This window comes from Rhinoraja longicauda, chromosome 6 (assembly GCF_053455715.1).
Source record: "Rhinoraja longicauda isolate Sanriku21f chromosome 6, sRhiLon1.1, whole genome shotgun sequence".
Lineage (NCBI taxonomy): Eukaryota > Metazoa > Chordata > Chondrichthyes > Rajiformes > Arhynchobatidae > Rhinoraja > Rhinoraja longicauda.
Window position 1 is genome coordinate 53717724 of NC_135958.1, and position 72089 is coordinate 53789812.

The 72089-nt window shown below is 41.9% G+C and overlaps 1 protein-coding gene across 2 annotated transcripts; it reads right to left on the bottom strand.

Annotated features, from left to right (window-relative positions):
• Positions 1 to 4502: 4502 nt before the first annotated feature.
• Positions 4503 to 46145, bottom strand: tekt3 (tektin 3). 2 transcript variants are annotated; one of them, XM_078401819.1, is made up of 8 exons: positions 46040 to 46145; positions 39635 to 40214; positions 38127 to 38210; positions 37962 to 38032; positions 28990 to 29133; positions 23272 to 23494; positions 17766 to 17920; positions 4503 to 4955 (listed from the first exon to the last, which is right to left on the bottom strand). In XM_078401819.1, exons 2-8 carry the CDS (start codon positions 40190 to 40192, stop codon positions 4739 to 4741), a joined length of 1452 nt encoding a protein of 483 aa, XP_078257945.1. In that variant the 5' UTR covers positions 40193 to 40214; positions 46040 to 46145; the 3' UTR covers positions 4503 to 4738. The 2 variants fall into 2 exon arrangements, with proteins under 2 accessions (XP_078257945.1, XP_078257944.1); XM_078401818.1 differs by lacking the exon at positions 46040 to 46145 and adding an exon at positions 45430 to 45522.
• Between the last annotated feature and the right edge of the window lie 25944 nt (positions 46146 to 72089).

A 72089-nucleotide genomic window follows, 5' to 3' on the forward strand; every position in this document is an offset into this window, starting at 1 on the left:
CATATACACTTACACCCACGTTAATTAAAACCACCCTCCCCTCTACACTAAACTATGTACAGGATGTGCAGGATCGGGGTACATGCTCACCATGGGGCTATTACTGGGTTTACTGGCTGTTCGTGCTGCTTCTCCGCTGTTCTTCGTGAGGGTCGTGCTTGTTCCGTGAGTTTCTTCCTTCCGTTCTTCTCGGTGAGTCTCCGTTCTCCGTGCCGTTTGTTGCGTTCTCCAACTTCTGTCTTGCATCAGTTCTTCTCCCTCCTGGCTTGCGTTCCTTGCAGGTTTTCTTGCAGTATTTCTTCTTGCGTTTTGACTTCTGACTTGCGTCTTTTTCCAGTCTTCTGACTTCTGCCTTGCACCACCTGACTTGCTTGACTCTACTTCTTCCTTCCTTGCGTGAGTTTATAACCCAATAATCATGGCCAGTTATACTATTCCTGACCCGTCCTATCTCCCGCCAGATCTCGGGATCTCTTTGTTTCAAAGATGGGTATTCGAGATTTCTCTTTGATCTGCGTTATGTCCGGGGGTACCGGTGATGGCCAGACGGTCTGTTAATCTGTTTCTCGTTGAGAGGTGATGGGTTTAACTGGTTTCCCATCTCCTGCCAGGTAGGTTTCTATGGGCTATTGTGCCCCCTTAACGAGATTAACTGTGTAGGTCGGCTTGGGGCATTGTGAGTATGCTGATGTCAGCGCCCCAGTGTCTGGACTTCGACCTGGTTTCGCAGGTTTCTGCACAGCCAATATCCATCCATTGTTCTGGCCGTGGCTTTGCAGAAACCTAGAGACTGGGCTGTGGGGTTTTTGCTTTTGTGGCTGGTCACGAGGTCCCGCGGCCATCTTGGGACCCACTGATTGTGACATCCCTTGTTAAAAAACTGACCGTAGCCTTTCTCCGCTATCAGCCCCAGTCCCGTATAAAATGTTCAAACTGCAGCTCTTTGGTTTGGTTGTTTGCAGAATGAGGGAAAACTTCTCAAATCTTACAAAACGGCAGAAAAATGGTGTGGGGAGAGAAAAATAGATCAGCCACGATTAAATGGCAGAAGAGACTCGATGGGCCGAATGGCCTAATTCTGCTCCTATGTCGTATGATCATTTGATCTTCAATCAAAATGATGTTTTTCTCCAGGCAAATAAACCATCCTATCACCAATTAGAGAGCAGTCATGACCTACCATGAACTTCATTGCAGACCTTTGAACAATCTTTAATCGGACTTTACTGCACTTTATCTTGCATGAAACATTATCCATTATCCTTTATCTGTACACTGTAGACAGCTTGATTATAATCATAGTCATAGAGTCATAGATTGATACAGTGTGGAAACAGGCCCTTCGGCCCAACTCGCCCACACCGGCCAACAATGTCCCAGCTACCCTAGTCCCACTTGCCTGCACTTGGTTCTTTAACCTTCCAAACCTGCCCTATCCAAAGCTATCCTATCATATATAGTATTTTCGCTGATTGGATAGCATGCACCAAAAAAACTTTTCACTGTACATGTGACACTAATAAATTAAATTAAACTAAACTAAACTAAACTAAACTAAACTAAACTAAACTAAACTAAACTAAACTAAACTAAACTAAACTAAACTAAACTAAACTAAACTAAACTAAACTAAACTAAACTAAACTTTCCTGGATGGAAAAAGTTATTTATTTTTCTCTTTAGTTTTTTTAGTCTTTGTATTCTTAATAAATGTAGACCCATGGTGTTTTTAATTTTTGTATTTCTTAATTTGTTTCTTGAAATATGTAGTTTTATTATTTAAAAGTATTTCAATATGTTAAATGTCTCTGGCATAAGACTAGACATGCTGCATAGATTAAGGGGTCACAAGTGAGGCACAAGAGACTGCTGGAATCTTGAGTCAAACACAAAAATGCTGGAGTTAATCAGTGGGTCAGACAGTAGATACTAAGAGAATGGACAAGTGACGTTTTGGGTCAGGATATTTCTTCATGTGTAGGAGATAAAGTCTGAAGAAGGGTCCCGACCCCAAACATCACCTATCCATGTCCTCCAGAGATGCTGCCTGACCTGCTGAGTTACACCACCAATTTCTGGATTGGGGAGTATTAGCTCCAAGGAGAGGTGGGACAAACTTGGATTGTTTTATCTGAAAAGTCAGAGGTTGAGGGGAGACCTGATGGAAGTATGGAAAATGATGAGAAGCATAGATTGGGTAGGCAGACAGAACCTTTTTCCAAGGGGGGGGTATTGATCACGTGCAGGCTAATGAGATTTTAACAAGAGAGTTTATCATGTTATCATGTCACCATGTCCAGGAGCAACATGGTGGGCTGAAGGGTGTGTTCTTGCACTGTGTAATTCTATATTTGATGATGTGCTTTGGGATGGTAAAGGTACCGTTTTTGGGAACTTTTCTAAAACTTTAATACAGCAAATGTTTGTTATTATCTGACCAGGATATCAGTGACACCCATTTTACAATCAAGTTTGGGTCAAAGAAGCACATCCTGAGTATTTCAATTGAAGCATTCCTGAGAGTGAAGGCATTTCAAGTTGATCTGGAGAAGCTGTGGAAAATTAAAGATGCTTGGCTAAACTACTTTCGAGTGAAATGAAATCCAATAGCTTTCCATGCTGGCTAACTGGAAAATGTAGTTATTTCCAGCAATGATATTATCATATCATATCATATCATATATATACAGCCGGAAACAGGCCATTTCGGCCCTCCAAGTCCGTGCCGCCCAGCGATCCCCGCACATTAACACTATCCTACACCCACTAGGGACAATTTTTTACATTTACCCAGTCAATTAACCTACATACCTGTACGTCTTTGGAGTGTGGGAGGAAACCGAAGATCTCGGAGAAAACCCACGCAGGTCACGGGGAGAACGTACAAACTCCTTACAGTGCAGCACCTGTAGTCAGGATCGAACCTGAGTCTCCGGCGCTGCATTCGCTGTAAAGCAGCAACTCTACCGCTGCGCTACCGTGGTTATTCATAGAGAAGGTCCCATGAGAGTTTTATTGAGCTGTTCGCTGAACTGACGTCATGCAATTGCAATGTAAGACAATGATGATAGTTCATGTTCATAAGCTCTAGGAGCAGAATTAGGCCATTCGGCCCATAAAGTCCACTCCGCCATTCAATCATGGCTTATCAATCTTTCCCTCTCAACCCCATTCTCCTGCCCTTTCCCCATTAGCCCTGACACCCGTACTCATCAAGAATCTGTCAATCTCTACCTGAGATATGGGGTTGAACCTGACCTCAGGTGCTGTCTGTGTGGTGACTGCATGGGTTTCCTATGCGTGCTCTGGTTTCCTCCCACCTCCCAGAGATGTTCGCTTTCAGGTTCATTTTCCTCTGTAAATTCGCCCTAGTATGTAGGGAAAGTAGGAAACATGGAATTAGTGTGAACGGGTGATTGATGGCGAGACCCTGTGGGACGAGGAGAGGCCTGTATCTTGCTGTAGCTCTAACCTAAACCAATTAGCTTTTATCTCGTAAAAATCAACTCAATACAGTTTGCACACAGAATCACGGGCAATCAGAAAGAACACCTTTTAGTAACCATTTCAAATGATTTATTTTGTTTTTGACATCAGGTGTAAGATGAAGAAAGAGAGCAAGAAGTTTAAAAGAGTTAACGTCTTTTCATCAAATCAACAATATGCTTTGTGTCGAACATCAACGAACAATTTACATCAGTCATCGGGTACAACAGAAAAATGGATGGTTTTCACAGCAAAGTCTTGATTATCATTGCGCATAATGAAAATAAAGTTTCACAAAGAAAAAGAATCAGGTATAGGTTACTCAACTGTTAAAAAGGAAGCAAACTTCAAATCCCTTCCCTTTAAGTGTATATCAATATTATCCTGAAAATTACTACGAAATATCTATTATAAACTGATGTTTATTTGTTTGTTTTATTGCTTGGTGTAATAATCAAAATGGATTAGTAGATTGTGTGATATATTCCAGGTCAAATGAATGCGTTTTACCGACATTTTAAAAAGTTATCAATGAGGCACAAAGCACCCATAAAGAAAATATGTAGAAAGGAATTGCAGATGCTGGTTTATACCGAAGATAGATACAAAATGCTGGAGTAACTCAGTGGGTCAGGCAGCATCTCTGGAGAAAAAGGATGGGTCTGGTCAGGACCCTTCTTCAGATTCCAGTCTAAAAAAAGCACAGGCTAAAGAAGGTGTGAAGAAGGGTCCCGACCCGATACTTCACCCACCCTTTTTCTCCAGAGATGCTGCCTGACCCTTAAAAAAAATAGTTTGGTGATGATGTTAAGTTTTAATCTTTACTTTGTTAAAAGATCATAACTCAGTGGTGTCTGCAGTACCTGTGATCTACACTTCCTATACTCACAAAATGCTGGAGTAACTCAGCAGGTCAGGCAGCATTTCAGGAGAGAAGGAATGGGTGACATTTCGGGTCGAGACCTTTCTTCAGTCTAAAGAAGGGTCCCGACCCGAAACTTCACCCATTCCTTCTCTCCTGAGATGCTGCCTGACCTGCTGAGTTACTCCAGCATTTTGTGAATAAATACCTTCGATTTGTACCAGCATCTGCAGTTATTTTCTTATTCACTTCCTTTACACTCAGTAAGGAGCTATTATAATTCCCCAGCACCAGTGAAACAGTCTAAATATAAGTTTTTAAGCCATTGTACCCATGATGATGTATAGTAAATTCCAATCACTGTGAACTAAAGCAAGTATCAGTTCATTCTCATGTGTATCCAACCAGTCTTGGAGTGCTTGGAAAATTCTTGCGCATTCCCATACATTTTTCCTGATCGATGAAGAGCGAGTTTGCTTTCACAGAGAGGTCGTACTCTAAGGCTGATTTTGTTTGTACCAACATTTGTAGAGTATCTTCTGCATCCTTTAGCCGCTGTTGCAAGGTCTGGATGGTTGTGTCCAGCTCCCGAACCTCATTAACAAGGCTGTGATAAAAAATGAAAATAAAATAATGACTACAAAATGCTTCCTAATATTATGTTTGACATGAACAACCAAATTCCAGTGGTGAAATGATTTCCTTCTTGTTACCATCTTCTATACTTTTTGTCATTTGTCTATAATATCTGTTATTTATTTATTTATTTCCTTCCAATTGAAGTTTGCTGTGTTTACATCAAACAAAACACAAAGTGCTGGAGCAACTCAGCTGGTCCGGCAGCATCTGAGGAAGGAATGGACAGGTATGTTTCAAGTTGGGACCCTTCTTCAGACCCTATTTAGCCTGTGATTTTTTTATTAGAGTCACAGAGTCATACAGTTTGGGAAGAGGCCCTTTGGCCCAACTTGCCCACATCAACCAACATGTCCCATCTACACTAGTCCCACTTGCCTGTGTTTGGCCCATATCCCTCTAAATCTGTCCTATACATTTAGACAGTACCTGTTTACTTGCTTCCTAATTGTTGCAATAGTCTCTGGCTCAACTACCTCCTCTGGCAGCTCGTTCCATACACCCACTACCTTTTTGCGTGAAAAATTAACCCCTCAGATTCCCATTAAACCTTTCCCCCTTCACCTTAAACTTATGCCCTCTAGTTCCCGATTCCCCACTCTTGGCAAGAGACTCTGCGCATCCATCCGATCTATTCCTCTCATGATTTTATACACCTCCATAAGATCACCCCTCACCCTCCTGTGCTCTAGGGAATAAAATCCCACCCTTCTCAACCTCTCCCTATAGCTCAGACCCTCGAGTCCTGGCAACATCCTTGTAAATCTTCTCTGCACCCTTTCCAACCCCTTCCAACTTAACAACATCTTTCCTATAACATGGTGCCCAGAACTGAACACAATACTCCAAATGCAGCCTCACCGACATCTTATCTCACTGGGGGAGTCCAGAACCAGGGATTCACAGTTTAAGAATAAGGGGTAGGCCATTTAGGACTGAGATGAGTAAACACTTTATAGCCAGTTGTGAATCTCTGGAATTCTTTGCCACAGAGGGCAGTGGAGGCCAATTCAATGGATGTATGCAAGAGAGAGTTAGATATAGCTCTTAGGGCCAATGGAATCAAGGGGTCTGGGGAAAAAGCAGGAACAGGGTACTGATTCTGGATGATCAGTCATGATCATATTGAATGGCAGTGCTGGCTCGATGGACCGAATGGCCTACTCCTGCACCTATTTTCTATGTTTCTATGTTTCTATATAACTGCAACATGACCTCCCAATGTCTGTACATTTCACAGTTTCCTCATCCTGCTAATGATTGTGGTTGAGTCAGCCCTTCATTTCAGTCATGAACCTATTGTCATTATGAAACATTGACAGTATTCCCCAGAATTTCTACAAGAAGATTCCAAGAATCCAACAAAAACTGTGGAAATAAGTGAAAATTTGCAAAATTGTTTGCTAAATTAATCGCATTTCAAGGTTAGCCCGGTTGTTTCAAGCAAGAAGATCCATTCTGTTTATCACAAATGACGAATTTCATAGATACCTGCAGTTTACTTTCAACTTATATTGTCATTAAAAAGCAAACTAATGAAAACAGACAGTGCTCTCTCTTCAGATGCTGCCTTATTTGCCGAATATTTCCAGCACTTACTGTTTTAGATTTACAACATTTGGAGATTTATTTTGTTCCAGTCCTTCCACACGGCCCGAGCTTTAATTTCACCATGTACAGAGCACTTCAGATAAAACAATGAATACATTTTCATCAAGACAAATAAGCAGAGAAGATAAGAAAGTAAGAACTGGGACTGTGGCCAATGATTGAAATTAATTTTGCAGGACTGTGGCTAATGTTAGAAAATGAAGAATTTCATCGGGAGTGGTCAGTTTTAATTTTTATCACTGAAAGCCTTTCTTAAAAACTGTTCTGTTCTGTCACACACTAAGTTCGTGTCTTTGACTTCATTCCATCAAAGCTCATTTTAAGTAATATACTTGTAACATTCACACTCTTTCTATAACAACAAAAATATTAAGGTGTTCAGCACAATTAGGTTTGTTAAGCGTATTCTGCAGTAGTTACCTGTGCACATAGTTCATAGTTAATGTATAATGTTGTTAATTTGTGGAAAAAATAGCATGTTTCCTAAATTCTGACAAACCTCACTTTGTCAGAATCACCCAAATTGAATAGAATGAAACCAAGTGCCATGCATGTTAATTAAAGGAACACAAACACACTTCATTCGAAGTTCAAATTACAGTCTATGCCGACTGCAGTTGAGTTACCACTGGTTGGTAATCTTCCTCGCTGAATTGGGTTTAGGTTTCTGTTATCCTTTCTGCCCTTCATCTATTATCTATCTATTTGCTAAAATGAAAACTATAAACAAAGAGTAACTGACGTGGGGTAGACTGACTCACACCCCCCCTCCCCTCAACCCACATCCCCCCTCTCCAATCTTTACACATCCCCAATCCTTTCCACTTGTCACTTTAATTTTATGTTTCATGCATCTTGTGTTTTATGGCTGTTGGCAGATCAATTTCCTTCCTGGGATAAATAAAGTTCTCTCGTATCGTATTTCCTCAAAACTCAGGGCATTCTGTTACATTCAGCAGCATTTCACGTTGTAAGAATGATTTTCAAATGTTAAAACTGAACTATTGAAACCACGCACTTCCTTTTTTCCAGCAAGTACAGTTTTGTCCGCTGTGTGTTTCCAGCTACAGGGTAGAGTGGTGTTTGGGAGCTGGCTGCTTAAACAGGGTACAAGCATCAATGTTCAACAACATAGGATAGCATCGGTGTCGCAATGTATCATTTACATATCATGGGAGAGGTTTTTTTTAAAGTACAAACAGGCTTAAGTCTTTTGAGGCAAAGGCATGTATTCGCCACTCTGTGCAGTTGCAGGTTGCTGTGTTCATAGCAACAGTTTCTATGTTGTTACAGCCACTTTGTTGTTCTATCGCTTTCATCCCGTATCCACGATTTTATAATAAAATTTCACAATGAGCTCAGTAACAATCTCATGACACAGATGAACATTGAGGCCAATGGAAGGTGGCTTAAGTCAATGGATGGAAACTCACGGATAGAGTTAAAATTCCAGATTTATTACGTTTTTTAGGAGCGATTTGCAAATGGGTAGACACCTACAAATGCATTTTTAATAGGTTAGTCAGAGACGGAGATTCGGATCTGACGCTATTAATGAAGGGCGAGCACCATTTTGACCAAGATTAGACCCTTTTGCGGTATACCATAATAAATGCTTTGCACGCTAAATTAACAAAAGATGATTATAAAAAGGGAAAAGATGTTTTCAATAGATCAACAAAGCAACCCCAACAACTTGGTGTAAAATGCACTGTTCAATGTGATATTGAGCAATAGGATGAAGAAAGGTCTGATATTTAATTTTACATCCATGTGGAAGGTGGTCGCTACTTAGGTGATCTTGTAAATCTTTAAGTGATCTCCACTAGGCTGTCAGTGTGAGCTCCAGATATATTTGCCTTCTGTGCAGAAGGAGGTCATAAGATAATGTGATAGGATTAAGCCATTCGGCCCATCAAGTCTACTCTGCCATTCAATCATGGATGACCTATCTCTCCCTCCTAACCCCATTCTCCTGCCTTCTCCACATAACCCTTGACACCCGTACTAATCAAGAATCAAAGAGAAACCAATCAAATTGGATATCTTGCTTCTTTTTGCAGTGCTCTGATCCTTAATACAAATTCCTATAGAGATTCTGTGAGACGGATTCATTAAGCGATCAAACTGGAGATCAAAGAACCTGCTGATATTTGTTGTGTAAATTCACATAAAAAGAACGGCCACCTTAGTAAGGCAACAAATGAGTCATATGAGGCTAAGAGAAAAAGAGGTTGAGTAAGTGAATTTCAGGATGTTTCAGGTAGAGGTCAGCACGCCAGACAACCACGGCACCTCCCTTGTCAGCGGGTTTGATAATATAATTATTAAATGACAGGCAGCAGGAAGAACTCATTATGTAACTCAATTTCACCTCAAAGTTCTGATGCCTCTGAAGGATTAATCTTAAAATTACAACAAAAGCCTAGAAATAGAACAAATGCATTTTCAAACCTGTTCAACTATGAATGAATAGAACAGCAAAACATCATTGCCTTTTTGGTATGCCAATTCCAAGCGGCCTCCAGACGTCTGTTGCATTTCACATCCACACATTTGCAGTTGAGCATTTAATTGAGCAATAAGTGAGGTGCTGCAAACCATGAATATCCATCGAAATAATATGGTATGATTTGACTCATTTCTGAAAGGAGCTTTTGAAATCATTGCACCTGTTAAATGGACAATTGTAAGAAATGGCATGAAGAATATTTCCATTGCCAGAGTGAGGCCACACAAACTGGAGGAACAGCATCCCCTAATCCACTTAGGTGGCAAACAACGCAACCGTGCGAACATTAAATTCTCCAATTTTAGGTAACCCCTACAAAACACCCCCCACCCTCTCTTTTCTCATTCTCCCCCCCCCTCTTTCCATTCCCTAAGCCCGGCTGATCTTGCACCTATTTCCCCCCTCCCCCTCCGTCTACACATCTTCCCCAATCTACACAATTTGCACCACGTCAATCCTCTAGCTTCACAATTTGCAACTTTCTAATCCTTTTGTCTCACACCTCGTGTGCGTTCGTCTCTGGCCTTTGTCCAACCATCTGCCTATCAAATCATATGACCTGCCATGCTTTGTCCACTCTCTGATCTTCTAGCTTTCTTTTCCCCTGCCACTTCTGCAAATCAATCTGACCCAAAACGTCACCTATACACGTTCTCCCGGGATGCTGCCTAACCCGCTGAGTGACTCCAACTTTTTGTGCTTTTCCTGAAGAATGCTTTGTTTAGAGATACAGTGCGGAAACAGGTCCTTCGGCCCACCGAGTCCGCGCTGACCAGCGATCCCCGCATATTAACACTATCCAACACACACTAGGGACAATTTTTACATTTACCAAGCCATTTAACCTACATACCTGTACGTCTTTGGAGTGGGAGGAAACCGAAGACCTCGGAGAAAACCCACGCAGGTCACGGGGAGAACGTACAAACTCTGTACAGGCAGCACCTGTGGTCGGGATCGAATCCGGGTCTCCGGCGCTGCATTCGCTGTAAGGCAGCAACTCTACCGCTGCGCCACCGTGCTTACACTTGCTTGGTTAACAAGTGATGGGCATCCATTACAAATATGTCTACATTCCCAATTTCCATGAGCTTCTCAAGAAATACTACAAGTTTGCATATAATTGGTTCTGGGTGGCTGTGCTAACAGATCTGGCATGCATTTTATACCTCTGATTGTAATGACCCCAATGGTTTATCAACCTATTGAAGACTTTATGCCACCAAAGGTCTCTTCCCCTCCTCACATGACAGCTCTTACTGGATAACTCTGGTTATCCTGGTGAGCAATGTAATCCCCCCCATCAGAGTGTCCTGTCCTAATGATTTACTACAAATATCAATGGGTTTTCACTCTTTTACCAAAGAGGTGTTGTTAGACCCTGAAGGTATTGTGGTCCAATAGATTTTGCAATTTCACTCATGCTTATTTTCATTCATGGATTATATTCATGGCTTTATATTGTGTTATTAAAAGAATAGCTTCTTTGACAGATCCACATATGGAATGCCCTAGAATGTTCAAATATAAAAAAGGACTATTTATAGACTAAACATCTTTTTATTTGCTTTCTATTTTTGAGGTATAGTTGAAATTAGTAAACAATGACTTATTCCGGAGTGCTGATGATGATTTGGTAAATTAATAGTGGTAGGAGCCTGGGGGCAGGGAGCGGGGCGAAACTGAACCAAATTGTTGTATTACAGGAGCTTTCATCCACCTCAGTTACCTCAGCAATTTGTTATGTTGCACAGATACATAACATTGCATCTGGTGTGGCTGGAAAAGGTAATCACTCATCTGTCTTACTGAATTTTATGTATATATATCAATGGTAACTTGCTCATTATTAAGCTAAATCTCTGGAAGGCATTTAATGTCATAGAGTTAATTACAGTGTGGAAACGGGCCCTTTGGCCCAACTTGCCCACACCGGCCAACATGTCCCAGCTACACTTGTCCCACCTGCCCACATTTTCTCCATATCCCTTCCAAACGGCGGCACGGTGGCGCAGCGGTAGAGTTGCTGCCTTACAGCGAATGCAGCGCCTGAGACTCAGGTTCGATCCTGACTACGGGCGCCGTCTGTACGGAGTTTGTACGTTGTCCCTGTGACCTGCATGGGTTTTCTCCGAGATCTTCGGTTTCCTCCCACACTCCAAAGACGTACAGGTGTGTAGGGTAATTGACTGGGTAAAAAAAGTAAAAATTGTCCCTAGTGTGTGTAGGATAGTGTTAATGTGCGGGGATCGCTGGGCGGCTCGGACTCGGTGGGCCGAAGGGCCTGTTTCCGCGCTATATCCCTAAATCTAAAAAAATCTAAATCCAAATCTAAACCTGGCCTATCCATGTACCTGTCTAACTGTTTCTAAAATGTTGGGATAGTTCCAGCCTCAACTACCTCCTCTGGCAGCTTGTTCAACCCATCACCCTTTGTGTGAAAATGTTACCCCTCAGATTCCTATTAAATCTTTTTCCCCTCACTTTAAACCTATGTTCTCTGGTCCTCGATTCATCTTCTCTAGGCAAGAGACTGTGCATCAAAATGAGAAATTTTGAATTGAGAGAGAATTGTATGGAATTAGATAGCTATGGAGGATTGAAAGTTGGGGCTATGCTTGTAGGTGTGTAGTTATTAGTAGATTTTGTAGATCTCCTAGGATCTCCTTGGATACTTGTTTCCAATATCTTTCCACCAGATTTGGTGTGAGAAAATTCGAAAGATTTATCCAAGAGATCTTGTACAAGACATTGGCGAGGCCACATTGGAGTATTGTGTTTAGTTTTAGTCGCCCTGTTAAAGGAAAGATGTTGCTAAACTGGAAAGGGTGCAGAAAAAATTGACGAGGGTGTTGTCAGGCACAATGCACTAAGCTATAGGGAGAGGTTGAGCGGGCTAAGAATTTATTCCTTGGAGCACAGGGGATATCTTATAGAGATGCATAAGATCATAGGATGCATAAGGAATAGATAGGGTAAATGCACAGAGCCTTGTACTCAGAGTAGGGGAATCCAGGAACCGAGGACATAGGTTTAAAGTGAGAGGGGGAAGATTTAATAGGAACCTGAAGAGCAACTATTTTTTTTCACAAAGGGTGATGGGTATATAGAACGAGCTGCCAGAGGAGGTATCTGAGACAGGTGCTATCACAACTTTTAAAAGACATTCAGATAGATACATGGAAAGGCTAGATTTAGAAGGATATAGGCCAAATGCAGGCAGGTGGAACTAGTGTAGAATGGATATATTGGTTGGCATGGGCAAGTTGGGCCAAAGGGCCTGTTTCAATGCTGAATGAATCTCTGAGTCTGTGAGATCTGTTTAATTCCTTGCCCCAGTAGTCATGATAAAGATCACGATGAGCTACCTTCCTGAAATTTGTTGTTTATCAATTCATTTAAAATACATCTATCTATGTTGGGGAAAAGGATTTATGTGCAATAGCTTGGAACATAGAAAATGGTTCACCATTACAAGAACATCTTGATGTATTGAAGCATTTGACTCAAATTTGGCAAATTATGTTTAACTTGGAAAAGTCTGAAAAAGGGCCCCAACCTAAATGTCACCTATCTATATTCTCTAGAGATGCTGCCTGAACCACTGTGTTAATCAAGCACTTTCTGTCTTTTTTTAAAATACTGTGTGGTTGGTCACATGAGCAGGTTAAATTGAAAGGTTTAGTGGGATATGGGCCAATCAAGGGCAGGTGGGACTAGTGTAGTTGGGGCATCTTGTTAGCATGGGCAAGTCAAGTCAAAGGGCCTGCTTCTGTGCCCCATGACTCTGTTAGAAATAGAAATGTTTGAAATAGATCTGGAATAACATGGGACCATTACATAGTATAAGAAGTTTTAAGTTGTGTTTATAGGATAATGCACCATTCATTAAACATACCAAATATTGTAAGATCTGGCTCCTTTCTCTTTGTAGAAAGTGTAAACTCAAGATTCACTTGATTTAAGATGAGAAAATAATGATATTATATTTATGTAGATCAACTATTTCAACGATTGACTCAGGGGTTTACAAAAATGATCCCGGAGATGACTGGGAAAAACATACGAGGAACATTTGAAGGCTCTGGGCCTCGAATTTAGAAGAATGAGGGGGGAATCTTATTGAAACCTATTGGCTAATGAAAGGCCTAGATAGAGAGGGCGTGGAAAGAATGTTTCCAGTAATAGGAGAGTCTAGAACAAGAATAAGAGGGTGGGCCTTTTGTAATGGAGATAAGCATAGAAACATGGAAACATAGAAACATAGAAAATAGCTGCAGGAGAAGGCCATTCAGCCCTTCCAGCCAGCACTGCCATTCAATGTGATCATGGCTGATCATCCAATATCAGTACCGTTCCTGCTTTTTCCCCATATTTTTTGATTCCGTTAGCCCTAAGAGCTAAATCTAAATCTCTCTTAAAAACATCCGGTGAATTGGCCTCCACTGCCTTTTGTGGCAGAGAATTTCACAGAATGGAGAATGGGGTTGAAAGGGAAAAATAGGCAGCCGTGATTGAATGATGGAGTAGACTCGATGGGCTCGATGGGCTCCTCAGAGTAGTTGACTCCCTGCAGCTGACGGCTTGCAAGTAACCAGCCACACCAGTCAACTGCAAGCTGGTGGAGAGTGTCTGAGTGAACAATAGTTTAGAGGAGGGGGTCAGCAGAGTGGTGCAGCGGTAGAGGGTCTGCCTTTCAGCGCCAGAGACCCGGGTTTGATCCTGACTACGGGTGCTGTCCGTATAGAGTTTGTACGATCGCCCTGTGACTGCGAGGGTTTTCTCAATGATTCAACGATGCAATAATACTTTATTGCCACACATACCTCGGTACAGTGAAATGCTTTGTGTTGCATTTCTCCAGGTGCTCCAGTTTCTTCCTACACTCCAAAGACGTGCAGGTTTGCAGGTTAATTGGTTTCTGCAAATTGTCCCTTGGATGTAGGATAGAACTAGAGTCCGGGTACATATTGGTCAGCGCAGGCTCAGTGGGCTGAAGGGCCTGTTTGGACACTTTATCTCTAAAACTGTAGGCTGAATGGCCTGATTCTGCTCCTTGGTCTAATGCGGGTACCCAGGGAGCCATGCCAACAACAGTCCAATCACCGAGGTCACAGTTATGTACACTCATGACCATTTTGGTTGTGGGCCTCCTGCCAAAAAACCTCGGCAGCAGCTTGAGGCTCAAAGCACAAAAGTAAGGTCTGTCCTCTATGGCTGCACCAGTGCACGGGGCAGCCTGGAAGAGTATTGCATGGCGAATGAACTCAGTATGCCTGCATCCGAAACAGAAAACAACTGTCCTCTGCAAGCGTGATTGGGGGCAGGAACTTCCAAAGCAATTCAAAAATATGTTCCACTTCAGGATATACTGATTTTCATAAATGTGGCATATTGAAAATAAAAACGTCATATCTTTTTGACAATTTTCTTTGACTAGCGAAAAAAGAGAAATGTAGAACAGGTCCTATCTTGTAGGCTGAATTGTAAATTACTATCTTTCACGACGGCCCGGTGGCGCAGCGGTGGAGTTGCAGCTTTAGAGCGCTTGCTGCACAGGAGCCCCGGGTTCGATCCCGACTAAGGGCGCTGTCTGTACGGAGTTTGTACGTTCTCCCCGTGACCGCTTGGGTTTTCTCCGACATCTTCGGTTTCCTCCCACACTCCAAAGACGTACAGGTATGTGGGTAAATTGGCTTGGTAAATGTAAACATTGTCTCTAGTGGGTGTAGGATAGTGTTAATATGCGGGGATCGCTGGTCGGCGCGGACCGGGTGGGCCGAAGGGCCTGTTTCCGCGCTGTATCTTTAAACTAAACTAAACTAAATTAAGCCCAAATTGGATCCAATTCTCAGAAAACCCTTTCAGGGCAAGGCTAAGGTCAACAGAGGGAGAATAATAGTAGAATTTGATAATGAGTCTGAACTTCAACATGAAGTCTATCTTCGATTTAAACCAGCATCTGCAGTTCTTTCCTGCCCAAATTCCACAATGTCACGTAACTTGCTTTTTCTGCCCATATCTGAAGTGGTTATTTCTAATGTAATTTTTCCATTTGTGATATTAGCTCAGTATTCTCACCATTCCCTGCAATATGCCATGTGTGCTTTCCTTGTTTGTGTCCTCACACTCTACATGTCCTCATTTGATGGCTTTTGTTCATTTTCTCTGTCCCCATTAACACAATATTCCTGTAACTCCTGAATCTTTTCCATTCCAGGCTGTAGAAGTAGAAGGAGACAAGGCCACTGCCACCATGAAGCCATTGACCAGATGATCATTCTGACTGTAGACACTCAGCGAGACAGGCAGCATCTCTGAAGAAAAGGAACGGGTGACGTTTTGGGTCGAGACCCTTCTTCAGACTTATTACGACTTATCACCATGGCAACCTTACCTGAGATATTCAATTTTTCATATCCATTGTTCCCACACCCTCTAAAACGTAAAAGTAACTTGTTTTAAGTCTTTCCCAGTTCTGATGAAGGGTCTTTGATGTCAAACGTTTCTCTTTCCGCAGATGCTAACCCAATATGTGCATTTTCTGTATTATTTCAGAGTTACCATTCCTGCACGGTATTTTACATTTTTCCGTGGACTTGATTCTGACTGAGATGGAAATCATGAGGGAGAGATCCTGTATCGGAATGCCAGGATAATAAGTTCATAAGCTCATGAGCCATAGGAGAAGAAGCAGGCCATCCGGCCCATCGAGTCCCCTTCGTCATTCAGTCGTGGCTGATTTATCTTTCCATCTCAACCCCATTCTCCTGCCTTCTCCTCATAACCCTTGACACCTTTACCAATAAAGTATCTGTCGATCTCCATCTTAAAAATATCCAATGACGGCCTCCACAGCCGTCTGTCGCAATGAATTCCACAGATTCACCACCCTCTGACTAAAGAAATTCATCTTCGTCTCATTTCTAAAGGTACCTCCTTTCATTTTGAGGCAAAGGCCTCTGGTCCGAGACTCTCCTACTAGTGGAAACATCCTCCCCACATCAACACACCTTTCTCTATTTGGTAAGTTTCATTGAGATTGAATAATGTTATTGTTTGATACATTTTAATCACCTTTGAGATTAATTTTGTATTCCTTCCAATTTAATATTTATAAAACACGAGAAAGGCCTCAAATAATGCCTTGTGTTCATTTCTAAGCCCCACCATTTAGGAAGGATGACAACACCTTTGATAATTATACACAGAGGCTGCAGGACTGCACCTGATAACCTTTAGGCAGAAAGGTAAAGAGGAGATTCGATGGAGATGTTTATGGACAAAATAAAGAACAACTAATGACACCATTGCCTGAAAATTAATCACAAAACACAGATTCAAGATCATTTGCAAAAAAACGTGACAAGAGGACCCATATTTTAACAAGGTGAATTGTTGTGATCTGAGGTAGAATTCTTGAGACAGTGGAGAACATTCAAAAGAGAGCTGGATAAATTCTGGGAGGCAAGAGAGTGACAAGGCCAGAGGATCGGAGCAGGGGCGTGGAACTAATTGGATGACACAATTGAAGGCTTTCCGGCCTTCTTCAGCGTTGCATCATTTAATTCCTTCAATTAGTCTTTTTTTTTTTAAAGTGTCTCAACTTGATTACGTGGCTCTGTGTTTATGGAGATTATATGGATTGTGGTGAACAAGGAATCGTGAGGCTGGGGCAAGGTGAATGAACCAGTACGGCTTCTTCGTGCTTTCATGCTAGTAAGATTGGTAGTATCTGGATGGTTACTTGGCAGGTGAGAGGGTCGGAGACTTTTCAAGAAAGAGAAATGCATTACTTTGTTGTGGTTTTGTCAGAAGGAACTGCAGATGCTGGTTTACACCAAAGATAGACACAAAGTGCTGGAGTAACTCAGTGGGTCAGGCAGCATCTCTGGAGAAAAGGAGTAGGTGACGTTTCGGGTCGAGACCCTTCTTCAGACTGAGAGTCGGGGAGAGGGAAACTAGAGGTATGGAAAGGTACAGAACAAATCAGAGCCAGAATACTCCAAATTGGAACATTGCGGGCTCCGTGGCCATTGATGCTGGCTGGCTCTGATTTATTCTGTACCTTTTGACACCGTCTAGATTCACTCTCCCCTGACTCAGTCTGAAGAATGATTCTCTATTCCTTTTATCCTGAGTTGTTATCTGATCCACTGAGTTACTCCAGCATTTTGTGTCCATCTACACTGAAGAAGGGTCTCGACCCGAATCGTCACTCACTCCTTCTCCCCACAGATGCTGCCCGTCCTGCTGAGTTACTCCAGCTTTCTGTGTCTATCTTTGGTATAAACCAGCATCTGCAGTTCCTTCCTACACATTATTGTGGTTGCTGCTCAGCTGACGTGTAAAGACTGAATGTGATGTTTCGGGTCGAGACCCTTCAGACTGATGTCAGGGGAGAGGGAGACACATAGATAAGGAAGTGTTGGGTATGAAAATGGGACAAAGGGAATCGAGATCAAGGAAAATGTAGAATAGATCATTGTTAGCTGGGAGAAGGTAACAACAAAGCAAACTGAGATAAAATGTTGTTGTAAGACTGGTAGGAGAACTGGGAAGAGGGAGGGATAGAGAGAGAGGGAAAGCAAGGGTTACTTGAAGTTGGAGAAGTCAATGTTCATACCACTGGGACTGAATCATTATTTTGTGACTTACTGAATTTGTACTGGATCACGGCAGAGCTCCACGTTCGGTCTCCGTGTGCGCTCATCAAGACGGGTTTGAGCGACTTTCAGAGGTCCTTCCTTGTCTCTGATTGCTCGCTTGATGTGCTCAATTGTCAGTTCAGTTTGGAAGATTGTTTGAAGAGTCTGCATGGGCAGAGACGACACATAAGGAGGGAAATCATGAACTAGGCCATGCAACTTTTGCATGTTTTATATTGTATCACAAAAATGTGTTCGGAACCCACACTAGTTGGTTTATTGATCTTATTGATCTTATCGATAGCAAAACGTGATGAGATCTACAGGAGGCGCTGCCTCAAAAAAGGAACAGCCAATGTCATCAGACCCACACCTACCTGGCCACACTCTCATTTCGTTCCTGCCATCGGGAAGTAAGTACAGGAGAATGACAACCATGATCTCCAGGTTCAAGAACAACTTCAGGCTCTTGAACACTGCACTGCACTCACCTCAGCAATGTAAATGTAAAAAACCTTTATTGTCACTACACAAAGTACAGCGAAACTATGACCTATGGACTGTTTTGGGTCGCACTACTGTCCCCGGTTTTGCAGTATTATCATTATTTAATATCACTAAGATTAATTTATTGTATTATTGATTATTATATATTTATTTGTGTGTTCTGTAAATGAGCATGTTAAGATGCAGCAAGACTGAATTACATTTTTCCATTACTGCTACATATGACAATAGAACACTCTTGTCTCTTGACGTCTTGGACTATGTTCTTCTTCTGTAAGAAAAACTAAGCGACTAGGCTTGTATACACTGGAATTTAGAAGGATGAGAGGGGATAAGATTATTAAGGGCTTGGACACGTTAGAGGCAGGAAACATGTTCCCAATGTTGGGGGAGTCCAGAACAAGGGGCCACAGTTTAAGAATAAGGGGTAGGTCATTTAGAACTGAGATGAGGAAAAACGTTTTCAGTCAGAGAGTTGTGAATCTGTGGAATTCTCTGCCTCAGAAGGCAGTGGAGGCCAATTCTCTGAATGCATTCAAGAGAGAGCTGGATAGAGCTCTTAAGGATAGCGGAGTCAGGGGGTATGGGGAGAAGGCAGGAACGGGGTACTGATTGAGAATGATCAGCCATGATCACATTGAATGGCGGTGCTGGCTCGAAGGGCCGAATGGCCTACTCCTGCACCTATTGTCTATTGTCTATGTCAAGATGATGGACTGGTATTTTAGTTTTCACGATACTCGGGAGAAATAATCACCAGCTAACCTTGGGATTGTATTGTTCCATATTTGTTTCTGTTCAGACTTTACATATGCAATCTGTAGGTCAATAGAGGAGATGATTACATTATTTTCTCTCTACAACTATTCCCCCTTCAAAATTTGTGAGTTTATCATAGCACAAGGTGGTTGCAGGGCTAATGTTAGATTAATAGGTTGATACCTTGTAATACGTTGGTGGCAGTGGGTAAATAATCTGCAGATATTTTAAACAAATCCATTTAACAGCCAGCCCTTCTGCTGTAATGTACCTTTTATTGGAGATATTTATATATGTTATTCAGCAACATCAAAGTTCCAAAAGTCAAGCATAACAGTTTAAATGTAATTAAACGTGTTGTTAAGTCTTTCACAGACTAAGAGATAATGAAAGAGAGAAAAAGTGCATGTCCCTTTAATTGTTCTGTATGCTTCTAATCTCCAAATGTTACTGTACTTTGGGCGGCACAGTAGCGCAGCGGTAGAGTTGCTGCTTTACAGCGAATGCAGCGCCGGAGACTCAGGTTCGATCCTGACTACGGGTGCTGCACTGTAAGGAGTTTGTACGTTCTCCCCGTGACCTGCGTGGGTTTCCTCCGAGATCTTCGGTTTCCTCCCACACTCCAAAGACGTACAGGTATGTAGGTTAATTGGCTGGGTAAATGTAAAAATTGTCCCTAGTGGGTGTAGGATAGTGTTAATGTACGGGGATCGCTGGGCGGCACGGACTTGGAGGGCCGAAAAGGCCTGTTTCCGGCTGTATATATATGATATGATGATGATATGATACTTATCCCCACTGCATTCCATCCTTTTTTCTTAAACACGTTCTATGTTTATGCTTGTCTTGGTAGCAATGTGTCTCAGTTCATCTTTGAATTGAAACTTTTCAGGACCAAGCTCTCTCATGCTAATCCATATAATTTGATTTGTAAACTTAAATTTTTATAAACATTATCTTGAGAGGTAGATTCATAACATTTCCCCGAAATATATAAAGATATAAAACGTGTAATTTTAGAATCTCAGAATTACTGATAATACTCGAATGAACAAATATTCAATACTTAGCATGAAAATATCTAAAACTGCACTTAACAATATTATAAATAAACAGATAGGGTCATCGAGTGTGGAAACAGACCCTTCAGCCTAACTTGCCCACTCCGATCAACATGTCCCATCTACACTTGTCCTGCTTGCCTGTGTTTGGCCCATATCCCTCTAAACCAGTCTTATCCATGTACCTGTCCAGGGAGATGGGCCAAACAGGCAGGTGGGACAAGGGTAAATGGGGCATGTTGGTCGACGTGGGCAGGTTGGGTCGAAGGGCCTGTTTCTGAGCTCTATGACTCTAGATCCTAAATTGTCATGCACTCTATGTGGAGAAGAAGTGTTAGAAATAGATCTGGTTGTTTTAATGTATCATTCTGAACGGGTGATCGATGGTCAGCATGGATGTGGTGGGCCGAAGACCTTGTTTACATGGTGTATCTCTAAACTAAACTAAACTTGTAGCAACACAGAACACATTTAATAAAAAGGATGGAATGCTATGATTGACTTCTACAAGCAAAGTTAAAACACGAACAAACTTAAAGATGATGCAAAGAAAAATGTTAAGAGATCACAACATTTGAACCCTGTTAAAAAATTGTTAAGACATTATAAATATGACTTTTAAATGATCAGCCCTCTAGAAACACGTTCACATACCAAAAAGCAACTGAAATATTTAAAATAACTTAAATAACTGAGAAAAGAATTCCTAAGATAGACAAAAAGAAGCAGGAGTAAATCAGTGGGAGAGGCAGCATCTTTGGAGAGAAGGAATGGGTGACGTTTCGTGTCGAGACCAGACCTGCGTCTGCACTTCCTTCCCACACAAAAATAACTCCTACCTTCCTCCCAGCAACCGAACAGTTGTAGCCTGTCACAGGTTCATTGAGAAGACATACCAGCCTGAGAGCTCGGATGGATGTGGGAGTATGGACTCTTGGAGAAGACTAGCACTGAAACGCAATGGCAGCCACAGTGGGCAGCGGGAGGTAGAAGTTGGCTCTGCCAGCTTGTGACCACCCCAGTGCTGGAAGCTTAGACGTCCAAAGGGACACCCAAGTTATTCCCAGTGCAAGTATCGGTGACATTGCAGATGATCTGGCCACCATCACGCCTCAAGATATTTTGCTATGTGCTATAAAAATAAATACGCATTTTCATTGTCCTGCAGCATTAAATGATCCCCATAAAACTGAAGTCAGTAGGAATCAAACCAAATGCTCTGCACCTTTTTGGAGTCATGGTTTGTTCAGATGAGAAAGATTGCACACATTTATAGATTTTTAGAGTTTCAGAGTTACAGCGCGGAAACAGGCCCTTTGGCGCACCGAGTCCGCACCGGCAAGCGACCACCACGTACACTAGCACTATCCTACACACTAGCGACAATTGACAATTATTACCAAAGCCAATGAGCCGACAAACCTACACATCTTTGTAATGTGGGAGGAAACCGGAGAACCTGGAAAAAACCCACGTGGTCACGGGAAAACATACAAACTCAGTACAGACAGCACGCATAGTCAGGATCAAACCTGGATCTCTGGCGGTGTAATTCTTCCACTGCGCCACCATGCCGCCCTCTCATATTCTCAGAGAGAAATGTCAATTGGGCTGAGTTGACAACATTGAGGAAGCAGTCCCTTTCTGTCTGGCAGTAAAACATAGGCAGCGTTCTGGTTGGGACTGATGAGCGAAGTGAATCTATTGCCCGGCAACAATCATCTCCAGTGACAGAACACCTAGCCACACTCATTCAAATTATTATCGTTGTTGAATTTTCACAACGAACATTCTCTGATATGCCACGCAGCACACACATTAGGAGTGTGATTTAACACTGTAGAAACAAGGAAATGCAGAAGCTGATTTATACCAAAAATAGACACAATGTGCTGGAGTAACTCAGTGGGTCAGGCAGCATCTCTGGAGAAAAGGGTCTGAAGAAGGGCCCTGACCCGAAAGGTCACCCATCCTTTTTTTCTCCAGAGATTCTGCCTGACCCACTGAGTTACTCCAGCACTTTGTGTCTTTGTATGATGTAGCACTATCTGTTTATCTGGACAATTCCTAAGATGATTAAAGAAACTCAACGCCATCGGGGACAAAGTAGTCTGCTTGATTGAGCTCCCAATTATTACAGCTATATCCATTACAATTAACATTCATTCAATCTCCTGCTGCGAGCAAAAAGTGGGTGCAACATAGCAATTCATTCAGACTTTACAACAACACCTGCCAAAACTACTACCTTTGCCACACAGAGGGTTAAAGGCAGCCACATCCTGTTGGGGAATTATCACCATTCATTCATCATTTAATTAAAGGGATATATTCCTAGGAATTATTTTGTTAAGTGAATTTCCATACGTCAACAAGGCTAGGTGAAATGCATCAAGAGATTTTGACAAAGTATTCTGATGTTTAGGGAGTGGAGAATAGCTTTTTTAATTCTAGGATGTTAGGTGCCCAAAAGACTCAGTGTGAAAATTCATAGATCAAATGTAAGTTGAGGAATGTCTCTAGTCTGTTTCTTTATTCTTACTGGGAGCTTCCAACTAAACAACCCTATGGAGCAGGGTAGGATCAGGAGTGATTCATCCAAACTCCAGGCCAAATATCACCATAGATAGTTTGGTGTTTGGGCAGTTAGCGTGGCTTCACCACAAGGACTGTAATGCTTCAAGGACATTATCCCAAACTTCCAACCTACCTCACTGCTGACCTTGCTCATTACAAAAAACAATCTGCACTTCTCTGTAACTGTATATAGCACTATTTTCTACACTTTGCACTACCTGTTGCACTTGTGTGTGGTTTGATAGTACTTGTACAGTATGACTTAACTGGATAGCACGCAAACAAAGCTTTTCACTTGGTATATATGACAATAATAAACCAATACCATTTTTCTCAAGGATAATTAGAGATCGACAATGATTGCTGGCTATAACAGGAATGCAGACTTTCTATTGAAGTTCAGAACAAAAAATAGCCACTCAGTACACTTCAGTATTGAAATGTCTAGAAATCTGCCCTTTTGGTAAAATAATGCTATATTTATGATATTAACTACATAATTGTCCATATATTTGGACAGTGCACAGATGCTTTTACATACCTTATACTGCTCCATAAAACTGAATGATTAGGGACCCTTATCAGAAATATTAACCTGAAGCCTATATTTACCTTAGCAAGATGTATCTGCAACTTATTTTTGGCATCACTTGTCTCGGAGATGCGGTTTGTCAATGAAGTATTCAGCGTATTGAACTGGTTCCACATCTCACTGGACGTTAAGTTGAGGAGATTTTCTATATCATCCCGGACTTTAGCAGAAGTGACCCGTTCGTTCTGTGACCGTAAAATGTTATTATCTGTGAACTTGGCCCAGGTCTCTGGAATTGAAATTCTGTTTGAAAGAAACGTTAAAATGTTTGCAATCAGCTTCTTTCTACCTGCACTTTCTTATTGGCAGCTAGAAGTTCATTCCGTTAGAAGCACTGAGAAACCAGATAGATATCTCAGATCTTTGCATTAGTTTTCAAAATGTATTGCATTGACCACAAAGCTTTACTGTTATCAAAGTTGGCCAACAGTACGCTTAATAATTCATATCAGTTGTCATATTTAGCAAAGCTGTCACATTTAATTTTAAATCTCATTGGTAAATTATTATGCATGATAGATAAATACTGATTTTGCATTAACAGGTGAAATCGGTCCATTACCAATATGCAGCATATCCGACTGCAATGGATGCAGCTTTAAATACAGGAATCAAGGAGCTGTCCTTTCAAATGTCCATGTTGTTTCAATACACTGGCAACAAGGATGGAGTCCTCACCTTTCATCCCACCAGCCTTCGCATCCAACACATCATCCTCCTATATTCCGTCATCGCCAACGTGGTCCCACCACCGGTCACATCTTCTCATCTCCACCCCTCTCCACCTTCCACAGAGATCGCTACATCTGCAACTCCTTACTTTACTTATACCTTCCCACCCTAAACACCTCCTTCCCAGCTACTTTCCCCCTGCAACCGCAGGAGATGTAACTCCTGTCCCTGAACCTCCCCCATCATCTCCACTCAGGGACCCCAGCAGTCCTTCCTGGTGAGACGGAGGTTCACACGCATCTCCTCTAACCTCATCTACTGCATCTGGGTTCCCGATGTGGCCTCTTGTACATTGGCGAGACCAAGCATGAACTCAGCAACCTCTTCGCTGAACACTGACGCTCGGTTTGCCAAGGCCTACTGGATCTCCCGGTTACTAACCATTTTAACTCCCCTTCCCATTCCCATTCTGACCTTTCTGTACTGAGCCTCTTCCATTACCAGAGTGAGGCCACATGCAAACTGGAGGAACAGTACCTCATATTCCATTTGGGTAGCTTACAACACAACGGTATGAACATTGAATTCTCCAATTTTAGTAACTTCTAACAACACCCCTCTCCCCCATCCCTTTCTCGCCTATGCCCCACCTGGACTCACACGTGTTTCTCCCCTCCCCCGCTTCCTACATTCCTTCCTCTGGCTTCACAATTTGAAACTCTTCAATAATTCCATCTCACACCTTCTGCATTAATCTTCGGCCTTTATTCCAAATGTCTGTCTGTCAAAACCCCCCCACCTCACCAATGTCCACATATTACCTACCATACTTTGTCCTGTCTCTCCTCGCACCCAGCTTTCTTCTCCACCCCCTTACAATCAATCTGAAGACGGGTCCTGGCCCAAAACATCATCTATCCATGGTCTCCAAAGAACAGGATGGCACAGTGATGCAGTGGTAGAATCGCTGCCTTGCAGCGCCTGTGACCCAGGTTCAATCCTGACTATAAGCGCTGTCTGTATGGAGCTTGTACATTCTCCTTGTGACCACGTGGGTTTTCTCTGGGTGCTCCGATTTCCTCCCGCAATTTAAAGACGTACAGGTTTGTACATTAATTGGCTTCTGTAAATTGTCCGTAGTCTGAAGGATAGTGGTAGTGTATGGGACACTAGTGCTGGTGTATAGTGGATAGTGTACAGTGCTAGTATAGTGTAGGTCTGGGCGGTGCGGAATCGGTGGGCCAAATGGCCTGTTTCCACGCTGTATCTCTAAAGTTTAAAGTCTAAAAGTACAGATGTTGCCTGACCTGCTGAGTTACTCCAGCACGTTATGTCCTAAAAGGTGATGGGATCTTAATTTAACAATTTATTTAAAATGTGGTAATGCCAACAGTGCTATCTCCCTCAGTATTCCACAGACATGTTTCTGTTCTAGTGTTGGTCTTGAACCTGCAACCCATTGATTCTGAGGCAAAAGAATACACTCTGTAGTAACTATCACCCAACGTGAAACTGTTAAATGATGACTTTCCTCTTGGAACATTAGACTATACTTTAAAGTTTCGAATAAAGCACACTTGGATGAGATACACCAAGGAACACTGTAGCTAATCTTGCCCCAGACTGTTACCAGATTCCTTATAAACTGATGGAGGGAGATTCTTCAAATGACAAGAATTTAATGTGAAAATAAGTAAGCTCATTTATATCCATTCAGAATTGAAAACACTAGTTAAAAGCACACCACTTTATAGTATTTAAATTACCCATAAGATCATAATCATAATAATCATAATCATACTTTATTAGCCAAGTATGTTTTGCAACATTTGAAGAATTTCATTTGCTATACAGTCTAAACAAACTTGGCTAATAAAGTATGGTTATGATTATATTAACAGCTTTTGTAGATACATTTAGAATAAGTTGAGGTATCTTTGCAACTTCATAGAAGAACTGTCTCGGTTTTGCATGCCAAATTTCGTTTATATTATGCTTTCTTAAATCTCCTGATTACTCAACCAGAGACCGGCATAATTAAGAATCTTTGTTCAGATCAGACAGCAGCTATTCAAATAGATGTTTGACAATTTCATTTTTCAGCCTTAAGGGCCAAAATAACACATCCATTGGTATGGATTTCAATGTAGAAATTTCCAGGGCAACTAATGGACACCATGTGTAACTCTAATTTATACTTAGGAATTGTGGTCATTAATATGTAGCACAGAGGCAATTTGCACATCTGTTTTAAGAATCTGAATCTTTATAAAGTTCACACAAAGAAACTGTAACACCTGTGGAATAAATCAAAGAAACAACAAGGTTTGATCAAAGGGACAACCTGACCTTAATGTCGAAGAAAGATGTAACTGAAATTTTTACCACATAAGCCTGAAAATATCATTATAGACTTGAAGGCCTGGATAGAGTGGATGTGGAGAGGATATGTCCACTAATGGGAGAGTCTAGGACCAGTGGCCATAGCCTCAGAATGAAAGGATGTACCATTAGAAAGGAAATGTGAAGGAATTTCTGTTGTCAGAGGGTGGTGATTCTGTGGAATTCATTGCCACAGACGGCTGAGGAGACCGTCAATGGATATTTTTAAGGCGGAGATTGACGTATTCTTGATTAGTAAGGGTGTCAGGGGTTATGGGGTGAAGGTAGAAGAATGGGATTTAGAGGGAAAGATAGATCAGCCATGATTGAATGGCGGATTAGAGTGATGGGTCGAATGGCCTTATTCTGCTCCTAGAACTTATGAACTTATGAATTCACAATGTACTCTCCTTGACCCTTACCATAAGGAATTACTACATCTAAACAAGAGCACAATACAATAACAAGGTCTGCAGTCATGCAAGAATGAAAGGATTCATGTGTAATAAAGTGTAATAAAGTGAAGACTTTGTTTTTATTGCCAGATTGCCAGGCAGATAAGGTGTGTAGGAAGGAACTGTAGATGCTGGTTTAAACCGAAGATAGCACAAAACGCTGGAATAACTCAGCGGGACAGGCAGCATCTCTGGAAAGAAGGAATGGGTGACGTTTCGGGTCAAGACCATTCTTCAGACTGAAAGTAAAGGGAAAGGGAAACATGAGATATAGATGATGATGTAGAGAGATATTAAAAAAATGAATGAAAGATATGCAAAAAAGTAACAATATTTAAGGAGACAGTCAATGGATATTTCTAAGGCGGAGATTGACGGATTCTTGATTAGTAAGAGTGTCAGGGGTTATGGGAATGTCTTGAGAATGGCAGATAAGAGTTGTCAGGCAGATAAGAGGTGATCTAGGTATCATGTTGGGCACAGACATTTTGGGCTGAAGGGCCTGTTCCCATGCTGTACTGTTATATGTTCAATGTTCTATAGTATTTCTTCAAGACTAGCATGCTTCCAAACACCTTTGACAATTTGACTGAATGTATGCCTCCACTGTGCATAGAGAATGAAAATACTAAAAGTAAGGAAATAATGTATAGCTGGGAATTGTCTTCATCCTTTCACATTGATGTTTTTAGAGTCGCCCAACTATACAGCACGACAACAGCCCACCTTGTCCATGCCAACCAAGTTAACATGCTGAGCTAGTCCCATTTGCCTGCATTTGCATTGTCCTTTCTGTCCAGCCATCTGTCCAAAGGTTTGCCTAAAACATTCCCACATCGACTTTCGTTAATAAGCCATTTTAGGTCATAATTTCATAAGTTTTTGGAGGAGAATTAGGCTGTTCGACCCATAAAGTCTACTCCGCCATTCAATCATGGCTGATCTATCTTTCCCTCACAACCCGATTCTCCTGCCTTCTCCTCATAACCCTTGGCACCCGCACTAATCAAAGTCAACGAGACTACAATTGTAATCATTGTGACTAACATGCATTTAGGCATTTAACACACGAGGCACGGCCAATTTACATGAGATTTGTAATTATGCAAACCTTCATAAAGAAGATTATCCATAAACTGGAATTTCTTCATTTAAAAACCTTTAAGGTGAGAGGGGCAAAGTTCAAAGAAGATGTGCGGGTCAGGTTTTATTTTACTACTAGACCATGTTGGGCCCAAACCTCTCCTGCATTGGTGCAGCACCCTGTCCCTCCCCCCCCTCCCCTCTCTCCTCAACCCGCCCTCCCCTCCCTTCTCCCCCACTCCCCCCTTCCCCTCTCCCTACCTCCTCCCCTCCCCCTCCCCTCCTTTTAAACTTAAAAATGTGAATAACTTTAAAAATATAACACCGATTTCAATAAAACTACTTGCATTATCACTAAAGTGACAATGAAGAGTAAGGTGGGCCTAAAATTGTCGCGCTATCGTGTACCGTTTTGGCTGAAGTTCAGTCACAAACAAGATAACAAACGAGAGTTTTAGTATGTAGATGGTGTGCCTGAAACGCGCTGCAGGAGGAGGTGATTGAAGCAGATATGATAGTGGCATTTAAAAGACCTGTGGGTAAGCATATGGATATGCAGGGAAAGGAGGGATATGGGTTATGAGCAGGGAGATAAGTGATGGTCTTGGCATCATGTTCGGCACAGACATTGTGGGCCTTTATACACTGGAATTTAGAAGGATGAGAGGAGATCTTATCGAAACGTATAAGATTATTAAGGGGTTGGACACGTTAGAGGCAGGAAACATGTTCCCAATGTTGGGGGAGTCCAGAACCAGGGGCCACAGTTTAAGAATAAAGGGTAGGCCATTTAGAACTGAGATGAGGAAAAACTTTTTCACTCAGAGAGTTGTGAATCTGTGGAATTCTCTGCCTCAGAAGGCAGTGGAGGCCAATTCTCTGAATCCATTCAAGAGAGAGCTAGATAGAGCTCTTAAGGATAGCGGAGTCAGGGGGTATGGGGAGAAGGCAGGAACAGGGTACTGATTGAGAATGATCAGCCATGTCACATTGAATGGCGGTGCTGGCTCGAAGGGCCGAATGGCCTCCTCCTGCACCTATTGTCTATTGTCTATTGTCTATTGAAGGGTCTGTTCTTGTGCTGCACTGTTCTATATTCTAAAAAAGTAACAGCTCAGCAACTCCTCAAATGTTGTTATATCTTACGTGGCATCCATGCGATCCGCCCCTCTGTAGTAGCCGATGCCATCAGATGTGTTTCGTAGTTGGTGGCACCTGCCGTCAATTCTATACGCAACGTTTTTATCATTGATATCCCGCTCCAGCTCATGCTGAGCTCCTCTATTTGATCTGCAAAAACGGACAACCTTGTTGTTTCAGTACTGCAAAAATAAGAAGCAAATTGGGGGGGGCAAATAAACAGTACCACATAGAGTTTGGAAACCTGGAGTATAAACAGAAAAAAAGCACGAGGGTCGAAAACGATAATGATAAGGGGGAAGTCTTTTAGGACCGAGATGAGAAAGTTTTTTTTCACACAGAGAGTGGTGAATCTGTGGAATTCTCTGCCACAGAAGGTAGTTGAGGCCAGTTCATTGGCTATATTTAAGAGGGAGTTAGATGTGGCCCTTGTGGCTAAAGGGATCAGGGGGTATGGAGAGAAGGCTGGTACGGGATACTGAGTTGGATGATCAGCCATGATCATATTGAATGGCGGTGCAGACTCCTGCACCTATTTTCTATGTTTCTATGATTCAAGTTGATGACATTTTATATGTGTAGGAAAGAACTGCAGATGCTGGTTTAAATCGAAGATGGACACAAAGAGCTGGAGTAACTCTGCGGGACAGGCAGCATCCCTGGAGAGAAGGAATGGGTGACATTTTATACGTAAGTCCCTTTCAAATTATAAAGGTTTCTGTGCATAAGCATCAGGTGATTTCTATATTGGGAGACCAATCCACAATATCCGGCTCATACACAACTTTACACAATCTCCTGTGCCCAATCTGGATGTGCAGCTATTTCTCCCTCACTCCAAAGGGCGACACAGTGGCACAGCGGTAGAGTTGTTGTCTCACAGCACCAGAGACTCAGGTTCGATCCTGACTATGGGATCAGTCTGAAGAAGGGTTTCGACCTGAAACGTCACCCATTCCTTCTCTCCTGAGATGCTGCCCGACCTGCTGAGTTACTCCAGCATTTTGTGAATAAATACCTTCGATTTGTACCCGCATCTGCAGTTATTTTCTTACACTGACTATGGGAGCTGTCTGTATGGAGTTTGTACTTTCTCTCTGTGACCACGTGGGTTTTCTCCGGGAGCTCCGGTTCAATCCAACACACCAAGGTTTGTAGGTCAGTTGGCTTTGGTAAAATTGCAAAATTGTCCCTGGTGTGTAAGATACTGTTACTGAACGGGATGATTGCAGGGTCAGCACAGACTCGGTGGGCCAAATGTCCTGTTTCCGCGCTGATCTGTCTAAATTCCCACTGCCCCCTTTCCCCTTCCTCCCTGTCCCCATCCACTAAATCACCTTCCCCTGGTTTTACTTTTCACGCCTCTTCTCTCCGTATCTCGGTAATTTGTCTTTTCATCTCTAGCCTTTGTTCACCCATCTGCCGATCAAGCCCCCCTCATCTGTACCCACCTATCACTTGCCAGGCTCCGTGTGCTCCCCCCCACCTCTCCTCCAACTTTTTTTCCCACCACTATAATCAGTCTGAAGAAGAGTCCCAACTCGAATTGTCGCCTGTTCATGTCCTCCAGTGATGCTGTCTGACCAAGAGTTACTCCGGCACTTTGTGTCTTTTTTTTTGGTTGTAAACTAGCAGCTGCACTTCCTTGTGTCTGCATTTTTTTTTACACAACCTCCATCAGCAGTCACTTCTTTCCCACAAAACCGAAAAATATGTAGATATTGGAAAACTGACAAAAAAAAATCAGAAAATCCTGAAGGCACCCAGCAAGCAGCTCAAGCAAGCATTCCTGGCTGGGAGAAACAGAATTCACTTCCAAAACGAGTGGTATTCGACTGACTGCCTGGATTGGTGCCTGTGGCCCCCGTCCATCTGTACTTATCTGGAGTGGATACACACTGCCAAAACCTTCACTCCTAGGAGTCTGGCTGTGAGGCATTAGTGCTTAGTCTGTCCCGGGCAGTGTGTTGCCTTGCACCTCTTCTGATAAAGCTGCAAGGCTTTGGAACAGTTTCAATGGTACTTTATTTCTAAACTTTTCTGATAAACTATCAAAATTGCCACAATTATTAAAAACTCAATATGTTATTTCAAAGCACACTAACATACCCCAAGCAGTGGTGAAAAATGAGAACAAAACCTTTTAGGATGGTCAAAAAGGCCTTTAGTACATTGGGCTTCGTCAGTCAGAGTATTGAGTATAGAAGTTGAGACATAATTTTGCAGTTATATAAGACGTTGGTGAGACCGCATTTAGAGTATCATGTTTAGTTTTGGGCACCATGTTATAAGAAAGATGTTGTCAAGTTGGAAAGGGTACAGAGAAGATTTATGAGGATGTTGCCAGGACTCAGGCGTCTGAGCTACAGAGATAAGTTGAGCAGGCTGGGACTCTATTCCTTGGAGTGCAGAAGGATGAGGGGTTATCTTATAGAGGTGTATAAAACCATGAAAGGAATAGATGAGTCTTTTGCCCAAAGTAGGGAATCGAGAACCAGAGGACATAGGTTTAAGGTGAAGGAGGAAAGATTTAATAGGAAACTGAGGGTTAACTTTTTCACACAAAGGGTGGGGGGTTGTATGGAACGAGCTGTCAGAGAAGGTAGTTGAGGCAGCGACTATTGCAATGTTTAAGAAATAATTAGACAGGCACATGGATAGGACAGGTTTAGAGGGATATGGGCCAAATGCAGGCAGGTAGATGGGACATGTTGGTCGTTGTGTGCAAGTTGGGCCTAAGGGCCTGTTTCCATGCTGTGTGACTCCATGACCCTGAGTCTTTGTCTGAAACTCCAGATTCGGCATCCCAGTCAGACCAATTATAATGAAAAGGAACTGCAGCTGCTGGTTTATACCAAAGATGGACACAAAATGCTGGCAATCAGTCTGAAGAAGGGTCTCAATCCAAATCGTCACCAGTCCATGTTCTCCAGAGATGCTGCCTGACCCGCTGAGTTATGCTGGCTGTAGCAGATTCGGCATTGGAATGACTGGGTTAGACAATCTGCTCCCATGCCAGGCCTGGTTCAGAGGCAGGAATTCCCAGTGAAAGGCTGCCCTCTAAAGCTGTCATGCAGCTCATCCCAGACTTACAGCAGGTCTGCTGGACCCCAGTGACTGCGTCCAAAATTGCCAGCTACAGCCAGCATAATTCAGCCAGCCAATGTCTAAAGAAGTATTGCGACCCAAAACACGGTCTGTCCTTTCTCTCTGCAGATTCTGCCTGACCTGCTGCGCTCCAACTAGCACTTTGTGTCGTGGTTAAGATTCCGACATCTATGGATTCTTGTGTCTCCAACTTCAGAGATGATGGGCAATCAGCAGAACAATGATGACAAAATGTCATTGAGCCTGTACCCTTCTCTCTCCATCGAGAGCTATCTGACCTGTTGAGTATTTCATGCATTTTACTTCTTAAATATTTGTAAATTTGAACACAACAGTAAACTGCAGGCATTGGATGGGGTGTGTTTAGATGGTGAGATTTAGCCAAAAATCACAAGAATGTAATACGACTTTCTTGCATGAGTTAATTGGCATGATATTACAGTGGACGGTTTGATTAAGACTAATCGCTTGTTCAGATAGTATCTCCAATCAGGCAACATTTGATTCATAAAACTGGAGTCAGCCTGAGGTTATTAGATTAGTCTTGATGCTTCTATTAAATCATGGTTATTGTGTCTCATCTGGAAAAGAATATCGATACCAAAGTTCACCAAGAATCCTTCTGTTCTCTGTTGCTTAATCCTGAATAATATCTCCCCTTGTGTCCTTCTCTAATAAATCAGCCTGGAAGAAAACTGCACAGACATGAGATTGATCATCTAATGAAGGTAATTATCTTTACATAAGTGGTTTCTTCATTTCTTCAATTTCAAATGATCTCTGGGACGAGATAGATACAAAAAGCTGGAGTAACTCAGCGGGTCAGGCAGCATCTCTGGAGAAAAGAAATAGGTGGCTTTTCGGGTCGAGACCCTTCTTCAGATTGAGAGTCAAGGAGAGAGTCAGAGTCAGAGTCAGTTTTCCCCTGGCTCTCAGTCTGAAGAAGGGTCTCGACCCGAAACATCACCTATTCCTTTTCTCCAGAGATGCTGCCTGACCCGCTGAGTTACTCCAGCTTTTTGTGTCTATCTTTGGTGTAAACCAGCATCTGCAGTTCCTTCGTCCACACGTGATCTCAGGGAGAATCCAGACCACATGTTAGAATTGTAATCAGGCCTTCCGATCATAGTGCTGTGATGTATAATTGTGACTGGCAGGCTACAAGGATGTTTTAAGTTAAAATGGAGAGATGTAGGATTCCACATCTTACTAAAAGGTTTACAGAAATGAATAAATCTGGAAAATCAACCCATTGATAGTTCATAATTAACTAATGTTACATTATTCTTGAACCATGTTGGCTTAATCGTTCAGAAGTTATACAACTTGTGTTCTCCACTGTAAAAAATATCACAAAACGAATGTTTGTAATGAAATACAAAATTGGCAATCAACAAATAAAAAATATGAAAATATTGTTTCAGATATTCTACAGATGCACATGGCTTTTGAATGGCACAAGTAATTTACCATTCTAAACCAACAACAATTTTAGAGCAGAATTATCAAGACAATGATCATTAAAATGGCCCACTCCTACATTTGTCAATAATTGGAAACTGTCATTAATTTGAGTGTTTTGTCCAGACATTAGGATCTGGTGGGATCAGAATGATATTCGATGCAATGACAAAACTGTATAAATAACTGATTAAGAATGCAGAGCATTCACTGAATGGAAATGAAAATATGCATGCTGTAACAATTCAAAGCAAGGATTTGCCACTTCCCAATGTTTTCAGTTCTCCATTCATCGAAGGAAGCAGGTAGATTGGCAATATCATTAACACGTGAAAACTAATATCAATCTAGTTAAATGTGGCCACTTGGTCAGATTTTCTGAATATTTTAGCTCAATGGGGACTAAAAACCAAGCAATAGGTGAGTCAAATTATATTCCAACATTTTGTTTAATAGTTGGATGGGGGGGAGGGGGGAGTGGGGAGCATACCAATGCCTCTACTTCCTCAGAAGACCAAGGAAACTTGGCAATGTAACCATTAACTTTTACCAACTTCTACTGATGCATCCTTTCCAAATGCTGGCTTGTGTGGTGGATTGGGTTGCGTTCATGCCCCTTGGGCAGGGCTGTTGCCATTCCAAGCTGTGATGCATCTGGATAGGATGCTTTTCACGGTGGATCTGTAGATATTGACTAGAGTCTTTGGAGACATGCCAAATCTCCTTCGCCGTCTGAGGAAGTAGAGGTGTGTGCTTTCCTGGCTGCAGCATCAATTGTTAGTGATATTAACACCGAGGAACCTGAAGCTTTCGACCATGTCACTTTAGCACCATCAATATAGTGTATGACAATATATGAGATACCTGATATAAATGCGTCACCATCTTGGGCAACGTTATGCCATCTAAAATTACTCAGGTAACAGTGAGATTGTTTCTGATTTATCTTCTTATTCTCTCAGTGGATTTTGCAACCATTACATGACATTAATTCACAAAATGCTGGAGTAACTCAGCAGGTCGGGCAGCATCTCGGGAGAGAAGGAATGGGTGACGTGAAACATCACCCATTCCTTCTCTTCCGAGATGCTGCCTGACCTGCTGAGTTACTCCAGCATTTTGTGGATAAATACCTTCGATTTGTACCAGCATCTGCAGTTATCTTCTTACATTACATGACATTAGTTTAGTTTAGTTTAGTTTATTGCTGTGTGTACCGAGGTGCAGTGAAAAGCTTTTCATTCCCTGGTTACTCAACTTATTTTTCTTCTTCTGCATTTCTTTCCACTCTTTCAATAAAACAATCTCTTTTATTTGGCTTCTGAGTGTTTTACTCTCTCCAATTTCGATAAGCTTTCTTTTCAATTACACCCAACTTCTGGGATATTTTCTGTTTTTATTTTCCTGATTTGTGCCTAACATAGATAACGTCTCAATTTATCATCATATCATCATATCATATATATACAGCCGGAAACAGGCCCTTCGGCCCTCCAAGTCCGTGCCGCCCAACAGTTTAGTTTAGAGACACTGCAAGGAAACAGGCCCTTCGACCACCGAATCACCAACCAGTGATCCCCGCACATTAACACTATACTACACACACTAGGAACAATTTTACATTTACACCAAGCCAATTAACCTACAAACCTGTACGTCTTTGGAGTGCGGGAGGAAACCAAAGGTCTCGGAAAAAACCCACGCAGGTCACGGGGAGAACGTACAAACTCCATACAGACAGCACCCGTAGTCAGGACCGAACCCGGGTCTCTGGCACTTTAAGGCAGTGGCTCTACCGCTGCGCCACCGTTCCGCCCTGTGTCTTTTTATGTTGTCTGAATATTTTTTCCTTCCTTGCTATGGTAACTAATGCTTCCCAAATTCCTGCATCCTGTATGTTTGGTATTGCCTCCCTCAACACTGCTGATATCAGAATGGTTGAATTTGCCCTTTGGATTCCCACTGTCACCATTCCGATCTGCTCCAACACCCAAAAGCATTAAAATAAAAATTATTCCACAAGTACTGCCCTATAATTTTATCCAAGCATCAAACATGTGCATTTATTTCACAACATTCACTCCAAAGACGTACAGGTATGTAGGTTAATTGACTGGGTAAATGTAAAATGTAAATGTAAAAATTGTCCCTAGTGTGTGTACGATAGTGTTAATGTGCGGGGATCGCTCGGTGGACCGAAGGGCCGAAGGGCCTGTTTCGGCGCTGTATCTCAAAAATCAAAAAAAAAATTTAAAAAATGCTGGAGTAACTCAGCAGGTCAGGCAGCATCTCAGGAACGTCACCCATTCCTTCTCTCCTGAGATGCTGCCTGACCTGCTGAGTTACTACAGCATTTTGTGAAATAAATACCTTCCATTTGTACCAGCATCTGCAGTTATTTTCAAACATGTGCCTAATCATTCAGTGACTTAAACATCACAATTATGTTTGCATGTATTCAGGATCATTAAATTATTTTAAATATACCTTGGACACCATAAAGGAGCTGTTTAAAAATGTAGTCATGGTGATGGAGGTTTCTGCACATCACCTTTCAGACACTGCATTAATATTTGAACATAATCAATGATGTAGGGTAACCTGACCAGAGCTGTATAAATTGTGGGAAGGCAGATTTCTGTCTGCCTTCAGTGTTTTAGAGACCTGAAAAGATGTTTAAGGAAATGTCTGATGGGTGAATTGTCAAAGTTTTAAAAGCTCACAAATTTTCTTTGGTGATATGCAGGCACAGGGACTGCAGATCCTGGGGTACTAAAGAAGACACAAAGGTGGAGCAACGCAGCAGGTCAGGCAACATCTCTGGAGGAGATCAAAAAATTTCCCGACTCAAAACTTTGCCCATTCATGTCCTTCAGAGATGTTGTCTGACCCGCTGAGTTACTCCAGCACTTTGTGTCTTCTTTAGGAATATTATTTTTTCTTTAAGCAAACTGTGAACTGGTCATCTACAAGTTCTTTCTCATCTCCCCTCTAAACCTCCTACACCTTACCCTAAACCTACGCCCTCTTGTCTTAGATACCTCTACATCACAAAAACACCCAATGTGAAAATGTCCCCTATTAGATTCCTCTGGAATTAGCTTTGTGCTTAAGTGGGCGGATGCTTGGCAGATGCAGTTTAATGTGGATAAGTGTGAGGTTATCCACTTTGGTGGTAAGAATAGGAAGGCAGATTATTATCTGAATGGTGTCAAGTTAGGAAAAGGGGACGTACAACGTGATCTGGGTGTCCTAGTGCATCAGTCACTGAAAGGAAGCATGCAGGTACAGCAGGCAGTGAAGAAAGCCAATGGAATGTTGGCCTTCATAACAAGAGGAGTTGAGTATAGGAACAAAGAGGTCCTTCTGCAGTTGTACAGGGCCCTAGTGAGACCGCACCTGGAGTACTGTGTGCAGTTTTGGTCTCCAAATTTGAGGAAGGATATTCTTGCTATTGAGGGCGTGCAGCGTAGGTTTACTAGGTTAATTCCCGGAATGGCGGGACTGTCATATGTTGAAAGACTGGAGCGACTAGGCTTGTATACACTGGAATTTAGAAGGATGAGAGGGGATCTTATCGAAACGTATAAGATTATTAAGGGGTTGGACACATTAGAGGCAGGAAACATGTTCCCAATGTTGGGGGAGTCCAGAACCAGGGGCCACAGTTTAAGAATAAGGGGTAGGCCATTTAGAACAGAGATGAGGAAAAACTTTTTCAGTCAGAGAGTTGTGAATCTGTGGAATTCTCTGCCTCAGAGGGCAGTGGAGGCCAATTCTCTGAATACATTCAAGAGAGAGCTAGATAGAGCTCTTAAGGATAGCGGAGTCAGGGGGTCACATTGAATGGCGGTGCTGGCTCGAAGGGCCGAATGGCCTCCTCCTGCACCTATTGTCTATTGTCTTAGTGAGAATTTAGTTACTGTAATTTCAATGAAGAGTTTGGTCTGAAGAAGGGTCTCGACCTGAAATGTCACTCATTCCTCTCCAGAGTTGCTGTCTGTCCCGCTGAGTTACTCCAGCATTTTGTGTCTATCACTGGTCAAATGATTATTGGGTCTGAAGGATCTAATTAGTTACAAAGAGTGATGATAGGGTGGCTCTCTGCAATTTGTTTGCTGAGAGAAATTTACTACAACATTCACATCAACATTAAAAAGTTGCTGCACTGTACTTGATATTTTAAAACATGATCTTCACCAAACGCTATTAATTTAAGAATATAGAACATGAAAATACTGTGCAGTACACCGAGCTCTATTCAATATACAAAATTCACTTCAGAACTCAATTCAACAAATTCTCTCCAAATTGTAGCACTGGAAGTTTTTTTCCTGAATGTTTTAAATTTATGGTTTGGTTTGCAATTTTAATTATCATTCTTTCGTAATTCAAAGTGTTGCTCTTACTCAAGTTGGGCTTTTGCCCAATCCAGGTGTCTTCTCATTCTTTCTTGACAGGACTTTATACAATCAACCTCCTGGTGAAAAAATGTAATGTTACACAATTACCAAAACCGAAGTACATTTGTAACAAATTAATGGTGGTAATTCTTGTTATTCAATTACACTGACCTTTATCAACTGCCTCTCGACATCATCGTGGACGAGATCTATGCCCATCCTTTTTTCTCGCTGGTACAGGCATTCCTGTGCCATCTGTTGTAAAAATGATTAACAAACAAATCAAAAAATGGTCTGTAAAACAAGTGGACTGGATACACGATCCCTGGACATTAATGCGTGCCCAGTGGCGATTTATTAGAGTCATAGAGTGATACAGTGTGGAAGCAGGCCCTTCGGCCCAACTTGCCCACAACGGCCAACATGTCCCAGTTACACTAGTCCCACCTGCCCGTGTTTGGTCCATATCCCTCCAAACCTGTCCTATCCATATTGTTGATTAAGACTCACGATTTCACACAAATTATTCAATTTTCAACACAGCATTTTGAGAAATTGTTTAAAAATATTTAAAGATCAGAAAGACCAGGAGTTTTTCAAGGAAGGATGACGTTTCAGGTCTGAAACCTTCTTCTGTCCCAAAGGGCTCTGATCTGAAATGCCACCTATCCATGTTCTCCAACTAGAGAACATGCCTGACCCGCTGAGTTACTCCGGCATTTTGTATCGTTCTGATGAAGGGTTTTGATCTGAAGCGTCACCAATCCATATTCTCCAGGGATGATGCCTGAACAGTTGAGTTACTCCAGGTTTTTGTGTCTTTCCCTGGAAAGGAGCTTCTGAGCTGGTTCAGCTCCTGTTCAATTGTTACCACTGACACTATCCCAACGCAGTTATTAAGTCAATTGTGTCAAGTAAAGCAGACTATTTTGTATGAATGCACATGAATTGTAATCCTAAAAAAAGGTCATTTTAATATCATAGGACTTAGAATAATACATCAGGCCATTTGGCCCATCATGAAGTTAAAGTAATCTCCTCTGCCTGCATGTGTTCTATATCCCCCCATTCCCTGCATATCCATGTGCCTATCTAAAAGCCGCTAAATGGCACTATCGTATCTGCTCCGCCACTGTGTTCTGGGTGCCTACCATTGTGTGTAAAAAAAACATGTCCCGCACATCTCCTTTAAACATTGCTCCTCTCATTTTGAAACTGTGCACTCTAGACTTTGGCATTTCCAACCTGGGACAAAGATTCTGACTGTCTACCCTATTTATGCCTCTCATAATTTTATATTGGTGAAATGTTATAACTAAATGCTTGTCACAATGACAACAAAGGCAAATTTTCTTTCCAACTATATCAATGTTCTTCAACTCATTAGGATCATACAGTAAAAGGTTAAGTTAGACTGTAAGATAATAAATAATGGGACCTAACTGCACAAAAGCTACTTTTCCCAGGCTACATATCAATGAATTTCTGAAGCTGAACCAGATAAAATGGAGGGAAATAATTGTAATTTATTAAACAATTAAAATATCTTCTCTTTAAAATAGTTCCTTTCCTCTGAACGTTACACGATTAGTTGCTGGATATTATCTTTGCACCTTTCAAGCTTGTCCATTATTAGTGCATTAAGGCATCAAATAATTAATGATTAAAGAACAATATACCTGTAGAGGCCCCTCAGTTTCCATTAGGGATCTCTCCAATCGTTTCTTGATGTGCACAAGAGTGTTAGATTCTCCACTCATCTGTTCAGCCTCATGATCCAATTCAGATTTCCAAAACATAATGTCATTGACACGTTCTCCTAAGTTTTTGTTGCTTTCAAACTGTGTTTTCTTGGTGACGTTGTCCTTGTACTGAAGCAGGCGAGCGGTGTCAACCCTCAGCCTGTCTGCAAAATGTCTGGAGGACTCCGACTCCTTGTAATAGTACTGATTGGATTCGTACCAATCCTGGGGGGTGTATCGAGTAAGGATCGCCGTTCTGTTTGACGCCGAGTGTGCACTTTTGACCACAGCAGGTCCAGGGACATTTGTAGTGAAAGAGCCCAGGTTTGGAGCAATGCTTGCAACCTTGTAGTATGTGCTGGGGCGCCAAGGCATCATTGAACTGTGTCTGTACCCATTAAGAGGATAGTGCCCTTTGTAACTTGATGCCATTGTTGATATGGCTGGCAGAAAGTTAGCGGTAGCTGGTCTCGGACGCATGTAAGTAGCAGCCATTGTTGGGTCTAAAAGCCACTTCCTATAAAGGACACAAATCATTACTTTCTTTTTAAAACATTATTTTATTCTTATTGTATGATATTATCTGATCTGATTGCATAGCATGCAAAATAAAGCCTTTCACTGTACCTCGGTACATGTGACATTAATCAACCTATATTCTTTTCAATGTTATTCCACTGGTATAAACTTTGACTTGAATTAACATACGCTGTACTTCCAACAGTGAATTACTTTCAGAGGAAGGACAGATGAAGGATCTTTACAGCTCTATTCATCTCCTTCAAATAACAGAATATTTTTCATTTGACTATCATACTTTAGTTCATTTTAGGATTCATTGTTATTCTCACCACTTCTACGATCATTCCCAATAACCTACCACCTTTTAAATCAAATGACACTTGCCAAAGAGCAGGAATGAAAATGTAGGTCTTGTCCGATCCCCTTCTACAAACAGCAATTGCGAAACAAGTGACCTTAATTATTCTGAAAAGAGGGCATGGCTTTAAGGTGAGAGGGGCAAACAATAATGGAGATAGGCGGGATGTTTTTCTTTACTCAGAGAATGGTGGGTGCCTGATACTTACCTGGCAGGGGAGAGACCGTGATCTGACCGTGAGCTCAGCTCTTTACCTCTGAATCCTCCAAGATCAACTTCCGGTCCAGGGTCGGCCACGTGGAGCACGATGAGACGTGCTCAAGCTTCTTCTTCCATGAGGTTCACAGGGGGAGCTCTGTGATCAAAAGCCTTAGGGAGGAGGACGGCTCGGTAACATCCTTGCAGACAGACATGCTGAGGATCTGCAGATCCTTTTATAAGGATTTGTACGACATAAAGACCACAGACAGCACCGCCTCCCAGAACTTCCTGTCCTCCATCTCGGAAGTCTTGGACGACAGCAAGCGGGAGAGTCTGGACCAACCACTGACCCTGGAGGAGTTGACTGGCTCCATCCGGCTTACCGGCAGAGTTGTATTGGGCTCTGTGGGACTGGGTGGGCCCGGACCTGCTGGAAGTGTACAACCACATACTTCTAGACGGCAGCATGTCAGACTCTATGAGGAAGGGCAGCATCACCCTCATCTACAAGCAGAAGGGGGAGATGAATGATATAAAGAATTGGAGACCCACCACATTGTTGAATGTAGACTACAAGATCCTGTCTAAGGTCATCGCAAACCGGGTCAAGTCTGCTCTGGGACAGGTGATCCACCCGGACCAAACCTGTGCTGTACCTGGCAGGAAAATCTCAGACAGCCTGGTGCTGCTGAGAGATACCATTGCCTACGTGCAGGACAGATGGGTGGATGCCTGCCTGGTCAGCTTGGACCAGGAGAAGGCCTTCGACAGGATATCGCACACGTACATGAGGGGTGTGCTCTCCAAAATGAGCTTTGGGGAGGAAATCAGGAAGTGGATACAACTGCTCTACACCGATATCTGTAGTGCAGTCCAAATCAATGGGTGGGAATCGGACAGCTTCCCCGTCAGGTCTGGAGTCAGGCAGGGTTGCCCTCTCTCCCCTGTCTTGTTCGTCTGTTGCATTGAGCCCTTTGCCGAGTCCATCAGGATGGATGCGAGCATAAGAGGAGTGACATTGCCAGGCAGTGGGGGCACTCAGGTCAAGGCCTCCCTGTACATGGACGATGTCGCCATCTTCTGCTCGGATCCAGGGTCGGTCCGCAGACTGATCAGCGTCTGCGACCAGTTTGAGTTGGCCACGGGGGCCAGGGTAAACCGCAGGAAGAGCGAGGCCATGCTCTTTGGCAACTGGCCCGTCCGATCTTCCATCCCCTTCACCATCAAGCCTGACTTCTTGAAGGTGCTGGGGATCTGGTTCGGGAAGGCTGAGGCGTGTAACAAGAATTGGCTGGAGTGGATAGCCAAGGTGGGGAAGAAGCTGGAGCTGTGGAAGCAGCGCTCCCTCTCCATCACAGGGAAAAATCTGGTCATCAGGTGTGAGGTGCTCTCGGGGCTGCTGTACTTGGCGCAAGTGTGGCCCGTCCCTCCCTCCTACGCCACGGGGATCACCCGGGCCGTCTTCCGCTTTACCTGGGGGTCGACGATGGACCGGGTGCGATGGGCCACAATGCACAAGTCAGCAGACAACGGGGGTAAAAGCGTGCCCAACGTCGCCCTCATCCTGATGGCCACCTTCGTGTGTGGCTGCATCAGGTGGAGCGTAGAGCCAAGGCACGTGGGCACCAAGTGCCACTACCTGCTGAGGTTCTACCTGTCCCCGGTGTTGTGAAGGATGGGCCTGGCGCAGATGCCACGCAATGTGCCAGTCAGCTGGACATTGCCGCACCATCTGTCGCTCATGGAAAGGTTCTTCTGGCCCAAAACCTTTGACCACAAGTCCATCGGGCAGTGGTCAGCACGGAACGTCCAGCAGGCACTGCAGGGGAATGACTCCATGGATCCTGTGGCGTGGTTCCCAGAGCAGACTGCCCAGCTTGTCTGGCAAAATGCCTCATCGCCAGAACTCACCAACAAGCACCAAGACCTGGCTTGGCAGGGGGTGAGGGGAGCCCTCCCAGTCAGATCCTTCCTGCACCGCCAGAACCTCACCTCACTACCAGCGCACGCTGCCCTCGGGACGGCTGCTATGGAGAGGAGACGGTTGCCCACCTCTTCACAGAGTGTGGATTTGCCAAGAGAGTCTGGAGAGGTTTGCAGGGGTCCCTGTCACGATTTATTCCGAGCAGCTCCATCACAGAGGACTCTGTGATCTACGGACTGTTTCCAGGGACGCATTCAGAGACTGACATCGAGTGCTGCTAGAAGGCCATCAACTTGGTGAAAGACGCTCTTTGGTCTGCCCAAGCTTTGTTGACCTCCCAGCGGAGCGAGGTGTCAGTCGGGGAATGTTGCCGACTGGCCCGCTGCAGACTGCAGGAGTACGTGCTGAGGGACGCACTGAAGCTTGCTGCAGCATTTGCTCTATTCACTCCTCAACATTACCAATCTTTGAAATTTATGAAATTGTGCTTCAAACTTTATCAGTCAAGAGAACAAATTGTGAAAATCGTAGGTTTTCTCACTATATGTTTACTTCATGAAGAGTATATTCTTTTTGTGCAACAAAAGAGCTTTTCACTGTACCTCGACACAAGTGACAATAATAATAAACTAAGAAAAACTCCTAATGGAAAGGCACTGAAATTAATCCAAAGTCCATTCTCATTAAATAGTGTAATAAGTAACTCATAAATAGAGGTTGTTGGGTCAACATAATTGGTTTTTACCTCTCTTAATGATTTATCCAAGATCTTTTGCAAATATAATTTAAGTAATACCTCAGGTATTGCTAGATGGAAGGTACATAATTCAGAATAATTTTTATATTTTCATTAGATTATTTTAATTTTATTTAGATTAATGTTTTTTAAAATTATTTTCACCACTTCTAAAACCATTCCCAATTATCTACTACCCTTTAAATCAAATATTATTTGCTATAAATAGATTAACGCCACCAATCAATTGTGAACCAATATTCAAACACCCACTTAATAGCTGAGAGCTGACAACTATGTTCTCAGCTATTACAGAACTCTATCTATATACTAAAACTGTCGTTGGTTTGTTTGTTTGTTCCTGAACTACAGCCAAAACGTTACACGATAGCATGACAATTTTAGGCCCACCTTACTCACCGTTGTCTCTTTGGTGCTAATGGAAGACGTTTCATTGAAATCATTGTTGTATTTTTTTAAGTTATTCACATTTTAAAGTTTAAATCTATCTCCTAGGGAGGGAGGGGGGAGGGATGGAGGGAAGGGGATGGAGAGAGGGAGGGAAGGGGGAAGAGGGAGGATAAAGGGGGTTGAGGGGGATGGAGTGGGGGAAGGGGAGGGGGGAGGGGGAGGGGGAGGGGGAGGGGGAGGGGAGGGGGGAGAGGGAGGGGGGGGGGAGGAGAGGGTGCTGCACCATTGCAGGAGATGCTTGGGCCCAATGGGCCCACTTGGTCACGTATAGAACTAAGAGCTCCAGCTATACAGTTCCTGTACGGATTTACAGGAACTGAAGAGCTGGAACTAAGACTTTAACTTCATTGATTTACAATAATTAACAGCACACTACTGATAAAGTTCCTGTTACTTTTTAGGAAGCATCAAAAGGCACTGAAAAATACCACCCACGCCGTCTCTACAAACTCTGCCACTGTTACATCCCTGACATTGTTGTCCGAGTTAATCTCAATTGGCTGTGTTGGGCTGGCCACATTGTTTGTATGCTCAGCACTGAACTCATAAAAATAAAAGTTATATCAAGCTCTGCCTTGGGAGATGTTACTCAGGTGCACTGCAAGAAAGATTCGAGGATGTGCTCAGAGATGTGCTCAGAGTTGATTGAAGAAATGTAACATCCCCATTGATTGATTCCCGAGAAAACCTTTGGCCCACGAGGGCGCAGAGTGGAGTGGGAGCAACCAGAGTCGTATTGAGAACGTCCAGGGCTTGTATCAGGGCAATGACACAGAGCAACAGAAGAAGCACCTTTTCCTCATAAACCACCATCCCGTGTTATCTCCTGCCCACATCCATGAAACCGTCTCCAGTTTCCACACTGACATCATTAGTCAACTTAGAACCCACAAAACTGGAATGAAGGCAAGTAATCCTTGATCCCAAGAAAAACGCCTAAGATTACCCCTTTACTGTTTGCTGCACATTTCTTTCCTTTATTTCCTTCACAAACTTTTCCTGAGCCATTTTGGTTGATCAACTATCCTACCAGTTCATCAGTTTGCATTCTACCGTACACCGAGAGATATCCCCTCTCCCACAAAACAAAAGCCAAAGAAATGTCCTTCAAGTATCATCCACAAAGTTTGAAAATTATCCAGATTAATATACAATATGCAATTATTAATATACAACAATATCCAACTGTGTAATGTCCACAACCCTAATAATTAAATACAACCATTTTCCATGCATGCACACAAAAATGCACACCTGAAAATATAGTTTCTATTTCTTATGACAACTAACAACATTAAACATGGCAATTAATCAACTCTACTGTGAATACCATTAACTTATATCACCTTTAACAGCCGTACAGTTGGAGGATTTCAAATTCCAAAGCTTGATTATAGTAATGCATTTTACTCAACAATTCAAATATGAAAGGAAGCAACTTTTGCACTTAAGACTACATTTTGAACATCGTGTGTTTAAACATACAAATATATATATATATATATATAGCAAATACATACATCAGTCTGAAGAAGGGTCTCGACCCAAAACGTCACCCATTCCTTTTCTCCAGAGATGCTGCCTGACCTGCTGAGTTACTCCAGCATTTTGTGATACCTTATACATAAATACACATTGTTCAAAATTTACTCTCCGTGCAAAAGTTACTTCCGCTTCTATATATATATATATATATATATATATACATTGCAAATACATACATTAGCACACATACATTTTATATATATATATATATATATATATATATATATATATAATATATATACATAAACACACATCGTTCATATATGTTCAAAATCTATCTATATATATATACACACACATGCATACATACATTGCAAATATACACATTGGCACACATACATTTTATATATATACATTTTGAACAATGTGTGTTCACATTGTTCATTGTATATATATATATATATGAACGATGTGTGTTTATGTATATATTAGAAACTAATTCCTGAACTATTTGCATTTTTTTAACATATATATATATTATTAGCCCGAAATATATAAATATATAAATATAACAATAATGCAGATCGTCTAGGGATTAGTTTCTAGTTCCTTTTTAAAGGGAAACCAAAATATTACAGGATTTACCGATCAGATAACAGGATATTTTGCAGGTGCGACGGTGTTCACTATCTTCGTGCTGTCAAAGGTGCAGTGCAGGTGGGCAGCGGCGGCTGCGAGCCGGCAGCCCGGGTGCTGTGTTGACTGACTTGACTGACAGCCGTGTGGGCGACCTGGCTCCCGCGGCCAGACTGCGCTGTGTGTACGGCAAACCCTGCAGCCCCGTTACCATGGACGCCGTGGGTTGGCAACGACCTCCCCGGGACAGAGGACAGAGCCTGCAGATAGAATGGGGACAAGTTCCTCTGGCTGCCAGGCAGGAGACACACAAGCCAACACTTTGCACGCAATTCAACATAACCTTACTTCATGAATTTAAAGTCATTTTAAAATGCATTCACATTGAAATATTAATTAGAACCAGTTATTCATTTCCCTGCCTGATTCCAACTTCTACCATGCAAATAGAAGGATCTGCATACATTCGATGGTATTTATTCACAAAATGCTGGAGTAACTCAGCAGGTCAGGCAGCATCTGCATACATTCAATGCCTTCAGGACATCCAAATTCATTTTTATAACCAATGGATACTTTCCAAGTATGGCTTGCTTTTGTTTAAGTTATTGTCACGTGTACCTAGGTACAGTGAAAAGCTGTGTAGGAAGGAACTGCAGATGCTGGTTTATCCCAAAGACAGACACAAAATGCTGGAGTAACTCAGCGGGTCAGGCAGCATCTCTGGAGAAAAGGAATAGGTGACGTTTCGGGTCGAGACCCTTCTTCATTCACCTATTCCTTTTCTACAGTGACAAGTTTTTTGTTTTGTGCTGTCCAGTCATGGGAAATGCTATACATGATTACATTACGCTAGTTTTTAGCTTTAGAGCTACTGCGCGGAAACAGGCCCTTCAGTCTACCGAGTCCAACGATCCCCACACACTAACACTATCCTACACACACGAGGGACAATTTACAAATTTACCAAGCCAATTAAACTACAAACCTGTACATCATTGGAGTGTTGGATGAAACCGGAGCACCCAGACAAAACCCACGCAGGTCGCGGGGAGAACGTACAAACACTATACAGACCGCACCCATAGTCAGGTTTGAACTCAGGTCCTTTGCACTGTAAGGCAGCAACTCTACCACTGCACCGCCCTTAGTGCAAGATAAAGTTCAGTGATTAAAGATAGTCCGAGGGTCCCCAATGAGGTAGAGGACTCCAATGAGGTAGTGGTCACTGCTGTCATGAATAAAACAGCAGTTATATTGTGCGCATCTAAGTCCCGCAGCACCGAAACAGGCTCTTTGATTCATTGTATCCTTTGTGACAAGCCAATAACCTAATTAATCAAATTTCACAGCTCTTTGGCCCTAGCCTTCTATGCCTTGGCAATTCCTGTGTCCATATAGATACGTAGATGTTGCAAGGGTATTTTCCCCTCCACCATCTACTCAGGCAATGCATTCCTGATTCCCACTATTTTTTAGATGAAAAAGTTATTCCTTAAGTGAATTACAGAATTGTGAATGGCCTGGATAGAGTGGACGTGTTTCCCCCAGGGAGAGTCTGGAACTAGAAGGCATAGCCTCAAAATGAAAGGACGTACCTTTAGAAAGGAGATGGGAAGGAATTTCTTTAGTCAGAGGGTGGCAATGGAATTCATTGCCGCAGACGGCTGTGGAGGCCAAGTCATTGGGTATTTTTAAGGTGGAGATTGACAGGTACTTGTTTGGTAAGGGGAGAAGGCAGGAGAATGGGGTTGAGAGGGAAAAATAGATCAGCCATGATTGAATGGCAGAGTAGATTTGATGGGCCGAATAGCCTACTTCTGCTGCTATGACGGATGAACTTATGGACTTTTGTGTTTTCTGTGTTAATCAGCATCTGCTGATCTGTGTGTCTACAAGTTCTTCCTCAGTTCCCTTCTAAACCTCCTACACCTTACCCTAAACCAATGCTGAAGGTGGTCTGAAGAAGGGTCTCGACTCATTCCTTCTCTCCAGAGATGCTGCCTAACTCGCTGAGTTACGCTGGCATTTTGTGTCCATCTTCAGTTTAAACCAGCATCTGCAATTCCTTCCTGCACAAAAGTCCTTCTGATTCCCTACCTTGGGGCACTGAACTGTGCCAAACTAGACTTAACGCAAGAAGAGTGATTTCATTCATTTCAATGGAGAGGAATGGCTGTCAGATAATGACATAAGTTGTAGGTCAATCACTTTTTTATAAATTTACTAAACTTATTTAAAAGCTTTAACATCTTCAATTATTTCAATTTGATATTGTTTTGAATATTTTATAAAGGATTAATGTTTCCCAATATATATTTCTCCTGCTCCAGACAACTACTGAACTACTGAACATGTGTTTTAGGTTAAACCCTAATACCGACACCTTTCTTTAAATTTGATTTTGAGATCTTGGTATTGCCAGCAAATCCAGCCTTTATTGCCTGCCTTACATTGACCTTGAGAAGGTGTTGGTGATGGTTGGCACAGACATTGTGGGCTGAAGGGCCTGGTTCCTGTGCCTCTATGTTTAATGTTGTTCCTACATGCTGCAGTCCTACTGGTGAAGATGTTGCTAATAGTTTTGTTGTGCAGAGATTTCCAGGATTTTGAGCTCGCAATGATTAAAAGATCGGACATACACTTCCGAAGCGGAATGGTGCAAGATTTGGATAGCATTCTGCAAGAGGTTGTGAGTGAAACTAATCCACATACCTATTCACCATCTAATTAGTCAAACTATATGATCTGCGTGCTTCATTAACCGACTTGGTACATTTCTCACTTGATTTCTGCGTCTTTCAGCATTTAATATGTGACCTTGTACAATGTGTTAGAACTAAATTCTCATTGAAAAGATTACAAATGGATGGAAAGGATCAAAAATATTTTTGAATTCAGGAAACGGTATCTTTATTGAACCTTCTGCTCCATGGTAACACTGTGAAAACTAATCCCATAATTATCATTAAATATTAATAAAGATAGCCATACCAAAGTACATTGAATGGAAAGTTATACCTTTCTGGGAGTCAGATTATTCACCAGGGAACAAAAAGTGTGCTAAATGTAAATGGGATCTAATGAATTTTTCTTGCAGCATACATTGAAATAAAATGTTTAATTGGTTAGATACTAAAAAGAAAAAAAAGTAAGTGTTTGCAGGAACCTAGCCATTAATATAGTTACCAGGGATATAATGTTATCTTATTGTAACTTATTTAACTTAGTAAATTATTTGTAAAATATAATTAGTACAGGTGCGAAGAGAGACTTCCTAAACAAGCTAGAGGCTCAACTCATTCAAATGAGTGTCAGGTACTTCGGCAGGGCCCTTAATTCCATCACACGGTACAAGACTGCAAATGGGAGCCAATCTCTGTCAACGACATGTCTCTTCTAAATAAACTCAATGCCTTTGATGCCCATTTTGAACAGGAAAATTCGGGCGGCGCGGTGGCGTAGCGGTAGAGCTACTGCCTTACAGCGCAAGAGAGCCGGGTTCGATCCTGACTACAGGTGCTTGTCTGTACGGAATTTGTACGTTCTCCCCGTGACCGCATGGGTTTTCTCCGAGATCTTCGGTTTCCTCCCACACTCCAGAGGTCCAGGTTTGTAGGTTAATTAGTTTGGTATATATGAAAAATTGTCCCTTGTGTGTGGAGGGTAGCGTTATTGAGCAGTGATCGCTGGTCAGTGCGGACTCAGTGGGCCGAAGGGCCTGTTTCCGCGCTGTATCTCTCAACTAAACTAAACTACAATATAAAGTTCCACCAAGATGAGTCCGCCATTCCCCAGTAGCTCTGTCCAATAAATCTCAGCAGCAGAAGTTACATCAGTATTCACAAAGGTACACTCTTGGAATGTAGTCAGCTCTGATTCTGAGGGACACGTTCTGAAACCATATGGCGACCAATTGGCCACAATCTGGGCCGACATCAACATTCTCTCAATTCGGCTGTCTACTGTCTCCATCTGCTTCAAAAATACCTCCATCCTTCCAGTCCTCAAGAAAAATGGCATGACCTGTCTCAATGCACAATCATTCTCACATCATCCACAATTATGTGCTTTAAAAGGTTGGTAATAGTCCGCATCTGTGCCTGTATTCCAGATAATCTAGACCCCTTGCAACTTGTTGATAGTAAAAATTGACCAGTTTTATCACATCTATGTCAGGATGCCATGGTTTGACTACAGCTCATCTTTCTACGCCATAATAACGAATAAGCCTTTCCCTGAATTTCTGGATCTTGATATCGGTCCCTGACGTCTGACCTCAGTTGCTAGAATCGGTCAGAACTTTTCCTCCACCCTGACCCTCAACTCTGGTGCCCCCTCATGTTGTGTGGGCAGGTACGGCACTAACTCGCTCATTAATATTCCCAATGAAACCACTGTTGTTGGTTAGAACAACAATAATGATGAGATAAAGTACAGAAAAGTACAGAGAAAAGATCGGAAAGAGATTGTGTCATTGTGTCAATGTAGCAAACTCACCCTTAAATGCCAGCAAGATCAAAACGTTGTTTGTTGACCTACGGATGTGAGGGGGTGAATCCTGTTCTCATCGATGGAACTGTCGTAGAAATGGTCAACAGCTTCTATCATATTTGATTATTGTCCTTTAAATTTTTTGCACAACATGGATTGTACTACAACCTTGCACTTTGCACCAGTCATATTTTAGCATTAATGATATTGATTGCTCGATGAATTTCACGTGAACAAGAAATTTAATTGCATCCAGGTGTATTTGGCAATAAATAAACAAATTTGAATCCGATTTAAGTATTGTAGCCATCTGAGATGAGGAAGCATCTGGAATTGATTGAGCGTATATTGTTCACATTGCTAACACCTAAGCTTTATAACAACGGTATCTGTCACATTTTTTAACTCTGCTTCAAACTGTTAAAATGTGTGTTTGTTCTTGCAGACTACCCTTTCTCTAAGGCCGGGAAGATTTACAAGCAGCTCATAATGCTTAGAAATGTGGAGCACCTTCAGCTACAGACTGGTTCCACCAAGATGCAGCACAGAACGTCACAGGAGATCCCTTTTCCATGTAGCTATCAAACTGTACATTCCCTCCCCCTTCTATCCTGGGGTAGACTGACTCCCCTCCTTCCCCCGCCCTCCACAATCTTTGCACATCCCCAATCCTGACTTTCCATTTGTCACTTTAATTTCACATTTCATGTATCTTGCTATGTTTTATGACTGTTGGCAAACCAATTTCCCTCCCAGGATTAATAAAGTTCCATTGTAACGTATCGTATCATATCATATCGCATTGAATTGTTTCTAGCCTGTTATGTATTGTGAGGTTTTTCCCAGAAAATGCTATATCGATATAGTTACATATCATGTAGTGTAAGAAAATAACTGCAGATGCTGGTACAAATCGAAGGTATTTATTCATAAAATGCTGGAGTAACTCAGCAGGTCAGGCAGCATCTCAGGAGAGAAGGAATGGGTGACGTTTCAGGTCGAGACCCTTCTTCAGGCTGTTAAATATCATGATAAATAGTTAAATATCATGATAAACTATATATTCTCTCTAAATGCCTCTGTTAAATCCAAATTTTTAATAATAATCATGTTAAATATTATAATAAACCATATATTCTCTGTAAATCTCATTGTTAAATTCCTTTAAAAAAATATATAATCCTGTTTCCATCTAGGTTGTTGAATGCCAAGTTGACCATTTTGTAATGTGTTGGTTATTGAATGCTTCAATCGAAATAGTAGGTCATGCCTTTCCATGTTTTGCTTCGGCCTTTAGGCAAGTCACTACTTGGTTCGTGGTCTGAAGACAGAAACCACTTTCAATTCTTACATCCGTTTGACAATAATTAATTTATTAAAATTAATATTTAATTCAGATAACCACAACAGACTGAAAAGTGTGAAAATAGCTGATGTGTAGTTCCCATAAATATTCTTTCATTGTACGCAATATAGGTTTGGAGGGAACATGTTGAATGTATACTGTTTTTTATCAAACTCTGTAGTTAAGGAAGTTTTTGCTTTTGATGCCTTTTGTACCTGGAACTTCTGAAAACAACACATTCTAGACCAAACATAAAAACCCTTGCTCTTCCCCATCACTGGGGAAGCAGCCCACTGAACCTATGCCAAATTGGACCTTTGGTGCAAGAATAATGACTCATTTCATTTCAATGGAGATGAATGGCTTTCAGATATCCAGCTAATAATAAGGTTATTTATTTTCTTTGAATTCATTGAGTTTATTCAGCGCATTTTAAACTTTTTAACATTTTCAATTATTGTAATTAGTTATTTGTTTTGGATACTTTACAAGGTTTAATGTTTCCAAATGACAGAATTATTACGGTATATAGTCAATAACCAGGTAAACTGGCTGTGAATGTTTGTTCATTAATGCTCTGGTCCTGCCTAGAGATGGGATTTCCATCCAAAAGCTCTCCACTAGTCTGGATCTATCTGATGATGATCAGCACAGCTTTTGCATGGAAGTTTTCATGGGCCTTTTGTTTGAAGTAAATGTAGACCTAGCAAGGAATAAATTGTGAGCCCAAATTATTTTTCTTGCGTTTCCAGGAATTTCTGGACCCTATATTTTTGTGGATGCTTTATTTCATTTTGTGATCGACAAGTATTTATGACTATAACCTTGAAAGAAAGCTCTTTCGGTTATTATTTTCCATGTTGCAAAGCAGTTGTCATTTGGCAGCGACTGGTCTTTTTTAGTTTAGTTTAGAGATACAGCGTGGAAACAGGCCCTTGACCCACCGAGTCTGCAGCGACCAGCGATCCCTGCACACTAACACTATCCCACAAACACACTAGGGACAATTTACACCAAACCAATTAACTTACAAACCTGTACATCTCTGGAGAGTGGGAGGAAACCGAAGATCTCGGAGAAATCCCACGCGGTCGTGGGGAGAACTTACAAACTCCGCAGAGACATCACCCATAGTCAGGATCGAATCCGGATCTCTGGCGCTGCAAGCACTGTAAGGCAGCAACTCTACCGCTGCGCCACCATGCTGCCCTCAAACTATAATGTCATACACAAAATCATTTTAACTAGGTCCCATTGCCCTGAATCTTCCAAAAAAATCCAATTTCCACAGGGAAACATGAACTTTTAATATGTTGCAAGGATGATTTGGAATCTTCTCACTTAATGTTTCATGTTATGAAATCAAAGTTTAACATTAAATAAAACTTAGCGTAAATAAAAGGGAAATTTAGAATCCTATTACTTGACCCCCAAGCCTATTGAGTGCTAAGCAACTTTGCACTTGTATCTTTATTCTGGCTTCAAATCTTGGCTGAGTAAAGAAATATAGGGACCAAGTTTCAAAATGTTGAACTAGTATTATTTAATCTGCAGCACATTTGCACGGCACTTTCCAGAGAAAATATTTTTTGGCATTCATAGTATATTCAAAGTAACAACTATTTCCTCAGCCATGAAGTTATTTCGCCATGAAGTGTATTTTTTGTTGCATTTTGATGCATTTACTATATGATACATATACTATATTGTACGATACATAATGTTATGGGTTGGGTCTTGTTGGTAAGTACTGTATTAGCAGTTCCATTGAAAACTGCGGATGTTCATCTCTGCAAGTTGAGAACAGGCACTTGTACATCTAAACATTAATGTCTCGAACTTGCTGACAGAATCCATCCAACGGCTATGCCAATGTACACTTGCTGAGATTTCCTGTAGTCATGCCAGGGATTGTCTGCAGATCCTGCCACAGTCTAGTGTCTAGTTCTGGCACAATGATCTGCATTTCAGTGAAGATTACTCATCTATAAAGAAATGTACTAAGAATAAGCTAATATATCATACTTTTTAATGTCTGCAATGAAGATTTTCCATTATTAAAAAGTAATAATTTTTTTAAATTTCATTTTCTATTTTTCGTCAATGTTAATAGTTTTGGAAGGGGTCTGATGGTTAGGAATTCAGAGACATTCCAAGAGCTTGCATGCTTTGGCAGGTGATATATATCTGGGGCAACTCTATGTTGCTGGTCACAGGGATTTTCAACAGTGTGGTGTCTGGAGCTTGATCTGAACAGGACAAGTGTAACAAGATGAGTAGGAAGGAACTGCAGATGCTGGTTTAAACCGAAGATAGACACAAAGTGCTGGAGTAACTCAGCGGGACAGGCAGCATCTCCGGAGAGAAGGAATGGGTGACGTTTCGGGTCGAGACAAACAGCTGGCTAAGGCCTGTTTCCTTTATCATCGTTACTTTTTTGCATATCTTTCATTCATTTGTTCTAAATCTCACTACACCACTGTCTATATCTCTGGTTTCTCTTTCTCCTGACGAGTCTGAAGAAGGGTCTCGACTGAAACGTCACCCATTCCCTCTCTCCAGGGATGCTACCTGTGTTGCCCCAGCATTTTGCGTCTATCGAGTGTGACAAGATTTTGTTCCACACCAAGTCCAAAGCATTACAATGGCCTTTTGTCCGCCAGCTCCTGTCATTGTAATTTGAGAAGAGGAAAGTAATCTGGTTATGTATTGTGAGCATTCGAGGTGTAGGAGAACAAGGGAGGCTGAGGCTGCATTGCAGGTGAAGGTTGAGATAAGTGGAACAGTCTCAGGGGTTGGGATAAATCAATGTGAGAATTTGGTATGGAGGATTCATTATCAGTTAGAAAACCAATTGTACATTGGGCAAGGAAAGGACCAGCAAGTAGGGATGGGGTAGAGAGACAATAAATGGGTTACAAACCTCTGGATGTACCACTCAAGTACCAAAATAATAATTTTAATGCATTCAACACAATCAGTGGGTGCTTCAAATTAATGTAAGAAAATAACTGCAGATGCTGGTACAAATCGAAGGTATTTATTCACAAAATGCTGGAGTAACTCAGCGGGTCAGGCAGCATCTCAGGAGAGAAGGAATGGGTGACATTTCAGGTCGAGACCCTTCTTCAGACCAGACTTTTGTGCTTGAAATTAATGTACATTTAAATTTGCTTCTCTCATTTATATGGGAATGGAAAGATGCAACCAATTTAACGCTTCGAGAAAACCTTTGGACATTTCTAAAACTTATTTGGCTAGAATGCTGGTAGGAAACCTCACCTTCAGATAATGCAACTTGATCATTAAGGTCCACCGAAGATATCAGACTGGACCTCACCTTAACCCACCTCCAAAAAAAAGTACCTCAGATGACTCGCCATTTCCTAACTACTGAACAGAAGTGTGAGCCAAGATTGCGCACGGTGGCGCAGCGGTAGAGTTGCTGCTTTACAGCGAATGCAGCGCCGGAGACTCAGGTTCGATCCTGACTACGGGTGCTGCACTGTAAGGAGTTTGTACGTTCTCCCCGTGACCTGCGTGGGTTTTCTCCGAGATCTTCGGTTTCCTCCCACACTCCTAAGACGTACAGGTATGTAGGTTAATTGGCTGGGTAAATGTAAAAATTGTCCCTAGTGGGTGTAGGATAGTGTTAATGTACGGGGATCACTGGGCGGCGCGGACTTGGAGGGCCGAAAAGGCCTGTTTCCGGCTGTATATATATGATGATGATGATGATTGCAAGCTCAAGTGTATGAAATGTAACTTAACCCCATAACCTTCTTGATGCAGACACAAACATGCTCTGAACTGAATATCATTTAACATCGCAATTTGGCAGCCATTTCATCATGCAATGGAGATTGTTCCCCGAAATTTATTGTTTAGTTGAAAGATTGGGATAGAAATCATATAATTTAGTATCAGCCAATGCCCAGCTAAACCGAAAGACAGAAGAGTAGACCATGCAAAACACTGTGGAATGTGTACCACACAGTAATGTAAATCATGATGTTTGCTAGAATATTCGTAAGATAAATTGAAATCAGATCTCTGATTCAATAGCAGCATCCAGTCTTCAGGGAATATAAGACAATGTTTCTTTTGAAGAACATTTTGAACTTTATAAGCGTGAGTAAGAAGAGATCTTTTCATTTGAAGCAAATCAAGGGACTTGAGCTTCAACTGTTAGCCAGTTATAATTTATCATGGTTAATTGTTGAGCTTGGAATTATTGTTCAGTGAGACAGTTGGCAAGCAGTTAATCCCATGTAATAAAGTGTTTGATTGTTGTCTAAACTGTTGTTCGTAACTTCCATGGAAATCCAATTGACAGGTTGGTAAGGCGATTAGGAAACCACAAAAGATACTTTCCTTTAATGGCCGATAGAATATGTTTGAATGCAGCTATAGAATATAAGAGTGGGGGTTTGATCTGAGGAAAGTATAGAGGTTAGACCACCACACTTTAGTAATGAATGCAAGGCCTTGGAAAGATTACAGAGAGGTTTATTAGGATGACACAGGGGCAAGAGGCTTTAGCTAAACCAAAGGACGTTGGCATAAAATAATTGGCAAGAGAGCCAGAAGAGAAATAAGGAGCTTTATTAACACATGTATTTTAATTGAGAGTTTGAAAGACACCTCCCAATAGTCGAAGTAGATGCCATGGGATATCTCAAAGACAATTGGAATTGCTGCCACTGCAGAACAGACTTCCTTTCTTTCTCTGGCCTTTCTCTGCTGATCCAAAGACATGCGGGTTTGTGGGTTAATCAGCCTCTGTATACTGCCCCTAATGTGTAGGGAATGGATGCAGAAGTGGGGTAACATGGAGCTAGTGTGAACAGGTGATCGATGGTCAGTTTGAATTTGGTGGGCCTAATGGCCTGTTTCCATGCTGTCAAGAGTCAAGAGTGTTTTATTGTCACATGTCCCAGAGAGAACAATGGAATTCTGACTTGCAGCAGCACAACAGAATGTGTAAACATAATACACTGTAAACAATATAATAAATGAGAAAAAAAATTCAGTGTGTGTCTCTGACATACCGAATCTTTCAATAAATCAGTTCGCTGAGATATCAAAATCTTTCTTTAAACAATTAATATTAGGTGGTTTAATACTCTACATGGAATGGTTCATTTTAACTCAGATTTCCAGTATCAGCAATTATTGTCTGAACTAGTTATGGAGATGAAGTATAATGTAGATAACTCAAAGTATGAAAACTTGCACAGGAAACAGAGCACAGGACTCTAAATGAAGAATAACTTTCCCCAAGATTAAGCTAAAATAAGAATGTTAACAGTTACTGAAAAATTTGCCTCAGTAAATCTATTAACTCTACTGACTAGTACTTACATACAGTGAGTTATAGTCATGCTTCGATGCGTGCCAAAACAAACTAATGTGAAACTACAAGGTTAAAACAAAACTTATTTTTCATTTTTGAAGGCATTAGGAACCTGGCAGGAGTTTCAGTGCAGGGTAGGTAGTGGAAGAATGATGACCCTTAATTAACAGCATGCTGTTAGCACACTGCGACTTGGCTGCCACTAAATATCATCGAGAGACTTCAGATAGTAAAAATTCAGCCTTCAGACTGTAAAAGCGTGGTCTGAAAGTATTTCAGATATCCAAAGAATGTTCTTGTAGAATTATGCAAATTTGAAAGGAGAGAGGAGAAAGGGAAAGAACATTTCTGAGACGTGAAATAATTTGAAATAATTGATCTCAACGTTTAAAAACAGCAAAATTCTAGCAGCGGATAACACAAGTGATATTTTTCTCTTTGTTTTCTCTTTCTTGTTCTTTTACTGCTCCTCACCTTTCATTACTGTCTTGCAGGAGCCCATGAGAACGAACCATCGAGACTTGCTACTTTGATGGCAACATTTTTTAATTGCGATTAGAATTTATATTTAGAGTCTAAAAGTAGAAGAACGAAGTTGCAATCTCTGTCCAAGAAATAAATCTAGTCAAACTTAAACTGAGTTCAGCCAATAATTGTTAAGTCTTTTTAAGATATTTAAATGGGATTACTCCAGGTTGTGACTAGACACTGATTGACTTTGTAATAAGCCTATTGTCAGCAACTCCATCAATTTGGTGTTCTCAAAAATCATAAGGAATAGTTCTTGAAACAAAGCAATTTAAAATAAAGTTACACATAGTTCGTTCTTCGTGGATGTTACGCTTGGTGCAAATGAGCTTGAGCAGAAACCAGTTGGAAAGGTTCTCACAACTAATGAATGTATTACCTTGGCCTTCTGAATACCAATTGTTTTTCCACTGCCTCATAATATAATGATCGTGCTGCAATAATCCTCCACATGTTTAAGATAAATCAGGACACAATTTGTTACAGAATGACAATCAATCACATTATCACTAATCTTTACCCTTATTGTCCCATCAATTTCAACATTTTCTTCCATGTTTCATATTCCCTCCATGTGCTTCATATTCCCTTTGTGATCGCGTACTACGGGTGACCCCAGCATTCTTCAGTCTGAAGAAGGGTCTCGACCCGAAGCGTCACCCATTCCTTCTGTCCTGAGAAGCTGCCTGACTTGCTGAGTTACTCCAGCATTTTGTGAATAAATACCAGCATTAGGAGGGGTGACGTTCCTAGAAACCAGCTCGTATCGTGCATACGTGCAGCTCGTATCGTTCAGACCCTGGGTCGTGTCTGGCAGGTGACGTGATTACCCAGTATAATGCTGAGACATCTAGCACATCCTCAGGTGGGCGATACTTGTTCAGTTCCACACTTGGACAGGGATGTGCCAAAGGCCCTCACAGTCACCCCACTGGTTGATGGAGGTAAAGTGTTGATCAGATTTGAATTTCAAATCTCTCCTAGCCTTGAATAGACAATAGACAATCGGTGCAGGAGTAGGCCATTCGGCCCTTCGAGCCAGCACCGCCATTCAATGTGATCATGGCTGATCATTCTCAATCAGTACCCTGTTCCTGCCTTCTCCCCATACCCCCTGACTCTGCTATCCTTAAGAGCTCTATATAGCTCTCTCTTGAATGCATTCAGAGAATTGGCCTCCACTGCATTCTGAGGCAGAGAATTCCACAGATTCACAACTCTCTGACTGAAAAAGTTTTTCCTCATCTCCGTTCTAAATGGCCTACCCCTTATTCTTAAACTGTGGCCCCTTGTTCTGGACTCCCCCAACATTGGGAACATGTTTCCTGCCTCTAATGTGTCCAACCCCTTAATAATCTTATACGTTTCAATAAGATCTCCTCTCATCCTTCTAAATTCCAGTGTATACAATCACATTGAAGAGAGCATGAGAAGGACATTACTTTTCTTCCCCTGTTAAAATAGTTCTATTATTTGAAACACAAGGAATTGCAGGTGCTCGAATCTTGTAAAAAGTGCTGGAATAACTCAATAGGCCAAGCAGCACCTTTGGAGGGATTGGACAGACAATGTTTTGTGTCAGGACCCTTCAGACTTCTTTTATTTATATTTTCATAATCCTTGCTGGAACTGCATATAAAATTATGCAAATGGGAGTAATCCATTAAAAATTAGTTTTGAGTCAGTGTGGGATCTTAAAGGGTAAGTCAGCCAAATGTGGTTCACTTTGAAGTCTTCTTTCTATTGTGGCATGTTTTGGGAGTTTTCTTGCCCTGCATTCACAAGTTCACAAGTTATAGGAGTAGAATGAGGCCATTCTGCCCATCGAGTCCACTCCGCCATTCAATCATGGCTGATCTCTGCCGCCTAATCCAATTTTCCTGCCTCTTCCCCATAACCCTTGACACGCGCTCTAATAAATAATTTGTCTATCTCTGCATTAATAATATCGATTGACTTGGTCTCCACAGTCCTCTGTGGTAATGAGTTCCACAGATTAACTGCCCTCTGACTAAAAAAGTTCCTCCTCACCTCCTTTCTAGAACAGCTCCCATTAATTCTGAAGCTATGACCTCTGGTCCTAGACTCTCTCACCAGTGGAAACATCCTTTCCACATCCACCCTATCTAAGCCTTTCATTATTCTGTAAGTTTCAATGAGGTCCCCCCTCATCCTTCTAAACTCCAGGGAGTAGAGGCCCAGTGCTGTCAAACGCTCATCATATGCTAACCCACTCATTCCTGGAATCATTCTTGTAAACCTCCTCTGGACCCTCTCCAGAGCCAACACATCCTTCCTCAGATATGGGGCCCAAATTTGCCCACAGTACTCCAAATGCGGCCTGACCAAGTCAAGTGTTTGTAATGCAATGAAACAATTATCACGGTTGCTGTAAATAGAGATTTGTTTACCTATCCAAATATAGACATTTAGAACGGGTAAAAATAAAAAAATTGCATCACAGTCAAAATACAACTTATCTATAAAGACCGCTTCAAAAATAGTATTGTATCTAAGTTAGAACAAGCTAAAAATATTTTAAATTGCAAACAATAATGGGCTTTGCACTTCTGGTGATAGCTGAACATAATGTGAATAACTTTCCAAGGACAAGTGAAATTTAAAGTTTCTTACCTCCATGTTGGTTTATGATGTCAAATGATATATTTCTGAGTTTGATGCAGAGGTCATTTGTTCCATTACTTTTAATTCATGTGAATGAACTTGTATTTAAAGAATCTAAGCCTGTTAGTTCTAGTTTTTATTGTGATGTGACTCAATTTTTAGCATTGCTTCAGCATATTGTGTGGTGAGTGGTTCCTACTGCAGACAGAATACTGCTGCATGAAGGCATGGATTCTGCCAGGGGACGCGAGCAGTTGTGACAGACATTGTCCTTTCCTTGCTAATGTTGGCGTTTCCTTGCATGAGACCCCAAGGAATTGCAGAGAGTTGGAGATGTCCACACAAACCAGACCAGACTCCCTCATCATCGACTCCACCTACACTTCACGATGCCTCAGCAGGGCAGCGAACACAGTCAAGGACATTTTTCACCCCGGTCATTCCCTCGTCTCCCTGCTCCCATCGGGGCAAAGATACAAAAGTTTATGAACAAGTACCACCGCTTTTCCTCTCTGTTTTCAGACTTCTGAATGATACTCCCATAAGCTAGGACGTAGTGCCAATCCTCCAACCTACCTCATTGCGGACATTGTATTTTTTCTCTGGAACTGTAACTGAAATCTATAATCTGCACTCAGGCACTTTTCTCTTTGCTCCTCCTGCTATATTTGAGTACAGCTTTATTGTATTCATATATCGTTTGATCTGATTTAATTGTTGGGCAGGTGGGCCAGCAGAGATGGGACATCTTGGTCACCATGGACAAGTTTGGCCAAAGGGCCTGGTACATGCTGTCGGACTCTATGACTCTATGGATAGCACATAAACAAAAGTTTTTCACTGTACTTTGGTACCTGTGACAATAATCAACCAATACCAATATCAGTATAAGAAAATAACTGCAGATGCTGGTACAAATCGAAGGTATTTATTCACAAAATGCTGGAGTAACTCAGCAGGTCAGGCAGCATCTCAGGAGAGAAGGAATGGGTGACGTTTCGGGTCGAGACCCTTCTTCAGACTGATGTCAGGGGGGCGGGACAAAGGAAGGATATAGGTGGAGACAGGAAGATAGAGGGAGATCTGGGCAGGAGGAGGGGAAGAGAGGGACGAGGAACTATCTAAAGTTGGAGAAGTCGATGTTCATACCACTGGGCTGCAAGCTGCCCTGGCGAAATATGAGGTGCTGTTCCTCCAATTTCCGGTGGGCCTCACTATGGCACTGGAGGAGGCCCATGACAGAAAGGTCAGACTGGGAATGGGAGGGGGAGTTGAAGTGCTCGGCCACCGGGAGATCAGTTTGGCAATATCAAGTTCCTCAGGATCAAAATATGCGTGCACGTGCACACAGGCACAGGTTATAAAGTTGCTGGGCTCTCATTTCTGACTCTGCACTTCTCCAGCAGTGCACAGTGGAGTTGCAGTAATGCCCCAGCATTTTGTCTGGAGAATCAGCTTAAAAACTTTGCACCAGGCTAGAGCTGTTTGCAGGAAAATAATTTCCACTCATTTGAATGAACTGCTGCAGGAGGTTGAGGCAGTTATTAGATAGTTTGCATCGTTGAATTAATTGCATTTAATTAAATTAATATTACATTCTTTTTCAGTCCCGTGTTTTAGTTCTTTATTTTAAATACTCATTTGATTTATAATGGTGTTGGGGTATTTCAAAGCATAGATGTCTTGAAGACAGTGCAGCTCAGATCGGTTTCTGGAATTAGAGAACAGGAGAGTTTGAGTGGTAGGGCTCGCTGTTTACAAGAAAGAGCAGATCTAGCTCTTGTAGAAGCCCAGAACCACCGAAAGATTACAGGTTGGCCATTTAGGTCTGAGAAAAGAAAAAAAACATCCCTTATGCAATAGTTTATGGATCTTTGGAGAACTGTTCCCCAGGAGACTGGGAATATTTAGTTGTTCAGTTTTTTGGGTTATGGCGTAGTCATTTAGAACTATAGAGCACTGGAACAGGCCATTCGACCCAAATCGTTATGCTGACCATGATGTCCGAAGAAGGATCTCGACCCGAAACGTCACCCATTCCTTCTCTCCAGAGATGCTGCCTGACCCGCTGAGTTACTCCAGCATTCTGTGTCCATCTTAGGTGTAAACCAGCATCTGCAGTTCCTTCCTACACATGACCCATTTTAGCTAGACCTATTTGCCTGTGAGCTAGTTCCTATTTAAACACCAGGGGAATCAAAGGATTTGTGGATCTTGTTTGGAACTTTGTGGAACTTTGATGGAAAGGTTACAGCAGAGCCATGATCTCATCGAATGGAAGTAGAGAGTCACAAAACCTAATCAGCCTACATTATTTTTATAATTCTTGCACCATCAAATATTGTAAATCTCCATCTCTTGAAGCTATCCCTACCGAAGTTGAATTCCCAGCGAGAGAGTTCCCAGTTCTATCTTTTGACTCAGAGGTCTTTGTGTCTGCCAATCATGTCATCATTACTCCAGTTGTCAGTGATACATATGAAAATATCAAACGAGCTTTAGATAAAACATTCTGGAATAGGGGTGAGACTGGACATGAACCCGACAATCGACAGCAGATATTTTGATAAATTTGCTGTGAAGATAAATCTATCTTGTTATGTGCATGTCGTAAAGAACTTAAGCACTTGTGGAAAAGTCAGAACATTCTGAGAATCGGTACTCCATACACTCCCCAAATAAATGCAGTAAATTATTAATCATAGTAAATATCTGTCCAGCATTTCAGTGATGTTCAGTTTTGGGCTTCTCGTGGTTTGGTTTTACAACCAATAACTTCATGGAAAACTGCCCTGTAACCTACTCAAGGGCACTCATCAATTTGTAATTTACGTTGAGCATCTGATTTAACACTGACCGATGCAATGAATACAGAAAGCATTAATATAAATTTCAATACGAGAAAAGTTGCATAAAACAACTTCTAAAAGCCAACAGATGTGTTAGTTGACAGCCGATTCACGAAGGGAGAGAGTGAACAGTGTGACTTTTTCTCACTAAGCATAAAGAACTGCCTGGAACATAGTGTAGCATTCTAACTTCCCAACACTCATTTTGTTATGAGAAACAAAATATGTTAAGAAACCCTTCGTTTGAAGAAGTGCTTTGACCCGAAACGTCACCTATTCCTTTTCTCCAGAGATGCTGCCTGACCCGCTGAGTTACTCGGGCATTTTGTGTCTATCTTGGGTGTAAGCAGGCATCTGCAGTTCCTTCCTAAACAAAATATGTTATGTATTTATCACATTTTGTAGACCAATATGATTAGTATGTTTGCAAATGACATGAAAATTGGTGGAGTGATGGATAGTGGGGAAGGTTTTCTTTGGATGCAATAGGACACAGAGCATCTAGAAAGTTGGGTGGAACACTGGCGGGTGGAATTTAATCCAGATATGTGTGCATGGTAATGCAATTTTGGTAGTCAAATTCTGTGAGGACATATAGAGTAAATGGCAGAGACCTTAGGGGAGTAAAGTACGGAGAGACAACAAAGTAACTAAACCACTGAGTTACTCCAGCAGTTGGTGTCTGTCTTCGGTGTAAACCAGTATCTGCAGCTCTGTCATATCATATCATATCATATATATACAGCCGGAAACAGGCCTTTTCGGCCCACCAAGTCCGTGCCGCCCAGCGATCCCCGTACATTAACACTATCCTACACCCACTAGGGACAATTTTTTATTTTTTTTTACATTTACCCAGCCAATTAACCTACATACCTGTACGTCTTTGGAGTGTGGGAGGAAACCGAAGATCTTGGAGAAAACCCACGCAGGTCACGGGGAGAACGTACAAACTCCTTACAGTGCAGCACCCGAGTCAGGATCGAACCTGAGTCTCCGGCGCTGCATTCGCTGTAAAGCAGCAACTCTACCTGTCCTACACAAAGTACTGAGGGACCTTGGGAAGCAGGTCCACATCTCCCTGAGAGTAGTGGCGTAGGTGGTAGGGATTTTAAAATAGTGTTTGGCATGTATTGTGCGTAAGAGTCGGGACATGCTGCTGCAATTGTACAAAACATTAGTTGGACCGCACTTGAAGTAATGTCGACAGTTCTGGTCGTTACACTGCGGGAAGGATGTGGCAGCGACGGAAAGAACGCAGAAGAGATTCATCACGACGTTGCTTGAAATGGTGGGTAGTAGTTACGAAAAAAGCTTGGAATGGCTGGGTTTACACGGACTGGAGGCTGAGGGCTGACCTTAGAGGTTTACAAACTTATGAGGAGTATAGATACCTGTAGAATAGATAGCCCGAATCCCTTTCACAGGGCAGGGGAATCTAGAACTAGAGACCATGGGCTTAAGGTGAGAGAGGATGAATTTAAGGGAGCTCTGAGGGGTAGATGTTTTATACAGGGGGTGGTTAACGTCTGGAACAAGCTGCCAAAGGAGGTGGTGGAGGCAAGTACAATTACAATGTTTAAAAAGATGTTTGGTCAGGTTCTTGGATTGGGAAGGTGTAGAGGGATGTGCATCTAATGTTGGCAAATGGGATGATCGTAAATAGGCATCACTGTTGGCTTAGATATGATGGGCCCAAACGGCTATTTTGTATGCTGGACATTTCTGATTTTATGAATTAAAAATAAAAGGAAGTTACAAGATTGTAAATAGCTAGCTGGTCGTCTGGCCACTAAGTATATTACCGCAGAAAATTAGCAACAGTCAATCAGGGTTCAGATGGATTAAAATGAACTGCTAATTCATTCATACCATTGAACATGTCAGAGAACGTAAAGTCAAATTTCAGCTGCATTGTAAGAGAATTGAAAACAATACCGCCGTCTGTTCTATCAACTATGCCAAGTGTCAGCATATTATCTCTCTGCATTTACACTCAAATTATATTCTGCAAGTGCCAGAAACAATTTGTTCATGGTGCGCCCTGTTTCACTCAAACTTTCACTTCTTTGGTTGTTCATTATCACTGAGAAAGGTATTACTAAAACTGTTGCTCTGCTCACTTAGAGTAACCTACGGGCAGCATGGTGGCGTAGCGGTAGAGCTACTGCCTTGTCGCGCCAGAGACCCAGGTTCAATCCCAACTAGGGGGGGCTTGTCAGTACGGAGTTTGTACCTTCTCCCCGTGACCTGCGTGGGTTTTCTCCGAGATCTTCGATTTCCTCCCACACTCCAAAGACGTACAGGTTTGTAGGTTAATTGGCTTGATACAAAAATGTAAATTGTCCCTGAAGTGTGTAGAATAGTGTTAATGTGCGGGGATCGCTGGTCGGTGTGGACTAGGTGGGCCAAAGGGCCTGTTCCCGCGATGTATCTCTAAACTAAAATAGATAGTTTCAGATAAATGGCGTTATATTAGCAGTGGGCAGAAATGAAAACAATGGGTTGTCTAATTCAGCTAACCTTATTTATCGTGACTTGATAAATAGTTAATCTGTAATTGATTTTGGCCTTTTAATCATTGTTGTAAAAAGGTGAAGTTCCCCAGCATCAAACTTTCACCGGATTGGCATTAATAATGGTGATCTTCCAACAGAATGTGACAATACCGGGCTGGAGCCTACAATAAATACTGCCTCTACAAGGCCATTCAATGCATTGCAATCATGACATTTCCCTTCTATAACATAAAACCTTTGTTCCTTGATGTTTGACATTGATATTGCAGCACTGCCTTTTCTGAGCATTTCAGGGATCGATTTATCTTCTCGAATGGAAAATGATCGCAATAATTGCTGCGTCAGAACATGCCGCTGTGAAAATTCAACCAGGCATTCCCTCTTGCAAATAACTCTTGTGCCAGTGACAGGCTTTCCCTTTACTTGTGCACCAAACAACACCAATCCATTCACAATACCATTATAGCATTGCCAGGGAAACTGGGTAATTTTGTTTCAAATACTGCTACATTTCCTCTAACAAAATTTAAAGGTAGCATCCTCAACAGGTTCCTGCTTGCTAATGGGATGCCACTTAGGTCATTTACCTTTAATTCAACTGCTTACCTATATGCACTTGGGCCTTATATACTTCCCCCAGAGCTGCCATCCCACTGTTCCAGGATGCCAGCTAGCTAACCTTGCCTTGCGTCCCTCACCCACCAACATCTTAACATAGCCACCCATTTTTTTCCCAATGCTATTGACCCTGATCCAAGACCCTTCTTGTTCTCATTCAGCAACCTCTGGACCTCCCTCAGCCTTTAAGGCACAAACCCTCAGGATCTCTCCAGACTCCAAAAGGACCCTGATCCACGATCCAACTCCCTGTGATCACTGGGCCTCCCTGTCTACCTCCTCCCTTCCAAACCCCACCCTTCACAATAACGTCCTGGGCCAGACCTGCTTCCTTGCCATTTCTCCTTGCATGCTCCGCAATCGCACAGCATTTAAGGCAGAGTGTGCAGGTCCCTCTGCTTCAAGCCTTGAGTTCAAGTAAATTTTTAAGTAGCGGAACCGTAACTGAGATAATTACTGGTGCACTGCCTAAGAATGGATTAACAAGTCCCTATGAGGATCGAAGAATTTCTGGGCCTCTTTCATGTCTTTGTTAATATGCGCAACTCTAAGATGACTAAGATGTGAATTTAGTTTATATGACATTTGGCTGAATTATGGAAGGTATGACTCATTTGTAATTAGTTTTTGTGCAGCAAAATCTGTTCATTGCTGATAAATTTATGTCCTAGCAAACATTAAGTGCTAGAAAGCTGAACACTAGCTGCTCCTCAGTGATGGCATTTGCCCTAGTTCAATGTTCAGTAATATTTTAATGATTTTTAATCGTCACAGATAGGTTTAGGTTTATTATTGTCACATGTATTGTCACATAATCAAGGACTTGTCCCAACCCCTGTCATTCCTCCTTCTCCCTGCTCCCATCGGGCAGAAGATACAGAAGCTTGAAAGCACGCACCACCAGACTCAGGAACAGCTTCCACTGAGGTACAGTGAAACACTTTGTTTTGCATGCTATACAATCAGATCAGATAATACTACACATAAATAAATAAAGTCAATTTCAAAGAGAATGGAAAAAGCAAAGGGGGAAGATACAGATTGCAGAATATAGCTCTCAGCATTGTCGCGCATCGGTTCCATTGACAAAGTCCAATGTTTGCAGTGAATCGCACAGTACCCTGATTTATGTAAGGATCATTCAGGTGTTCGATAACAGAGGAGAAGAAGTTGCTCCTGAGTCTGGATGTGCACACTTTAGAGGTTTTATTTCTTCAGCTGAATGGGAGCAGGGAGCAGAAAACATGACTGGGGTGGGAGAAGACTTTGATTGTGCTGGCTGCTTTTCTGAGGCAACATGAAGAGTGGATGGAGTCAATAGTGGGAGTCTTTTCAGTGTGACGGACTGGGCTACTTCCACAACTCTGCAACCTCCTGCGGTCCTGGGCAGAGCCGTTCCCAGATAGTCATTTCTCACCATGGAAGCTAAAAGATATAACTATGCAAGAAGAACACATTACTATTCAAGTTGTTTATGAAGTTAAAGGGAGAGTGACAAGAAAAAACACGGCAACAATAATCGGCAACCCTGATTTATAGGATGTAAAATTGCTCGGTGGCTTCCTGAGGAAAGATGTTAAATAAACGTAAATTCTTTCTGTGCAGGGAATGGAGGGATATTGATCACATGCAGGCAGAGGAGGTTAATTTAACTTGGCATCATACTCGGCATAGACATTGTGAGCTGAAAGACCTGTTCATGTGCTCTACTGTTCTACGTTTAAATCTTTAAATCTTTCATTTAAACTTTTGCTGTTGTGCAGTGCTCAAAGACAAATGTGTGAAAAGGCACATGTAGGTTTTGTGACAAGACTGTTAATTGTTATAAATGGCTGTGGAATGCTGATCATTTCACGCTTATCTGACAACCCCCGTGGCCTGTTGTGTTGGAGTGCGGTTGTGATAATCTTGCCAGGCTATTGTCCACTGCACAGCTCAGCGGCTTCACTGCCATTAATGTCATTGCATCAAACAGAACTAATGTTAGTTGGCAAGTAATACTAGTTTCATCAAGTATTGTGTCAGTTCAGCCCTATAAAATTTGATGTGAAGCAACTAAAAGCATTAACTATTAAAATAAAACTGCAATCTCATTTTGCCTTATCTTAGATTTTATGATTATCCAATTTTGGCCCCGATTCAATGGCAGATCATTTTGATTTTGAAGATGCATGTCTTTGCAAAATCTCAGAGAAACATTTGCAGAGATTTCACCTCTTGCCTTCTGCAGACACAAGTTAACTGCAGACACAAGTTAACAAGTTAACTTTTACACTGGCCTGACCATTGGTATTCAGCTTGGATCACTTGAAAATTAATTCGGCAAGGTTGAATTGATAAGACCCCATTAAATGGGAGTGACATGATATATGGATTACAAATGAACGGAAAGAACAAAGCGGGTGAGATTTAGTTCAAAGGGAGATTTAGTTCACCTTTGGCTAAAGCTACATCATGGTTCAGGAGCAATTAAAATATGGGGAAAGTAATCACAAAGGAATGGAGGAAGCGGAGACACAGGGAACTGCAAATGCCGGAATCATGAGTGAAACATTAAGTGCTGGAGTAACTCAACAGGTCAGGCAGCCTCTGTGGAGGAAATAGACTGAAAAAGTTTTGGGTCGGGACTTTCTTCAGATTAAATGGGGGGATATTTGAGATAAGAAGAGCTGAACGAGTTACTGTAATGCTTCATCTAATGGCTGGTATGCAGAGTGGTGTTTCCCGAATAAGGAGTGGACAAAATGTGTAGCCAATTTTTCTTTGGAAATAGATATTTAGATGCATCCAAAAACATTACCAATAGAGGATGTGTTTCACACATCATTTAAAAATACTGTCAAATGCTCTTCTTAAAAAAATTCAAAAATTAACAGTAGAAAAGTTCCTGCTTCTGCTGCGATAAAAGCTAGGACAGCTCAACCAATATTAGCAATTAACAATCTTTAATAATCAATAATCTCTTCAATAGTTAATCACACTTTCATAGAAACATAGAAACATAGAAAATAGGTGCAGGAGGAGGCCATTCGACCCTTCGAGCCAGGATTATCCCCAATCAATAACCCGTGCCTGCCTTATCCCTCGATTCCACTAGCCCCTAGAGCTCTATCTAACTCTCCCTTAAATCCATCCAGTGATTTGGCTTCCACTGCCCTCTGTGGCAGAGAATTCCACAAATTCACAACTCTCTGGGTGAAAAAGTTTTTTCTCACCTCAGTTTTAAATGGCCTCCCCTTTATTCTAAGACTGTGTCCCCTGGTTCTGGACTCGCCCAACATTGGGAACATTTTTCCTACATCTAGCTTGTCCAGTGCTTTTATAATTTTATATGTTTCTATAAGATCCCCTCTCATCCTTCTAAACTCCAGTGAATACAAGCCCAGTCTTTTCAATCTTTCCTCATATGTCAGTCACTCCATCCCAGGGATCAATCTCGTGAACCTACGCTGCACTGCCTCAATAGCAAGGATGTCCTTCCTCAAAATTAGGAGACCAAAACTGTACACAATACTCCAGATGTGGTCTTACCAAAGCCCTATATAACTGCAGAAGAACCTCTTTACTCCTATACTGAAATCCTCTTGTTATGAAGGCCAACATTCCATTAGCTTTCTTCATTGCCTGCTGTACCTGCACGCCAACTTTCAGTGACTGGTGTACAAGGACACCCAGGTCTCGCTGGACCTCCCCCTTACCTAACCTAACTCCATTGAGAAAATAATCTGCCTCCTTGTTTTTGCCGCCATAGTGGATAACCTCACATTTATCTATATTATACTGCATCTGCCACGCATCTGCCCACTCACTCAACCTGTCCAAGTCACCCTGCAACCTCCTAACATCCTCTTCACGGTTTACATTGCCACCCAGCTTTGTGTCATCTGCAAACTTGCTAGTGCTGCTTCTAATTCCCTCTTCCAAATCATTAATATATATGGTAAACAGTTGCAGCCCCAACACCGAGCCTTGCAGCACTCCACTCGCCACTGCCTGCAATTCTGAAAAGGACCCGTTTACTCCAACTCTTTGCTTCCTGTCTGCCAACCAATTTTCTATCCATGTCAACACCCTACCCCCAATACCATGTGCTCTAATTTTAGTCACCAATTTCCCGTGTGGGACCTTATCAAAGGCTTTCTGAAAGTCTAGATACTCTACATCCACTGGCTCCCCTTCATCCATTTTACTTGTCACATCCTCAATAAATTCCAGAAGATTAGTCAAGCATGATTCCCTTTCATAAATCCATGCTGACTTGGACTTATCCTTTTACTGCTAACCAAATGCACTGTTATTACCTCTTTAATAATTGACTCCAGCATCTTTCCCACCACCGAAGTCAGGCTAACTGGTCTGTAATTCTCCGTTTTCTCTCTCGCTCCTTTCTTGAAAAGTAGGATAACATTAGCTATCCTCCAATCCACAGGAACTGATCCTGAATCTATGGAACATTGGAAAATGATCACCAATGCGTCCACTATTGCTGGAGCCACCTCCCTGAGGACCCTGGGATGCAGACCATCAGGGCCAGGGGATTTATCATCCTTCAGTCCCATTAGTCCACCCAATACTATTTCTCGCCTAATGAAAATTTATTTCAGTTCCTCAACCCCCCTAGATCCTCTGTCCTCCAATACATCTGGGAGATTGTTTGTGTCTTGCTTAGTAAAGACAGATCCGAAGTACCTGTTCAACTCTTCTGCCATTTCCTTGTTACCCATAATAATTTCACCAGTGTCTGCCTTCAAGGGACCCACATTTAATTTTGCTACTCTTTTTCTCTTAACATATCTAAAGAAGCTTTTACTGTCCTTCTTTATAATCTTGGCCAGCTTCCCCTCGTACTTCATCTTTTCAGCCCTTATTGCCCGTTTTGTTACCTTCTGTTGTCCTTTGAATGTTTCCCAATCCTCTGGCTTCTGGCTACTCTTTGCTGTGTTATATATCTTTTCTTTTAGTTTTATTCCATCCCTAACTTCCCTTGTCAGCCACGGTTGCCTCCTACTCCCCTTAGAATCTTTCTTCCTTTTTGGAATGAAATGATCCTGCGTCTTCCGGATTATGCCCAGAAATTCCTGCCATTGCTGTTCCACTGTCATTCCTGCTCGGATCCCTTTCCAGTCTACCTTGGCCAGCTCCTCTCTCATGCCTTCATAGTCACCTTTGTTCAACTGCAATACTGACACTTCTGGTTTAACCTTCTCCTTCTCAAATTGCAGTTTAAAACTAATCATATTATGATCATTACCTCCAAGCGGTTCCTTTACCTTGGGTTCTCTTATCAAATCTAATCATGCAAGTGTGGATACATTTTTTAGTTTAGTTTAGTTTAGTCTAGAGATACAGCGTGGAAACATGCCCTTCTGCCCACAGAGTGCAGACCGACCAGCGATCCCTGTACACTAGCACTATTCTACACACTAGCGACAATTTATAATTTTACCAAAGCCAATTAACCTACAAAATGTATGTCTTTGGAGTGCGGGAGGAAACTGGAGCACCCGGAGAAAACCCGTGGATTGTCACAAGGAGAACATACAAACTCCGTACAGACAGCACCCGTAGTCAGGATCGAACCCGGCACTCTGGCACTGTAAGGCAGCAACTTTACTGCTGCACCACCATGCGTGCCACCCATGGATGTATGATTTTTAAAAAGTAATTCTGATATTGTTTTGCGATCAAGTAATTATAGAGGGGTTGTAAGAAAAAAAAAGATATA

What these genes read in the sequence shown, in the direction of transcription:
- tekt3 (XM_078401818.1), bottom strand. An exon ending in TGGGCAAAAGCCCAACTTGA is followed by an intron (nt 29,134 to 37,961) that starts GTAAGAGCAACA and finishes CCGTTTTTGCAG; the next exon opens with ATCAAATAGAGGAGCTCAGC. An exon ending in TGCAGATACATCTTGCTAAG is followed by an intron (nt 17,921 to 23,271) that starts GTAAATATAGGC and finishes CTGCCCATGCAG; the next exon opens with ACTCTTCAAACAATCTTCCA.